Below are 72,089 nucleotides of genomic sequence, written 5' to 3'. Positions count from 1 at the left end.
TCAAGCAAAGGATTATGTAGGGGCTGTTTTGGAGTAGGGTAGACAATCTCTACATCATTATTTTTCCCATTTTGAGCCACAATTGCTTCATTTTGATGTGGGGCAACAATTTGATCTTCCACCACCATTTTATCATTTTCACATGTAATAACCACTTGATCATTCTCATGATGAAAGTTACTAGGAGTAATCTCATCATTCATAGAATTTTCTTTTGGATTGGCCATAAATTCAAATGAAAATGTTTCCTCCTCTTCATGATTTTTAGCATTAATCCTTTGTTGAATTTGAGATATTTGGTCATCTATCATTGCACTAACTTGGGACTGGTGATATGGTACCACTTGATTGATAGACTCTACTGTGGATTGCATGCTAGCAAGGGAAGCCAATAGTTGATTGTTGGAGTCCATCATTTGCGTGTGCATAGACTCCATCATTTGTTTGTTAGCCACAATTAGCTCATCCAATGGAGACGGTGGAAAAGGAGAAGAGGGCGGGAAAGGATGATCATTGGGTTGAAAAGGTTGCATATGAGATTGTGGGGTTGAATTTCCTATGTCATGCCACAAGAAGTTTTGTTGGTCTCCCCAACCCGAGTTATAACCATTGAAGTATGGATCACTACCCGGTTCAAAGAAATTTTCATTTGGTTGCTCTAGATAGAAGTCCGAGAATTGTCTCGTTGGAAGACAATCTCTTGTATGATGTGTATTACTAGAGCAAAAAGCACAAAACTCATGAGGTGTGTAGAATTGAGTTGGAAGATAACTATTCTCCATCTAGGAGTAATTCAACAACACACAAAGCAATCAACACAACACTTCATCACCATAACCTCCACATACAATGTTCCCATTCTCCTCAATTATCAAGACAAAAAATGTAAATGGCTACGACAAGGACCAATGCTTGAATACGAAATTTAAAACAATTGAAATAGCCTCGACAAGGGCTTGCAATTTAATTACTTCTAAGCTTAACACATGCACGATATTCACAATTCGAAACTAGAAGTCACGAGACTTACCTGGGGTCCTCTAGACTTACAATTTGCTAGCATTCCCACGGCGAGCTTCGAGTCCCTAGAATCTTACAACACTTAAAACACAAAGGTGGTCAAAACACACAAGGAATATTCACAATCAAACTAAATTTAACCCTAGAAACTTCGGTTGCTAAACCGTTTGCAGTCCCCGGCAACGGCGCCAAAAATTGATCGGTTGGTCAATTAACATCAACCTTCGCAATAGCACGAATCATTGTAAAATAGGGCTATTGGTCGGGTAAGTCGAACCACTGGGACTGCGCTAGTCTAAGGCAACCTAAGAGTCTAGAATTGTTTTTAGAATGATAAGGGGTAATAAGGGTTTGTTTGATTGGTTTGTCACTAAGCTAGTAATTGAAGTGCATAAAACAATAAATTGCAAGGAAATTAAAGGAGTGAGATACAAGTAGAAAAGACTAGGGAGATGAATCCACACTACACCCTGAGTACATGCTAGATTAAGGCTAAATTGGGGAAGTACAATGTATAAAATGGTCACGGAATATATAGCAACACTAGATTACCATATACCCTTAGAGAAGTTCATTAAATCATTAAACAAGAATAATCCCTCAAAAATTAATACATTTGAGCTACCTAAACTAAAGTGTAGCCTTCAACATACTCACTCAAGCAAGAACTATCAAGTTTGTAATCAAATGATAAAGCACATGAGGTAGGAAACTAGCATAACCCATCAAAGGAAGTTCCTAAGCAATGGACTATCCATTTTCTCTATCAACATGCCTTGAAAATTATTCATAATCCTATCTCCATTGTCACCATGAAGAAGCAAGCATTATGATTACTACAAGAAACCATCTAAGACAAGATAAATCACTTACAACAATCATTTATAAACATTAGAATTCATTACAAGAAGTAATATGCTCTAGATTATGAAAAGACCAAAAATGATACATCTTAATCCCCAAAATAGATCCTAATCTAGAACATAAGCAAAAGGGGAGGCTTCATCACCTCCCTAGATGAGGTTTAGTTACCCATAGGAGCAATGGAAGAAGGAAGAAGCTTGAAGACCTCCTCCATTTTCGTGCTCCCCTCTTCTAGCTCCAAGAACACACCTTTCTTGCTCTCTTCTCTCTCCTCCAATCTTGTAAAATGAAGCTCTCTCATATTGTGTGGCTTCCCTCTCTTATCTTCTAGAGATAAGGCTCTAGAAACCCCCCACCAACCAACATCTCCAACCAACCATTAAAGAGGGAAATTAGAATTGAGGAACCCAAGATGCAAGTGGCTGAAAATGGGCCATTTCCGGATGCAATTCTGCCCTAAGTTCGAGCACTCGAAATAAGGGCTCGAGCACTCGAAATTGGAGCAGAATGCTCCATTCTTGCCTTGCTCCGCCCAGACCTACTTCGGTTAAACAGCCATAACTTTGCGTTCCGAACTCCGAATGATGAACCGTTTGAAGATTTAGAAAGCTAATTCAGAGCTATAAATATTTCATGTTTTAGTGGAGATCCAATTCTCAAGGATAGTTGGTAGAAAATGAAGATTAAGGCAGAATTTCATTGCTGCCAGGCAGTTCTGCGCGCCTCTGGTAACAAGGCCATAACTCTCTGCTCCGAGCTCCGAATGACAAACCGTTTGAAGATTTGGAAAGCTGATTTAGAGTTCTAAATCTTTCATGTTATAAGGGAAGTCCAGTTCTTGAGTTAGGAAGGTCAAAATGGCGAGCAAAGTTCAGGATCCACTGCTGCCAGAAATTCAGCCTTGTGCCTTTTGATGGCCAAAACTCCACAAAGCCTTGATTTTGCTCCTTTTTTGGCAAATGGACCTGAAAATATATACATACACACAAATGAAGATAATCTACTTAATTAAACAAACAACGGACTTAACTAATGCAATTTAGGGCGCTTAAATATACAGTATTCAGTGCTTATCAGTTGTAAATGAAAGTGTGTGTCATTAATTGAAATATCAAGCATGGATGGCCAAGTAAGCCTACATTGTCTAGCCAATCTAGTGAGTAGCACAACATATCAAATTAAATCATTAATCCTTCCATAAGTCCACAATTAATGCACACTCATTAAATTAGAGAAGTATACTACTTGCATTCATAAGCATGGAACATCAAACAACAAGCATAGATTATCCACCTATCTAAGAAAGTAGGGCAATTATACTATAACTAAGCTAGTGACATGAAAATTAAACTAATTAAACTAAGGAGGTGGCACAATCCATCAAGAAATAAGTATGAACCATTAAACAAATCACAAGAGTAATCTATTTAAGCACCATGCCTTAACCATCACTAGATTCATAATATCAACACACATAAACATGCATCAATGTCACAAAATCTAGAGATAAATACATGAATATTAATTCTAGCATACATAGACATATGGATAGAATTAAATGATCAATTGGAAGTATTAAATTATACAAATCATTATAGAAACAAGATTTATATATATAAGATGTCAAGACAAGAATTACAACACAAATTCCCATTAATTACAAAACATCAAAGTCTAGGAGGCATGCTTAGGGCTATCTTTAGCCCCAAGAGAATGGTTTAGCCATTCATTGATGTTGTCATCCAACCCTTAAGGGCTATCTCCATGGTAAAATTCATCATCATCCTCTTGTGTTCTTGGTAGAAACCCTAGATGAGTGAAATAACTTTTCCAAATTGTGTGTTTCTCTTTCTAAACTCTTGCCAAATCTCTAGCCTCTCAAGAATTCTTTTCTAAAAATAACCCAAAATCTTTATATAGGTAGCTCAAATGTCGCACCCAATGGTCAGACCTGTGCACTAGGACCTCCAAATGATTGCACAACGAGCACACCTTTAATTTAGCTGGAACTCTATTTTTCACGCAACTTGAGGCAGTTCGATCGATCAAAAGGTTGCTCGGATCGATCGAACTATGGCGGCACCTTTTTGGATAAGGACATGGCTGTGATATTTTTGGGAAAAGGACAAAAGTGGTAGGTGAGGATAAGATCAAAAGGTTTCGATTGATCGAAGTAAAGGTTGGATTTATCGAATAGGAAATTTTCTTGAAGATAAGAACAAAAGGCTCGATCTATCATAATAGGATTGGAACGATCACAGTGTGATCAATCGTAGCTTGGTTCGATCGATCGGAAAAAGGCTTCTTCACCACTTTGCTCCTTTCTTCCACTAGGCTTGAGATTGCTTCTTTTAATGCTCTAATTTAGCTGAATTGACTTATTTTGCGGATAAGTGTCTGAAAAGGGAAATAACATGAAATTAAACTAAAATGGAAAAATAAGATAGAATAAGGTCCTATAACATTCAAGATTAAGAGGTTTAAATGCGTACTTTTTAGCACTTATCATCTACCAAGGTTATAACTGATCGTCGTATTGGTACGATCTATCGTGTCGGCGATTAGGATCGATTGCAGCTCACCTGCGATCGACCCTAGATACATCATACTTAAATCTTAATAATTGCGGGATTTATATGTTTTACTCTTTTCTTACCATATATGGGCCAAACTTCATCAAAGCCTATGGTTTACATTGAGGGCTCATTCTAGAGCTTATTTAGGGTATGATTAGCACAATTTAAGTAGGCGTTTGGAGTGTATGTAAAGACAAGTTCTAGAGAGATTGGCGGCTAAGAACTTCTCTCTACTATGAAAGATTGAATAAGGTGGTTTCAACCAGAAATAACAGTCCATGGAGCTGGTGTTCATCACATCACTGAAGATTTCTTCCTTCTTCATGAGTAGCTAAATTCTCATTTAGGGCATTGATGTAACCATAACCAAGTAATACGTGTTAATTGTTTTTATTGTTTGGGATCTTTTTTGGATTATGCATATTTATTGTATGGTTAAAAACAATTGACTTAGTAGTACTAAGTAATTGGGATTTAATGATTATAATCGGTTTTAATGAAATATTTATCTTTTCTTGGAATTGATTTTGCCTTAATCAAATTCAAACTTCTCTTATTTTTTGTGATTATAGGAGTAATGATAATGCAATGGTGATTAACGAATATGTGAACGAATGGTTGATAATTCATACCTAGGGAAGACGGGTTGTATTGCATAATAGATTAGAGTAGTTAGGTAGATAAATCGTGCTAACTGAAGATGAGTTATGCTTAGTGTTTGCTCATAAATACCTTTTGTAATACCCCTAGTTTTCAAAATGATATAATTGGAATTTAATTTTTATTTTCTTATGTATTTTAATGGTTTATATGGCTATGTGGTTATGTGGCTTGATGGTATGTGTTTAATGATGTGTTTAATTGAATTAATTGTTTAATTGATTATTTGACTAGTTATAATTGTTTAAGTGTTTAATATCAATTGTTTAATTGTTATTTTGTATAATTGTTTAAATTGCATTACTTGTTTAATTGAAAGTAAATATTTATATCTTTTTTATTTTATTTTTAATAGAGTTGGGCTTGAACAGTAGTGATGGATCATCCGTTTGGATCTCATGGACTACTCGGATAGGAGAGTAATGGGTACATATATATGGGTATATATGTATATAGGGTTAATCTAATTAATATAATTTTAGGGTTTTATATAAATATGAAATCACGTTGGATTAGGGTAGCCGACTTATATATTTTTATTTTATATTTATTTTATTTTTTTTTTCTGTTTCCTCTTGGAATTAGAATTAGGTTTTCATTAAGCCTATATAAATATAACATTACGTCTGCTTAGGGCTTAAAAACACAAACCATGTTCACGAACAGTGAGGTTTGAGAGAAAATAGAGAGAAAGAGTTAGGGTTTGGCCAAGAACAAGGGCTGAATCGAGGAAGGGTATTGGACACTTGCTCGTGGGTTAAACCTAGGAAAACAAAGGAGTTGAAGACCATCAGAGGTCGCCTGAAAGTCTATACAGAGGACGGTTAAAGGTTTCAATTCGAAACCTAGAGACAAGTTCTATTTCTTACTCTTTCCCTTTGACCTGTATTCTGTGCATACCTAGGTAATTTACAGGATGAAATCGGACTTTAATAAACTGAACTTAGATGCATGCTTAGATTGATCTAAAACAAATTTTTATATGTCAATACATGTTCTTGCTTGATCTTGTTAATTGTTGTATGCGACTTTGTTTTGATTATTTTTAAAATGCATGTTTTCTGTATAAAATAAGTTTTGGGATCCTTTGGAACTTAGAACAGAGGGTTAGGACCTGTAACGAAGGTGATCGGAATGATCAGTGGAGGTCGGAGACAAAGAAGAAGGAGAATAGCGCGGCTCTCAGGGAGAGAGCCGGCTTCCTAAGTGAGAGAGCCGGCTCCATGAATGGGGGAGCTGGCTCCCATGATGAGGGAGCCGGCTCCGTTGCTGTAACACCCCTACGGGGTGTATTTTTGGGTTTTTCGGATTTCAGGGGCTTAATTGTGATTCTAAAAATTAATGGGGGATTTTAAATGTTTGAAACAATTATGTTAAAGTCCCAGAAGGGTTAATCTGTGCTGTTATACTAAGGGATTTGGACATCATGAAGTTTTAATACAAATCTGCATGTTGTCAAGGACTAAGGGAAAGTTAATTGCTCTCTTGCTTGAGTGTGCACTGGAAGTGGGTTTTTGAGCACTGTTTGGATGTTTGGGGTTCCTGAATTTTGTTTTTGGGTTAGTATTAATGATTTTAAACATTATTTCATGTTATATTAAAACCACATATTGCATAATTTATATCTATATGCTAATGGATTGAACAGTATGAAAGTTTAAACAATTTTGCATGCTGTTAACGGATATAAGGGATTTAATTGCTTAATTTTATGTTAGCAATTTAATGGACTGTAACATGGTTTGTAAACCTTGTTTTGGATGCATAATAGGGTTATATATTTATCAGACTTTATTAATGTTTACTTTGGATTTGTTTTAATTGATGAACTATTAAATTTTGTTCCTTCAATTACATGGATGTTGTTCTGGATTATAATTGATGAACCATTAAATTATGTTCTGTCAATTATATGAATTTTGTAGATTATATGCACCGGTATGGGAAGGTGGCATATTAGGTACGGATTAGATCAAAACGCTAACTCCTACCTATTCTAAAATAAGGGAATGGATTATAAAATTAAATCATACTTATATTTAAATCAGATTAGCTGAACAAGTTGAATGACTAACTGGATTATTTGCTATTTATATTTAAGTCAGATCAATTGAACAAGTTGAATGACTAATTGGATTACCTGCTACTTATATTTAAGTCAGATTAACTGAACAATTAAGTTGAATGACTAACTGGATTACTTATGGATGGATAGGATAGAATTTACATATATATGATTATGGTACCACGATATGAGCTTGAGTCTCAGGATCGATGGTTAGGGAGCGTATATGCATTGGGATGCATAACTGGCTATGATAAGTAATGGTGTATCCTGTTAGGTCTAGGTACTCATGCCCACCTCAGGTGCGTTTTGCATGTTGCCTTCTATTCAGGTTGAGACCCCCTTTGTAGTCCAGTGTGAGTCTCTTAGTGTAGATATATATATATATATATATATATATATATATATATATATATATATATATATATATGTGTATGGACTATTTAGCTATTGTTGAGTTATCTAGGATGTATTTGCATATCGGGTCTCTATTTGGATTGTAGTTAGAGTAGAACTTGCTTATGGGCCTGACCCATAATCATTTTTTTAGGTATTCGTCAGGAGTAGGGATTGTTAGTGCTAAGCAGGGATCGTCTACTTCACTCTTCCGGATTGTGTTACTTAGGAGTTTCTTTATGTTTCAGTTTTTCTGATGTAGGCAATTTTGCTGTCATTTTGGTTAGTTTGATTTTCCAAGAATCCACATAGTATGGATTCCCGAGTTGTATAAATTGAATGATTATTTGTATCAACAAAATTTATTAATGAAAATTGGTTCTGAGGATTTCGTTAATGGATTTATTTTATTTTAGTTTTTTTCAGCAATTTTATTTATTCCTATTTATCATATTTGTATTCCGTGTTCGATTATTGCCATTTGTTTTGATATTCTCGGGTATTTGGGCGCGGCCCTGGCTAACCTGCATCTAGAAATCTGGGGGTATCACAGTTGGTGTCAGAGCACTCCAGGTTTAAATGTCCTTAGGAATGTCTTTCATTATGTGACTTCCGCGTTACGTCTCTTAAAACTTAGAACCCATATTAGGATTCGTTGTACTCTATTTACGGTTCGTTAGGAGGAACTGATGTCAATTATATTCCATAGTTATGGAATGGTTGACACTAGGAGGAGGATGGAGTTCAAGGTGAAAGCGATAAATACCCAAAGGAGTAAAGGAGTACGTTATCGAGTTCTTTGCCAGAAGCAGAATTTGGGATCGAAGGTTTAGTTCCGGGGTTAGCATTACTTGTAAAGTATAAGCCAAGGAAATATTAAGGTGTATGTGTTTGGTCCCCTTATATCGGGGGGGCCAACATGACTTCAGTTGTTCTAAATAAGGAGACAAGTTAGGAGTAGGAGTCCGTAGAGGATCCTAAGGGAAGAGATTACAACGTATTCAAAAAAGAGGATACTAAATCTTGAAGATGAATGATTGCACGAGGGTAATCTTATTCGCTAGTAGTATAATGAATGATACAAGTAGAGTTGGTGTGGATTAATCTATATATAGTTAAATTTTCGTATCATTTATAAGAGAGATATGTAAGATGTACTCTTCTGGAGTTTAGGGATCGGATGAAGTTCTTACCAGAACAAAGTAATGATTCTATATCACATTCCAGAGAGTATAGGAATTAGGTTGTGATGTTCTAAGTTGCTTTATAAAGCCACGTTAGACGTTTGCATCCCGCATATAAGGAGGATGAGGGTTAAGCCCTTGGTATTTGCTTAAGCAAATGAATGTTGTTTTTTTTTAAGCAATGTTTAAAGGATATGTTTCGGGGTTGGATGATTACTTACGAAACTATAAAAGGAACTTTTGTGAAATAATTTTGCAAGTTATTTTCAAAGGAGACTTTCTTTTCTAGAAAGAATGATGTCATGAGTAGGATTGTATTTTGTTTTATTGTATATCATACGTGTTTATTTTTGTTAATTATTTGGGATTTGGTATGTGGTTTAGTTGGGGACATAAGTATGTGATTAGCTAACTACTGTTTTTAATAACATAAAGTAATAGTGTTATTTACGCTAGGATTGTGAGCATTAGGTCGTAGGATTTGGAAGATACACATAAATCTGGCCAATCTAATGGACCTGGACCGACGTAATAATGGTATGTTATTTGGAATGGGATAGTTAAACCATTAGTACGGGTTAAATAATCTGGAACGATTAGTTTGATATACTCTAACCTAGGTATGGATTCATATAATGTTACGACGCTGATAATGGTAGTTGCTAATATTTCAGTATTCGTGAGGATGTGGTAAATAAAGATCACTGTAATGCCACGATGATTTATCAGAGGTGCTGGAATTGCTGAACATCTTCTTGGACATTCCAGAAGTTGTTCCCAAGTCGGAGAAGGATTTAGTAATGGATTAGGTACTTATTGAAATGACGCCAAGCAATTAAGGATAGCAGATTAAATAAATTTTCATTAGTCTATTCTTAACCAAGACACTATTCACGAGTATGTCATTTGGAGGAGTTACCAGTGGTGCACTTGGAAGAGGAACTAAAGTTTCTACACTGTATAAAATATGGGAAAAAAATTTTAGGGTCATAATTTGCAACAATTAGCTGTTTCTAGGAAATTGATGACTATTTAGAGGATGAAAATATTCCATATTCTTTTGAAGTTAGACAGGAAGTCTAATAGACACTTACTTGTGTTAGAGAAGTAGGATGTGTCAAAGACATGAAGGTGAGACCGAACACCTAAACAAAGAAGAGGTGCATGGTGTATGTGAAAAAGATGTAGTTAATGGCCTTTTGATAAATAGAATTACCGATTGACTTTCCATATCGGTAAGTTTATCACGGATCAGAATGAATGGATTTATGTGATACCCTCGGATTTCCGGATTCGGGTTGGCTAGGCCTACGCCCGATTACCCGAGGATATCAAACCAATTAGCAATAATCGAACACAGAATACAATTAAAACAAATGAGATAAATAAAATTTGTTGAAATGAAAACTAAAATGATAATCCAATAATTGAAACCTCAGAATAATTAATTCCATTGATAAATAAACTATTCTATTACAACTGATCCTCCACGAATACAAATCGTTCTCCAAGTTATACAACTCGGGAATCCATCTAGTGGACCCCTAAATACCCCACTGAACTCAGATGACTGGAAATAAAACCAAAGCCTAAAACAGGAAACAAAGTCCTACAACATCGGTGGAGTGAATGACTGTATCTGCTCAGCACGATCCAGCTCTACCACTGGAACTAACGAACACCTGTAAAAATAAAAGTGGGTCAGGCCCACATGCAAATTCTTCTCTAACTGCAATCCACACAGTGACCCGATACGCAGATACACTATAGATATCTCAACAATAGCTATCTAGTCCATACATATATATATATATATCCACACTAAGGGGTATTCACTGAACTACAGCAGGGGTCTCAACCTGAATAGAAGGCAACATACGAAACGCACCCAAAGGTGGGCATGAGTACCTAGACCTAACAGGGTACACCTCAACTACTATAGCCAGCTACGCATCCACTGCATATACTCACCCTAACCAACGAGTCTGAGACTCAAGCTCATCTCGTGGTACCATAAACATATATATAAAGTCCGTCCAGAACCAGGGTATGTAGTTCAAATATTTATTGAACTGACATACAATAAACCAGCTAGTTAGTCTCTCAACTTATTCAGTTGATATGACTTAACTATCATCCATTAATCCAGGAAGCCACTCAACTTAGTTGCAGTTGATTTGACTTAACACAATTAGGATTCAATATTTTTAAATCCATTCCTTTAATCCGTTAGGTTAGGTTTAGGCGTTTTGAGCTAAACCGTCCCTAGTATGTCACCGTCCCATACCGGTGCATATAATCCTCCATATTCATGTAATTGACAGAATATATTTATTCAGCAATTTAAATCCAAAACCATGTAATTTACAACATATAAATAACAGTATAGCAGATTAATATCCAAAACCAAAAGTCAGGTAATTGCAGAATAGTTTATACAATACTGCAGCAATTACAGTTCAAAACCATAATCCAATTTCTTGTAGAATAATATATAAGATTCCACTATTAACATCCAAACCATGTAAATTACAACATATAAATAACGGTATAGCAACTTACAATCCAAAACCATCTCAAAGAATTGCAGAAGACTTTTTTTTATTTATAGTTTCAGCAATTTAAATCCAAGAGTTAAACCATATATTTGCAGGAAATAGTTTAAAGGCTCAACAACTAGCATCCAAAGCATGTGTAGATTACATCTAATGTATCAATGACTCTATCATGCATTAAAATAAGTTCTTTTCAATCATATTATAGTCCAATAAAATTGCTAAATTAATTCAAGCAATTTAATTCTCTCCATCCGGTAACAGCGTGCTAAGTTGTATACTAGCATACGGTTTAATCTTTTAGCACAAAGGCACAATATGCTACAAGTCTAATTTTGTTAATTAAAAGTTTCCATCATACATCTAAATTTTAATTTAGAATCATATTGTAGCGCCTTAAATTGTCAAATTGAAATTAGGCAATTTGACTTCCTTCCGGTAGTTAACCGCGCTCAAGTTGTTAATTAGCGCACTGTTAATTCCATTAACACAAAGAGGGTATTTTATGCAATCTAAGACTTTGATTACATGTTAAATTAATTATTGAAAAGCCCATTAGAATTTTAAAACTGTTCAGGAACCCCGAGTACTCAAAACAGTAACTAAAAAGGTCATGTACGCACAAAACAAGGAAAGAGCCTGCTCTAGAAAAATGGAGCAGGCTCAATGCAGCATAGAGCTGGCTCTAAACAACCTTGGAGCCAGCTCTAAACAGGTGGGAGCCAGCTCTTGGCATTCCAGAGCCGGCTCTCTCTTTCCCCCTGTGAGCTTTCTCCGTTTTAGCTTCGTTCTGACCTCTGTTCCAACTCCGGCCAGTTGCTGCCTTTCAGTTTGGTTTTAAAACTAATTTAAGAGTCTTTTTTAAGCCTAGAATCATCCCCATGATTTGTTTACAACAATTTGAAATCAATTACAGGGATTAAACAAAGCCATTAAACCAGTATGTTTGATGAACAACATTGAAACTAATTTAAGAAATTTCAGTTCTCTTCCAAACCCTCTATTCCTCTTCATCACTGAACCTAAGGATCTTATATAAATCCCTATGACATCCCCATGGTTCGTTTGCAGTAGTTGAAATTAATTATAAAGTCTAAAGTTACAACAGAGCAACATGCTTAAAGAACTGAAAACTGAAACGAGACATGTAGAAATTGTAACAGTTTTGATTTCAACACAACCAGATCATTAATATAACATATATTAAACATGTAAATTCCAGTTACTGATTGATTAAACCCTAGAGATTATCTAGGTGCACAGAACACGAGCCAAATAGAAGGAGAAAGAGAAGAACTTGCCTATAGTTTTGGTCTCAAAATTGTGTTGTCGTCTTCCTAATTTCCGGTAACCACTGACCATCTTCAAGCCTCCTATGGTTTTGGTTTAAGCCACCACAACTCTCCCTTGGCCCTCTCTATTCTCCTCCTAAGTTTTGTTCTATTTTCTCTCGCTCAGTTCTCTCAAAACTCTCTGTATTTTCACTGTGCCGTGAATAGGGTTATCAAACCCTAGGGACGTATAAGTTATATATTTATAACTAATTCCAACTCCAAAGTCCATAAAAACCCTAAACTTAAAACCCAATTAATTATGTCGGCAAGCCCATAAAAATACTAAAACCCTAAAAGATAATTCATACACTTAATCTAATTAAACAGTTACGTCCATGCAAGAAAATAATTAATAATCCAATTAAAGTAATTACAGCAACCAAAAATATAATTAATTTAACTAAAATATATTTAACCAAATAAGGCAATTCAAATATAAGACTAATAATTTAAAACAAATAAAACAATTAAACATTTAAACAACTAGTCACATAAAAATGCAATAAAGATAATTGAAATTCCAATTTTATCCTTTTTAAAATTAGGGGTATTACAATTTAGTTGCAGAGTTAGCTTTTGACGATACTCCAAATTAAACAATGGGTGCAGATAAAAGCTGGTGGTACCAGACTAATGGTACTTTTTGTAGACAAATTGGATGGAGGATGCAAAGATTGAGATTCACAACTCTTAGTTCGCTATTTCATCTAGGTGGAAATACAATGCACTGGGATATGAAGCCGATATTTGGAGGACAGGCAGGAGGAGGGACATAATGATTTTTCTCCAAGTCTAATATTTGTTAGATAGTGGAGATGGACCATCAAAGATCACCAGATCCTTGCAGCCATTTCTTATACTGAAGTGGAAATGAGAGAGCATTTTATAGATTTAGTTGAGGGATTGTTGATTTTACACAAGGGTTAGGATTCTGGATGGGATATTGGTTGACTGATTAAATTAGGTCAGCTTAATTCTTATCTATTTCAAACTTGTAAGACTTCAGTTCATACGAATAGAACAGATCATGAGATGGTTTAGATGGATAGAGGTGGTGATTCACACTTTAGATCAAGTTTCGTTCGGTGGAAGCAATCATGGAAGTGAATGCTCTCAACAACCGATAGGATATTTAAATCTTTCGGTTCGTTGATGAGTTATCAGTTGAATTTATAGCAGGTGTAATAATAACACTTATTATTACTAAGGTAGTTAAGAAGGTCAACTTTAAATATCGGAGCTGACCTTAACGGAGGTGTTACCTTACAAAGATAGAGTTTAAGGTATTGGAGGAGGTTTAGTAGATTCTGTAACTGATGTTACGGAGGTCGGAGTGCCGAAAGCGTAAATATATAATTTTACGGTGCACTCAGATGGTTATGCGTTACATCGGGATATAATGCTAGTTTTGGTGTGCCTGTACGAATCGAGACATGTACAAAACTGTCTATAAGTTTAACACCTGGTAGAAAGGTGAAAAATTGATAATTGAATATTATTGGAGATTTTTGTCACTTCCTTTTTCAAATTGGGAGTAGGACTAATCAGGACTGGAAAGTCAGAAGAAATTATCAACACTGATTGGAATTTTAATTCCATTATTGTGGATAGAAGTGTTTTTTTTTCGAAGGAATTTTCTGACGATGTTGGAGCAGTAACTTTGCTTCACATCTCTGAATTGTTGATTTGATCGAGACATTATATTTGATAATGGAGGATATGCTTGGGACATATATCCTAGGTTTTCATGGGTACCTAGAAGTGTTTACTTCACTTTTCGGAGTATTTGTCTATCATATAGTTGGCACAAGGGGGTTGGTGTGACAATGATTGAGGTTTTGTATATTATAGTGCAGATCTCTCATTTGTTGGTTTTAAATGACGTAAGGGTTGTACAATCAGACATTGACTTCATTTAAGGATACGAAATGTATTTATAATTTTGGGTAGTAGCCTATAATTTAGCGTTATCAAAATGTTAGCGTTGGGTGCATAGAAGTTTTGCGAATCTATGCTATCGAATTTAGAGGAATATGGATTTGTACCCTGGTATAAATTTTGGGTACGGATGCGTTGTTGTTACTTACAACCTACATGTCGTATATTATTATTATTATTATTATTATTATTTTTTGTGTTTCTTAAATATAGGAACTATTAAGTTTCTAGGAGGAGTTGGGATTCAGTGGAGCCCATACACAGAGGTAGTGTCCACAATGGAACGGAAATGAAAAGAATTCAAAGTTTTGTGAATTTCGAGGACGGAATTCATTTTGTTAGGGGGAAAGGATGTAATACCCCTAGTTTTCAAAATGATATAATTGGAATTTAATTTTTATTTTCTTGTGTATTTTAATGGTTTATGTGGCTATGTGGTTATGTGGCTTGATGGTATGTGTTTAATGATGTGTTTAATTGAATTAATTGTTTAATTGATTATTTGGCTAGTTGTAATTGTTTAAGTGTTTAATATTAATTGTTTAATTGTTATTTTGTACAATTGTTTAAATTACATTACTTGTTTAATTGAAAGTAAATATTTATATCATTTTTTATTTTTAATGGAGTTGGGCTTGAACAGTAGTGATTGACCAACCATTTGGATCTCACGGACTACTCGGATACGAGGGTAATGAGTACAGTTAATACTCATGGATGGTTATACACGTATATATGGGTATATATGCATATATGGTTAATCTAATTAATATAATTTTAGGGTTTTATATTAATATGAAATCACGTTGGATTAGGATAGCCGACTAATATATTTTTATTTTATATTTTATTTTATTTTATTTTTCTTTTCTATTTCCTCTTGGAATTAGAATTAGGTTTTCATTAAGCCTATATAAATATAACATTACGTCTGCTTAGGGCTTAAAAACACAAACCCTATTCGCAAACAATGAGGTTTAAGAGAAAATAGAGACAAAGAGTTATGGTTTGGCCAAGAATAAGGCTGAACTGAGGAGGAGTATTGGACGCTTGCTCGTGGGTTAAACCTAGGGCAACAAAGGAGTTGACGACAATCAGAGGTTGCCGGAAAGTCTATACAGAGAACGGTTAAAGGTTTCAATTCGAAACCTAGAGGCAAGTTCTTGCTCTTTCCCTTTGACCTGTGTTCTATGCATGCCTAGGTAATCTACACGATGAAATTAGACTTTAATAAAATGAACTTGGATGCATGCTTAAATTGATCTAAAACAGATTTTTATATGTCAGTACATGTTCTTGCTTGATCTTGTTAATTGTTGTATGCGACTTTATTTTGATTCATTTTTAAGATGCATATTATCTGTATAAAATAAGTTTTGGGATCCTTTGGAACTTAGAACAGAGGGTTAGGACCTGTAACGAAGGTGATCGAAATGATCAGAGGAGGTCGGAGACGGAGAAGGAGAATAGCGCAGCTCTCAGGGAGAAAGCCGGCTCCCTAAGTGAGAGAGCCGGCTCTCCATGAGGGAGAGCGGGCTCCATGAATGGGAGAGCTGGCTCCCATGATGAGGGAGCCGGCTCCCTTGTTGTAACACCTCTACAGGGTTTATTTTTGGGTTTTTCGGATTTCAGGGGCTTAATTGTGATTCTAAAAATTAATGGGGGGTTTTAAATGTTTTAAACAATTATGTTAAAGTCCCAGAAGCGTTAATCTATGCTATTATACTAAGGGATTTGGACATCATGAAGTTTTAATACAAATCTATATGTTGTCAAGGACTGAGGAAAAGTTAATTGCTCTCTTGCTTGAGTGTGCCTGGAAGTGGGTTTTTGAGCACTGTTTGGATGTTTGGGGTTCCCGAATTTTATTTTTGGGTTAGTATTAAGGATTTTAAACATTATTTCATATTATATTAAAACCCCATATTGCATAATTTATATCTATATGCTAATGGATTAAACAGTATGAAAGTTTAAACAATTTTACATGCTGTTAACGGATATAAGGGATTTAATTGCTTAATTTTATGTTAGCAATTTAACGAACTGTAACATAGTTTTTAAACCTTGTTTTGCATGATAGGGTCATATACTTATCAGACTTTATTTATGTTTACTTTGGATTTGTTTTAATTGATGAACTATTAAATTATATTCTGTCAATTACATGAATGTTGTTCGAGATTATAATTGATGAACCATTAAATTATGTTATGTCAATTATATGGATTTTGTGGATTATATGCACCGGTATGAGACGGTGGCATATTCGGTACAGATTAGATCAAAACGCCAAGAGACGGTGGCATATTAGGTACGGATTAGATCAAAACGCTAACTCCTACCTATTCTGGAATAAGAGAATGGATTATAAAATTAAATCCTTCTTATATTTAAGTCAGATTAGCTGAACAAGTTGAATGACTAACTGGATTATTTGCAATTTATATTTAAGTCAGATCAACTGAACAAGTTGAATGGCTAATTAGATTACCTGCTACTTATATTTAAGTCAGATCAACTGAACAAGTTGAATGACTAACTAGATTACTTATGGATGGATATGATAGAATTTACATATATATGATTATGGTACCACGATATAAGCTTGAGTCTCGGGATCGATGGTTTGGGAGCATATATGCATTGGGATGCATAACTGGCTATGATAGGTAACGGTATACCCTGTTAGGTTTAGGTACTCATATCCACCTTAGGTGCGTTTTACATGTTGCCTTCTATTCAGGTTGAGACCCCTTTTGTAGTCCAATGAGAGTCCCTTAGTGTGGATATATATATATATATATGTATGGACTATTTAGCTATTGTTGAGTTATCTATGATTAGGGCTGCAGCTCAGGCTAGGCCAACCCGAATTTACCCGAGCTCAGCCTGAAATTTTCAGGGCTTGGGCAGTGTTTTTCTGTTCTAGGTCTGGGCTTGGGCTAGATATTCTAAGCCCGAATTAAATTCTGGCTGGGCTTGGGTTGATATTATATAAAGCCTGAAGCCCAGCCCTTGCTCGGAAAAAGTATATGTATTTTAAAACTATATTATTTCACAAGTGTATAATAACTTAGTTGGTAGTGTGTTTGGGATTTTTCTTGGAGGAATGTTGTTTGAGTCCTTGTAGTTGCACAAATTTCTTATTTTTACATTCTGAATACAGAGGCGTAGGCTCATGGGTGGGCTTGGGCAGGAGAAGTTTATTATGGGTTGGGCTTGGGTGGCTGGGATTGGGTTTTAGGCGGGCTCGGGCTGGGCTTGGACAAAAGATTTTGTACATGGGCTGAGCTCGAATTAAGTCTCCAGCCCGCCCAACCCGCCCGGTTGCAGCCCTATCTTTGATGTATCTGCGTATCGGGTCTCTACTTGGATTGTAGTTAGAGTAGAACTTGTTTGTGGGCCTGACCCACCGTCATTTTTTTAGGTATTCGTCAGGAGTAGGGATTGTTCGTGCTGAGCAGGGATCGTCTACTTCACTCTTCCGGATTGTGTTACTTAGGAGTTTCTTTATGTTTCAGTTTTTATGATGTAGGCAGTTTTGTTGTCATTTTGGTTATTCTGGTTTTCTAGGGGTCCACATAGTATGGATTCCCGAGTTGTATAAATTGGAGGATTATTTGTATCTGCAGAATTTATTAATGAAAATTGGTTCTGAGGATTTCATTAATAGATTTATCGTTTTAGTTTTTTTCAGCAATTTTATTTATTCCTATTTATCATATTTGTATTCTGTGTTTGATTATTGCCATTTGTTTTGGTATCCTCGGGCATTCGGGCATGAGCCTGGCCAGCCCGCATCCGAAAATCTGGGGGCATCACACCTTTCTAATTGAATCGGAAGTGAGCGTGAGGCCACTCGATTCCCAATCTATATACCTTATAAAAGTGTATTCAATTTATAATTTTTATATACATTTCAAAACACTTAATTTAATTAAAAATATATTATTACGTGATTTGAGAGGTTTCAATTTACGTTTTTACTAAGATTATTGTAAAATCTTTTTATTCCTAACCGTTACACCTTTTAAGATTTCAAGGTGACTTTTCGTATTTTATTAAAACAGATGTCTTAATTAGTTCATGTAACTTTTTGTTACTTATCAGAGTTATATTATCAAAGAGTTGCATCACTCCAAAACAATCTTAAAAGAGTTTCAAATCTAAAAATTGTTAGAAATTTGGTGTGAATGGAAGTTGTTTATTAAGGAGTCTGTAACTAGAGTGGTGCCATCATATCTTTTGCGATATTAATAACCTATGAATATAGTGATTGATGCAAAATGTTTCTGTAATACAGAATTTCCAAATTACAACGAATCATTGACACGTGATTCAACGTGGTTAAGGATGGGTTGGAAAGTAAGGGTAGCATGATTGAGAAGTCACATTGAATCATAATCATATTTGTGAGTTTTGGGTTACAGACGTTGAAAGAATGTAACGTTGTTGACAGTTAAGAATCGGTTGAAGGTGACCAAACTATGAAAGGATATGTTCTTTCCAAACAGATACACCCATACTCCAAGAGGTACCCCAAACAGACATACCCATACACCAAAAGGCATCTCTAAATCTATAAATACCCCACTGGCTACCATAATTTATCGTTCAATTAAATTTATTCTCTCCCTCTTTCAAGCTGAACCCAACCCAAGTGGATGTGGGTTCAAACCATGGTCAAGTGGTCTGAGCCACTTAGGCCCAAAACCAATTTCATTGAGCTATATTAAATTTGGTCCGAGCCATTTGGTTCGGATTGCACCCAATTCATTATTTAAATAGTATAGATGCATTTTTGAGTCAGAAAGAGTGTTACAGGGAGAAGGTTCGTCGTATCCACGAGTTTGTAGTGTTGCTACTGGTGGATGTAGACCGTTGTATCCTGGGAGATAGACGCCACTGAGTCCGTTAGGACCATAGCAGGGCGAATCTGTCTTAAGGACATAGTATCCAATACTAGCCTCGGTCCAAGTACTTTATTTATTATTTATTACTTTATTTTGCATATTTAATTAAATATATAGTTGCATATTTAATTAATCATTTTTTTAGCATATTGTTAATTATCTCATATCATATTAGTATAAAGGTTATTATATCTTAAAAGTCACATAAAGTATATATTTTACCAACAAAAAAGTCTCTCGATTTCCACAATTCCTCTAGCATGCCCATAATCCCAACCGTTTAACGCTAATTCTTTTTCAAATTGTATGAGAAATAAAAGTATCGTTTCAACTATATATAAAACGGGTAGAACGCAATACATTCAAATTGCCAACCTCAGTTTTATCTTAATTTCTTTCACTTCTATTGCACTTTTTATCTCTCTATAGCAAAAAAAAATCTACCCATAAGAACAACTTCGAACCATTTTAGAGGGAACACATCTTTGGTTTGTGTGTATCAAATCAACTCTCAAAATCCTAAATCCTATTTTTTGGTAATGTATGTTTAAATGCTTGTGAATGCAGTGCCACACTTTGGTAATGTTCTTTGAATTAATCTAAAAAATTATATATGTTCTTGACCACCAAATTTGATCGATCCTAAATCCTATTTTTTGAAATGTATGTTTCAGTGTTTGTGAATTCAGTGCTACACTTTGGTAATGCTTTTTGAATTAATCTAAAAAAAATTATATGTTCTTGACCACCAAATTTGATCCTACTAACTGATGAATTATATTCCTTTACAACTGTACTTTCACTAAACTTCTCAAAATTTCGTAGATTAAATTATTACATTTACGGTATTTGATACACAACATCATTATTAAATGATCCTTGTATTCATGATTTATAAAATCTCTAATGCTCCAAGTTCCTTTCTTAGTTTTGTAAATCAATTCCAAAAAAATTAGACTCATCTAAAATTCTATTTGTTAATTTCCAAAAGAGATGACTCATCACGAAAGTAATCGAATTTTTAAAAGTCACTTTTCTCTATCTACATAGTTCATTTAGTGTTTGAGTACTTTATCAGTGTTTAGATTGTAATTTTAGTTATTTTACATATGTAGATTTATGAGTTAGAGACCTTTTCAATTTAAACACTTGTTTTAACAATTGTGTTTATGTAGTTTGATAGTAGATGCATTGAAATTCAATATTATAAAATGTTAAAATGTTATAATTTTCATAAACTTCTTACCCTAAAAATTTTAAATGATGGTTGTGACTTAAGTTAATGATTAATTTTACATTTTTTTGTAACTATTCACTCATGTGAAACAATGTAAAATGGAACAGTTACATTTTAAATTCAAGCACTCTTGTACAATATTTCATACTAAAAAAACAACAACAAAATAGACAGATAGAAACACTAAAATTAGATCATAATTATAAATTGTTATTTATAAATAATAAATTCTTAGATTAACTCTATTTATTCCCCTTCATCAAGGATTTTTACTCTCTTATTACTATTTATTCTTAGAAAAATCTACTACTCTCTTCCATTTTCACCTATTTAAGACAAATTTCAATTGTTTTGAAACCAAATAATAATGGGTGGTCCCTAAAATTTAATTTATTGGTCTGTATTTTAAACAATATGTGTGTAAAGAGAATTTTGCTAGATGTTATGATCAATTAAAATGATTAGAAATTAATTACTTTATACTTTTATAATTGTAAAAAGTATATACATTTATCGAAATACACGTGTACAAAGTATTTTGGTTTATTCATTGCAATAAACCAAATTCATTGTTATTTTATTAAACTGCATATGGATATCTTTTTAATTTTTTATTTCTGGTGGGGAAAAATAATTTGTTTCCAAGTTGAAGTCATAGGGTGATATGTGATATTTGCAGAACTCTTCTTTTCTAGAATACTCTCTAGCATACAATTTTTTCATATCAATGCCTAAAATAGAATAGAATAAGGTAACATCTTAAATTAAAGATAAGGTCCGCCCAACCATTTTCAACTTAGGCCAATCTCAAGGTTGGTGGCCACTTCGTTGGATCTATTGTAAGCCTTGACTTCTCGTGGTGCCGAGATTGTTGATAAGGCCTTTTACGAAGGCATAATCTCAAAAGGACGATTGGAAATATAAAAAAGTTTCTCGTATTTAATAATATTTTTAAAGTTAAAGTATAGACTTTATATAAAATTAATTCAAAATATAAAATAAAAAAGAAAATTACAGATATTTTACACTACGTGCAACGCACGTTGATTAATCTAGTTTATATAAATATGAATTTCCTCAGAAGTTACTACTATTAACCATATTATGAGGCTAGTGGTGAAGTCAATCCCTAAGTTCCCCTTCTCTTGATGCATATTCTATTATAACTTAGTTGTAATTTTAGTTTTTACATTCTTTACAACGTAGAAATAGAAAACACATCAAAATTTTCTCTCGAATTAAATTTAGAAATAATTTTATACTTAACAATTCCACTACAATCCTTGAGGTTCAACACCCTCTATATGGCCCTATCCTATGAAGATTCGTTCTATTGCGAATGTTTTATTATTGATAGAAATATCACACACATCAATTTTTGGCATCATTACCGGGGATTATGTAACGGTTTAATTGTTATGTTCAAAATTAGTTCTAATCTGATTCTTAATTTAGGACTCTTTTTTTTCTCGTTTTAATTTTTTTTCTTTTCAAGTAAAGGTGTTTAGGTGCGAGGAGCGCACGAAGAAGGTGATGAATATGCAATTCGGGACCCTTTGTCAGTTTTTGTGCTTTAAAATTTTGTGCCTGAAATTTTTCTTACGTTTTCTTTTTATTGGTAGAATTGTCAGCATATGCCAGGTCGTCGTTCATTATCATTGTCATTCAATTTTTGATACTGTTACCAGGGAATGTGTAATAGTTTAATTGCCTGAGTTTGTGTCCAAGCTTGGCATATTGGAACTCGCATGCTTGGTATTGATGAACTCTACGTGGCTTGGCGTGATGATGTGGATAAAATTTACCCAGTATGACATGCTGAGACCCACCAGGCTTGATGCGGATAAGACCAGACTTAGTGCCTAGTGGATAAGAGCTTCTTTAAACGTAATACCACCTTGGACGTAGTGACCTCCCTCGTTGTAGAGACTTTCTTGGATATAGAGTCTTTCCTAGTGTGTTGAGACTTATTAGACTAAGGTTTGGGGATGATTGGACCTTAGCCTTAAATGATTAAGTCTTGGTTTCTGGTTTCGGAAGTCTAGGCCTTAATAGCACATGGGCCAGGTATTTGCTAGCCAAAGAGATTAAACTTTGATTGGCGAGAGAAAGCTACTTGGTCTTGGTGGAAGACCTTGCCTGGCCTTGGTGGGAGACATGCTGACTTTGGTAGGAGACCCCTTTGTGGAAGATTTGCTTTGCCTTGGTGGGAAACCCTCTTATCTTGGTAGAGTTCTACCTACCTTGGTAGGTTACATTGTCTAGCCTTGATGGGAGACCTATGACCTTTAGTGGGAGACCTCATTATGGAAGACATACCTTACCTTGGTGGGAAACCCTTTTATCTTGGTGGAGTTCTACCTACCTTAGTAGGTTAAATTGTCTGGATTTGGTAGTAGACGTCTTTGCCTTGGTGGGAAACCCTTTTATCTTGGTGGAGTTCAACCTACCTTAGTAGGTTACATTGTTTGGCGTTGATAGTAGACTTGTCTTTCCTTGGTGGAATATCCTGGCAAAAGACCGTCTCACCTTGGTAAGAGACCTTACTAGATGAGAAACCCTCTACGGTGGTGGGAAACCCTACCTTGCTTTAGTGAGAAACCCTGTTTTACCTTAGTGAGAGACTTTATTTGGTAGGAGAGCCCTATCCTTGGTGGGACCTACCTTGGTGGATACCCTGCCATAGTGGATACCTGTCTTACCTTAGTGGAGACGCTACTTTAGCTTGCATGCCCTTAGGTGTAAATCCTTATTTGGCTTTGGTGGGAAAGCCTGCCTAGCATTAGTGGGAATCCTGCCTAGCTTGACCTTGGCGTGAGACTTACCTGTCTTGGCCTTGGTAAGATACCTGGTTAGCCTTGCCTTGCCTTTGCTATTGTCAAAGAAAATGATGATGATTTTTTTATCAAAAGAATTATAGTTTTTACTGGTAAATAAATAAAATATAATAAATACACACTAGCACATATCACCTTTAAATAAACAACACTAACCCAACATAAATTTTAAAATTTATTATGGGAACATCCAAATAAAAGTAGCAAGAGCTACGAATATGAAATCGGGTATGAAAGTAATCACTTCATTTAAATAATGTCAGACGTTGCATCTATATCCAAAAACCCCCTCTCTCAACTAATTTTATTCCAAGGAACATCTGATAAAAGGCTTGCAAGCCTCAATCTTCCGAAGAAGAAGGAAAAAAAATGAAAAGAGAAGAGGATTCGTTGTACACCATACTAACAAATACTAAAATGATTAATTCTTCTTCTAAGAGATCTGCTTCTCATAAGTAGTCATCATATATACAATATTCAAAGAATATAAAATCAAGAGTTTTATTTGCATTAAGGTGGGGGCCAAGTTTTACATTTATAAAAGCCACTACTACCTTCACTAAAAATATAGTTATGGTGAGTAGGGATCGTCCCAAGGGATTGAAGTCATACTTGGTTGTGGAATCGCAGTTAGGGTTAGTAAGTCGAGTGATCAAATAAATGGTTGATTGGTTGATTAAACTAAAGAGCAAATTAAACTAAATAATTGAATGCAATAAATAGTAAGTAAGAGAGAGAGAGAGAGAGATCTTAGGGTTTAGAGGTCACCACCGAGCAATGCTTTTCTACACCTCTAACTAGTGACTAATGAGGGTAATGTGTGTTGCAATATTGGTGTGTGTGTGTGTGTGTTTGGTTGATTCAATTAGCAACGGTAACTAATTAAACATATATTGTTTAATCAACATGTGAAAAGCGCAATATATCTAGCAATTAAGTATATATTATCTAAATAGCATGTGAAAAGTACAACATATCTAGCAAGTCATTAATCCTTTCATTAAGCTCACAAGCTAAATACACCACAAGGTTAGAGACATATGCTACTTACATTCAAAAGTATGGAACATGGAACATGAAACAACTAGCGTGGATTATCCTCTCATCTAACAATTATGCTACCACTACACTATAATTAAGCTAATGACATGAAATTAAACTAATTAAGCTAAGGAAGAGGCATAATCCATCAAGAAATAAGCATGGACTATCTAGAAAATCACAAGAGCATTCTTTTAAGCACAATGTTTTGACAATCTCTAAATCTATAGCATTAATACACATAGACATGCATCAATAACACAAGAAATACAGGCAAACACATGAACATCTATTCTAACATCCATAGACATATGGATAGAATGAAATGATCAATTGGAAGCATTAAGCCACATAAATCATTGAATAAACAAGATCTATATATATAAAAGTGTCAAAACATTAATTACAATACTAATCCCCCAATAATACACAAGATTAAGATATAAAAAGCATACTTGGGGCTAACTCTAGCCCCAAGAGGATGTCTAGCCGCTTATGGTGATGTTGCTCCAACCCTCAAGGGCTAACTCCATGGAAGAGATTTGCTCCTTGGTTGATGAAGAGTCTCCAATGGTGTTTCTAGTTTCCTCCTCTTCCAAGCTTGCTCTCCAAGAGAATAAACTCTATAATTGTCTATCTCTCAAAAAGTGCATCATATTCCTTTTTATAGGTAGGTCAAGTGACACACAAAATGAGCTGGGGACGTGCAAAGAATATTCTCTAATGATTGGATAGAGGACGGATTGAGCAAGCTGGCTTTTTAACTTTTTCGCACTGGAGGAAGTTTGATCGATCAAACCTTGGACTTGGATCGATCGAACTTGCTAAGATCCATCGAACTGAGGCTAGATCGATCCAACTGGTTGAGCTTTTTGGGAAAAGACAAATCTGAGATATTTTGAAGATATTTTTAGGAAAATGACAAAAGTGGTTAGTAGGGTGGTACAGCTGTGGATAAGATCAATCATTTGAATAATGACAAAAGTGTTCGATCGATCGAAGGGTGGTGTTGGATCGATCGAACTTTGGACTTTCTGCTATGGGTCAAGGTTTGGATCTATCTTGAAGTACTGAGATCGATCAATGTTGGATCGATCGAACTTTGCTGCTTCCCACCTTTGGCTTCATTTGCTTATTTCTATCTCCACTTTGCTCATTTCTTTGTTTAATCTCAGAATTGCTTCAATTAAGCTCTTATTTGGCTGAGTTAGCTTATTTTTGGGATAAATGCCTGAAAATGAAAATAATTCGAAATTAATCTAAAACGGTAGAGTAAGATAGATAAAGGTACTAGAATGCCTAAGCTTAAGGGGTTTAAATACACACTTTTCAGCGCTCATCACTCAGCCATGTTCGATCGATTACAGCACAGGTTCGATCGATCGAACCCTCTTAAATCCGAAAAAAAATAGATTTCCAGCTCATTAAAAGTTGTCTCATTCTGCAATCATTGGAGGAGCCCTTGTGTACGAGCCTAGACATTGGGTGTGACATTTGAGCTACCTATATAAGGAATATGAGCCACTTTTACACATATGCTTAGATAAATAGTTTTTGATAGTCTTAGATACAATTCTTAGAGAGGAAGAAAAGAGAAGAGGAGGTTAGAGACATTCTTGAGAGGTTTTCCATCTTCCCCAAGAAGAAGAGCATTTCTACCATGGAGATAGCCCTTGAGGGTTGGAGGACACCATTCATAAGTGGCTAGACATCCTCTTGGGGTTAGAGTTAGCCCTAAACATGCTTTCTTTACCTTGATTTATGTATTTTTGAGGGTATTTGTGTTATAATACATGTTTTGACATATTTATATATATAGATCTTGTTTATTAAATGATTTTTGTGGTTTAATTCTTCCAATTGATCATTTCATTCTATCTATATGTCTATGTATGCTAGAATAGATGTTCATGTGTTTATCTCTATCTCTTGTGTTGTTGATGCATGTCTATGTGTGTTGATACTATAAATCTAGAGATTGTCAAGACATAGTACTTAATAGAATGCTCTTGTAGTTTATTTGATAGTTTATACTCATTTCTTGATGGATTGTGCCTCTCCTTTAGTCTAATTAGTTTAATTTCCATGTCATTAGCTTAGATGTAGTGTAGCTATCTTAGTTGTTAAATGGGAGGACAATCCATGCTTGTTGTTTGATGTTCCATTCTTATGAATGCAAGTAGTATATTTCTCTAATTTTGTGATGTGTTTGGATTGTGAACTTAAAGGAAGGATTAATGACTTAGTTTGATATGTTGTGCTATTCATTGTATTGTTTAGACAATATACACTTAATTGGTCATCCATACTTGTTGAAACAATCACACACATTCACCATTGTTGCAACATATGCCTTCCCCTAATTAATTATGAATTGAGTCTATAGAAAGGTGATGCTTAGGGGTGATCTCTAAGTCCCAAAACCTCTCTCTCTTATTTTCTCTATCCTTTAATTACTTGTTTTATATTGATCTTGTTTAATCTTAATTGTAGCTTAATCAACCAAACAACCTACCTCTGATCACTCGACCTACTAACCCTAAGCATTGTTCCATTACTAGTAGCCCTTCAATCCCGTGGGACTATCCCTACTCACCCTTGCTATATTTTTAGTTAATGGTAGTAGTGGCAATTATAAATGTAAAACTTGGCTACATTGCACATTCACTATCTTTTGCACATCTTTAGACGTTGGTGCTGCGGCAACACCAATAATAAACCTTGAAAGTGAAAATGCATAGAATACAAATTTGATGTCATTGGCCTATGACCTTATCTCATACATGTCAAATACATTGTAAAGAGTGTACTTATATACATATTACATGTTTATAATCAAATATACACATCTCAACATATAAGGCTACAAGTGGTTTTTCAAGCCAACTTTCACAAGAATTGAAACTTTCGAGTTTACAAATCATCCAAGGAATGATAAGCATTATGAACCAAGCCTTCGTATCTGAAACAAATCCCCAGTAACTTTGGGGGCGAGTAATATAAAGCTACATGTAGGAAATGAGCATGCATCAACCTAGTATTTTACAAAATTATGACCTTAAGGTGAAACAAGTTAAAGGGGCTCATGCCACCTAACGTCTACGTCTAGATGAGACTCAGGGAGCATCCTAAGTTACCTTAGATCATTTTTAGCATAAATCACATCATTCATGCAATTTAAACAATATAGAAGCATGTTATACAAATTAACAAGATATAGATTCTCAAAGTCCTCAACTTGAAGTCTAAAACACGAAAACAACTAAAGTGGATCATGCCACTATATTCTAAATGAATCTATAGGATCGTTTCTAAGCTACATTTGAACATCAAAACACAAATCACAATATCGATGCAATTTAACCAACATTGGAACTTCCAATACAACGCATAAAACATGATTTCTCTAAGTTAACATCTTGAAACTCAAAATGGGAAATCAATTAAAGAACAACAAGTTACGATATCATCTAGTTATCAACTTGAAATGAAATGAGAAATCAAACAAAGTGGATACTTGGACATCACGCCGGATCAGACCGACACCATAGTTACTTTAGGGTTACTAGCCCATAGGTAACCTCCCTATGTGTGCACTAGACTGTAGATGGACAATCCCCCGTACTAGAACCATGTCCTGGTCATAATCAAACAAGGACATCCCTAAGTTGTCAAAATCAACAAGTTGTGCAACAACGTATATATCAACAGAAATATACAAGATAATCAACTATCTATCAAGCACAACTAAATTTGGAAACACATACAATACATGAACTAAGTCCACAACTACTATGGCATGACAAATGTCGAATCTTCAGTGTGCGATTCGTTACACGCTATAACAATATATTTCAACATTGAAAACATAAACTTATGAATCTAATACAAGTCCAAAATCATGATTTTAACATATAACCAATGTCAAACACATGATTGAATCATTAACGCTATAGAAACGAAAATTAATTAAATAAACTAATTAATTTCTCTGAGTTTCAAATCTTAATCAAATGACCCCTAATTAGCACATGTTAAACAACATTGCATGGTCATTACATACATCAATTCAAAATCTTAATTAGGCCAATGGAACAACAAAGTAGAATTTAATTAAATCATGATAATTAAATCTCTAACTTCTAAAGCACCTTCAAATGGTCCCAAATTAATATATGCTAGTATACATGTACTAGTCATCACCAATATCAAGTTAAAAACTTAATTAAACCAATGGAACCTTTAAATAGATTTATGAGGACTTGCATTTTTATCATTTTTCTGAACATTTTAGCATTCATGTATTTTATTTTTATTGTCAAAAATATGATGATTTTGCAAATGTGTGTTAAATCAATTAAACATCATTATGTGTTAAAAAGTATTATAGACTTTATTATGCAAATGACATATTTGTCAATTAGTATTTCATAAAGGGCATTATGGACTTTTTGTTTTACAAATGGCATATATGGTATTTGATTATTTTATAAAGGGCAAAGTAGACTTTTAATTATACTAATGGCATAATTGGCATTTAGAATTAATGGAAGGAGATTTTAGTCATTTTGTTTGGTCTTGCCTTAGACTCATTATAGGTTTGACATGTGTGGGTGTATGTGGCTGCATTGTGTGTGTGTATTGATGACTAATGTATTTCATATTAGAGAATATGCACACAAATCATTTTCAGCAGAATGTTAGAATAAAAACTTTCCTCCTCCATTGTCATTCTATTTGAGCTTCAATTTGAGTCCCTTGTGGTAGGATTTTTAAGTTGTCTTGTGAAGGAAAAATGTTCTTGAAATCATAAGTTCCCCTTTTTGTGTACAAGTTGTGGCCATTTTATCAATTCTGGATTGTCCAAATCTGATTTGAAAAGGGAAGGGTCGGTTGAATTTCAAGAAGTGTTCTTCATCTTCAAAACTTGGTAACTTTGATTTATTCTTTGGGTTGCTTTAAATTGTTGGTAGCTGAGTTTCAAGCTTCAATTGAGGTAGGATTGTCTAACCCTCAATTCCTTTGCCTTTAGTGAGTTAATCTCTTTCAATTTTTGAGTTGCAAAGTGTATGCAAACAAAACTGAAATTCTATGCTACTGAAACTGTTAGGCTGAATTACATGCAACTGTTTTGCTCAAATTGATATAAATTCATAATTTATCATGCAGAGATGATTTGATATTATGATAATATAGTGAATTAGATTTCATTGAGAATTGGTTTCACATAAATTGGTTGAGAAATGAATTTACCATGAATTTTTGAAGTTAGAGGGTTCTTGCTGGAAATTCTGGGTTGCGACAGATTCTATCCGAGTGTTTTTCATCAAACCTGCTTTAGATGGTATGGTATTTTGATGAAATAAAATTTTATCGTAGAAATATAGTCTTTGAAATTTCAGTGGCCTTTGGATTCACTCAATTTGGATGAAAATTGAATTTACTATGAATTTATGAAGATGGAAGCTATAGGCTGGAAATCAGTGTCTGACAGATTTTTATTTCGAAATTGTGGATTAAAACTGTTCCAATAGGGGAGGGATTTTGTTAAACTAAATTTACACTCTCAAAGTACATTGTTTAAGATTTCATTAGGCTTTGGAATCACTCAATTTGACTTATAATTGAATTTGTTATGATTTTTCAAAGATGGAAGTTACAGGCTGGAAATTAGTTTCTGGGCAGGATTTATTTCGAACTTTTAGGTCAAAACTGTTCCAATTGGGAAGGGATTTTGTTAAAATAAGTTGACACTCTCAAAGTACATTGTTTAAGCTTTCATTAGGCTTTAGAATCACTCAATTTGACTTAGAATTGAATTTGTTATGAATTTTCAAAGATGGAAGTAACATGCTGCATGTGAACTGTTTACTGTTTAGAAACTTCGGAACATGACACAATTGTGCATTCATCTTGCATCATCATGGGGTTAAGATTAGAATGGAAAAAGGAAGTGAAAGTTCAGTAAATGATTTTGAAAACCAGATAACAGGGAGGTGCCTTGTATCTGTGAGTTTAGAAAGTGGGATTGATTCAATGATTTCAAAACTGGACAAGGAGTTGCCTTGTCTGTGCAGTTAATGGGAATCTAGAGAAGACATAGGAGTTGCCTACGCGTAATTGTGTCACTAGGCCCCAAATGCTTACAAGGAGTTGTCTTGGATCAGGGATAGATGATCAATTCTCTTCTCGTGGTACACGGAGCAGCTCTGGCCAGATTACATTAACTTTTTGTGATTGAAATTGGATTTTGGGAAGTGAGAAGTGTCAGTGGCATTAGCATTAGCATCCGCATTGCATGGCACTTCATTTTATTATCCCACATGACATTATTTCTTTCCTGAGTTTATATGATCCCATTATCCTTTATTTATTCTTTGTTTGGATTCACGGAGGTATTAAGGAGTGCGCTTTAGACAATTCCTGCTGAGCTGTGGTTGCTCATTCCTATTTTATTCACATCTTTTCAGGTCATAGCATGGATGGTGTGGAGGGTGTTCCTCCTTAGCTATAGACAGAGTCGGGGCTGGTGTTGTTGTGTTATATTCCGCATAATAGTTTATGTTTTGTCTTATATCTCTTTAGAATATTTCTGGCATGTAATAAATGTTATTTTGCACTTTAAAACTTTAATGTTGTAATATTGGCATCTTATCTATTAATTTTCAGTCTTGTTTTTGTAAAGGGAATTAAATAGGCTGATGTGTGGTTGAGACAGGTTACAGGGATATTTTTCTTATTTTGAGATTGTGATTGTTTGTGTGTTGTATTCACAATCCGGACTACGGTTTAAGAGCGTGACAAGATTTTAATTAATCCTTTTAATAAAAATCTCTAGATTTTCATACTCATCCAAATGCTCCAAAATTAAAGTATGTTAAAGAGCATGCTAAGACTTAATTTAATAACATATTACAAGTTAATTCCATACAAGGTATGACCATAATAATTAAACTTTCACAAAAGAAAATTATTAAATAAAAGTTACAATCTTTATTCAAATAATCCCAATTTAATATATGTTAACAAACATACCAAAACCTAATTTACTAGCATGCTACAATTTAATTCTAAGTTGAATATCATCGTGAGAATTAAATCTTAAACATAGAAAATAATTAAATTAAATTCTAGATTATGAACAAAAGCATGCATACAAGTTGTATAAGTATCAATAGTATGCAAGACAACAAAAATAATAACCCATAGCATCCCCTATCTCAATTTGAGATGAAAATCTCAAAAGCCACCAAAATGAAACCGCTCTGAATCCACTGAAACTTCGGGGTTTTGTCGGGGACAACACGGTGAACGATAAACTCCAAAGAGGACATACCAAAATTCTAAGTTGACCTCAAACTCGAACTCAAAAAATGGCCAAAAATGGATTTTAATAAGGGGGAAAGATGTGCGTAATCAAGACAAGTATTAAATACAAATGCACTACGACTTTTTACACGAGGGAAGAAGGTTTATGTGATACCCCCGAATTTTCGAATGTGGGTTGGCCAGGCCCACGCCCGAATACCCGAGGATATCAAAACAAATTGATAATAAACGAACACAGAGTACAAAAGAATAAAGAAGAATAAATAAAATGCTGACAAGAAACTAAAATGATAATCTAATAATAAACCTCATAATATATTTCCATTAATTAATAAACTCTTCTGATAAAACTGATCCTCCAAAATACAACTCGGGAATCCATACTGTGTGGACCCCTAGAAAATCCAAACTAAACAAATGACAGTATTCTAAAACAGGAAACTGAATCATAAAGGAACTCCTATGTAGCATCGGAAGAATGAAGTAGATTGATCCCCGCTCAGCACGAACAACCTCTACTCGTGACGAACACCTGAAAAACAATGGTGGGTCAGGCCCATAAACAAGTTCTACTCTACTACAGTCCAAGCAGAGATCCGATACACGTATACATCCTAGTCAATCCAACAGTAACTAGTAGTCCGTATATATATATATACACACTAAAGGAACCTCACTAGACTATAGGGTTGTCTCAACCTGAATAGTAGGCAACATGCAAAACGCACATATAGTGGGCATGAGTACCTAGACCTACCAGGGTACACAACTACACTATATCTAGCTACACATCCCTGGCGATATACGCACCCTAACCACTGATCCTGAGGCTCAAGCTCATATCATGGCACCATACTTATATATATAAAATCTAGTGACCATCCTATCCAGTATAAATTAATCCTCCATAAGTCATTCAACTTGTTCAGCTGACCTGACTTGAATATAAGTAGGACTTAATATTTTAGTTAATCCATTCCCTTATATAATAAATTAATCCTCTATAAGTCATTCAACTTGTTCAGCTGACCTGACTTGAATATAAGTAGGACTTAACATTTTAGTTAATCCATTCCCTTATATAAAATAGGTAGGACTTAACTGATAAGTTAATCCGTCCCTAGAATGCCACCGTCCCATACCGGTGCATTAAACCACACAATCCAACAATTGATGTAATAATTAAAGAAATACATCAAACATTCCAGAAATAACTATGATAATATGATATCAAGTTATCACAGAATATGAATGACTTATTATTTATTTAAGCTCATATATCATATGTCTTACACAAACTGAATCTTATACATGATGATATTTTATTATATCGTCAAATAAGCATTCTCCATATCCAATTCATCCTACACATTTATTCTCAATTGCTAAAGCATTTTAAAAGATTAAATCCATTCGTTTGTGTAAACATTTAAATAGCAAGCATCGTTATGATTGAGTGTATTTAAATTTATTTAAACCCAAACCTAGTCCCTATTTAATGTTCAGGAATCCTAGGCATGTTTCTACGTTCCATCATTCCACATATATGAAAAATACATAATTCAAACATATAAAAATTCACACCAGAAATCAAATCAAAATCATGCATTTTTTAATTTATAACACAAGAACAGATATGACCCAATTTCACAAAAACCTATACTTTAATCCAATTAAACATGCATAATTATTTAATTTTATGTGTTTAGTAAATCCTGGAATTTCCTAGGCATGTACAGAAACACGAATCAAAGGGAAAGAGATAGAAGAAGAACTTGCCTTAAACTTTCGGATTGAAAGTTAAACTTCTTCTTCCTTGATCTTCTCTCTAAAGGGTTTTCTCCTCCTTCCTCCCTCTTTCTCCTTCTCTCTCTAACTCTCTCTCTAGAATATATTACGTGATATATTTTCACTCCTTTTTCAACCTATAGTTGTGTATTTATAGGCTAAATAATAACCCTATTCCTTTTCCCAATCCAAGTCAACTTAATAAAAAAAATAAAAATGAAAATATTAAAAAGGTAACTTAAAATATGTTACGTATATAATCTATGTATATCCTTATTAATTAAATAAAATATATACATTAGATTATTTAGTAATACTAAAGTTACCATAATATTAAAAGGTAACTTAAAACATGTTAAGTATATAATCTATCTGTATTCTCATTAAATAAATAAAATATATACATCAGATTATTTATTTATACTAAAGTTACCATAATATTAAAAAGGTAACTTAAAACATGTTACGTATAAAATATATGTATATCCTTATTATATAAATATATAAAATATATACATCAGATTATTTATTAATACTAAAGTTACTATAATATTAATAAATTACTTTCCTTTTTATATATATGTATATACATATATATCTATATATATACATATACAACTATCCATGGATAATTATCCATACCCATCCAACCTCCTATCCAAGCAGTCCATGGGATCCAATTGGTTGGCCAATTACCACTAACCATAACCATAAAAGAAAAATAAAATAAAATAATAAAAGAAATGAAAACATTTAATTAAAAATTAATTAACATTAATCAAATACATCATTTAAGCACACAATCTAATTAAACAAATAATACAAATAACACCTAGACAAAATACAAATAACACATAGATAAGTAACCAATTAATCAAGTAACACTTAATTCAATTAAACACATAAACAATTAGTCAAATAATCAATTAAACAATTAAAAAAAATATAATAAAAATAAATAAATAAATACCGAGACTATCCTTTTAAAATTAGGGGTATTACAGTTTAATTGAGAGAAGAAGGGTGGAAGCCCCCTTTGGGCTGCCATGGATGCTGCTGGACATCCATGAAGAGAGGGGAAGATGACTTTTTAATTTTATAACCCCTTTTTTATAATAAAACCCTACAAGTGCCCCGCCGGGTCCAAAAAAGTGGAATTCGCGTAGACGCACTCAAACGACAAAACTACGTGAATGAAAAAGAACCAAAATAAGAAAATATGAGCAACGGAAAAAATGATATCAAAAATTGAGTCCCGAGCAGAGAGATATGCCCCGAACAAGTTCGACAGCAACCGGGGCCAGAAATCCTGAAACTGGGGGAAAACGACCAGAAGGCAATTCTAAGAGTACAAGACTAGACGAAAAGTGAAAATGAATCCCGTATGAGGATCCAGGCTCAAAATGAGGCATTTTTGCAATAACTTTCATTAATTACACAATGGCCCCTCCAAAAAGTGAAAACTGCACTAATAACTCAGAATGAAAATATCTTCCAAAAATATTTTCTTAAAAACCCATAAAATAAAATATCTTCAAAAGATATTTATGAAAAACACTCCAAGAAAAGAAAAAGATTCTGAAAAATTATGCATCCATACCCCTATGGACAACGGGTTTAACCAGAGTACTTTACTCCAAAAGCAAAGATACGTATTTCGTGAAAACCACTTAGAATAAAGATACGTGAAATCAAAAACCAACTCCAAACACAGAAAGTGAGGTTATGCCAACAAAGTGACAAACGGGGAAAAGACAAAATAGGGAAAAAGACAAAAAGTGAATAGTGTCGAAAAACGAAAAATGCAAAAATGACTCGATCTTTAAAGGAAGTTGTCAATCCAAAGGAAAAAGTCTCAGAAACCATTTTCGAGCACTCGAGACGACACTAAGTGACGAGAAACCAAACATAGAATAGAAAAGACAACGAAAAAAATTTATCCGTAAAATTTGAGGAAAAAAGAAATGAAAGAAAATGACTGGCAAACCAAACACAGAATAGAAAAGACAACGAAAAAAAATTATTCGTAAAATTTGAGGAAAAAGGAAATGAAAGAAATGACCGGGTCATTACATATGTTTAATTATTTTCTTTGTATGAAACTTAATTCACATGATTGCAACTCGTATTTCATGGGGCTTTTAGCTTTTTATCATGTATCTAGACTTCTTGTAACTTGTATTTAATGAACTAGCACAATTGTCTTGGAATGATTTAATTATCCATGTATTGCTTAGCAAATAATTAAATCATTAATCTTATACTTGTGGTATATTTACATCAATGGATTCCTTGTGTTTTAAATCATAGTTTGTAGTCTATGTAGATGCATACCATGATCTCTTGACATTTCACATGCCATAATAGTTGAGAATTTAGGGCATAACTTGTGTGTTTCCAAAATCTTGGTTGTGCATGAAATATGGTTAATGCATTACTTATATCTTGATACTATCTTGATTTACACAACTTGTTGATTTTGGAACTTGGGATATCAATCAAGAATTGATATGGCTAGGACTTGGTTCTAGTACGAGAGATAGAGAGCTCCCTATACTATAGTGCACACTAGGGGAAGGTACCCATGGGTTAGTAGCCCTAAAGTGATCCCAAGAGTACGGTTTTAATCTGGGCAATATCCGAGTATCTACATTAGTTGATTTCACTCTTTAAATTTCAAGTCGTTATTCCTTGAAGATTTAAAACTTGTCCTGTTATATGAAATGCTCCAATCTTGTTAATTGTATAGATATTATGTCTTATCCTTGATTTCATGTATTATTCTTGTCGTGTTAATTGGAATGTTCCAATCATGTTAATTGTATTGATAATGTGATCTTTGTATTCAAGTACCCTTCTTGTCGTATTGTATGGATTATTCCAAACCTTGTTCAATTTCATTGAAAATGCGATTCATGCTAAATTATAAACTTTTCGTGTTCTTTGGATTATCCCAACCTTGTTCAATTTCATAGACATCGTGATTCATGTTCTTTCATGTTGATATGACTTAGGAATGATCCTATATAAGCATCTTGACTTAAGTTCTAGGTGGCATGAACTGTTTCAGTAGTTATCGCATTCTAGGTTAAAAGTTGATAACTTTGGATAAATATGTCTTGTTGCGTTACACAAAGTGCTCCTATGTTGTTTAAATTGCATGAATGATGTGGTTTATGCTATAAATACTCTAAGGTAGCTTATGATGCTCCCTGAGTCTTACTTTGACATAGACGTTAGGTGGCATGAGCCACTTTGACTTGTTTCACCTTAAGGTGATGACGACGGCCGTTCCTATACGCCAAAATAATGTAGTGAATGTGCAGTTCAAGAAAAGCCTTTTTGGTCAAGTTTAAATTTATAAAAACCACTACCACCACTACTACTAACGTAGCAAGAGTGAGTAGGGATCGTCCCAAGGGATTTAGTTGTCGTACTAGCTTGAGGAATCAAAATTAGGGTTAGTAAGTCGAGTGATCAAAATAGTGGTTGGTTGGTTGAATTAAACTAGATGCAAATTAAACTAAAGTAAACAATAATGCAATAGAGAGAATAAAAGATAGAAAGATATCTTGGGGTTTAGAGATTACCACTAAGTATAGCTTTTCTACACCTTTAATGAATGATTAATGAGGGGAAAAATGTGTATTGCAATGAAGTGTGTGTGTGTGGTTGTTTCATCAAGCATGGATGACAAATTAAGTATATATTGTCTAAACAACATGGTGGATAGCACAACATATCAAATTAAGCCATTAATCATTTCTTTAAGCTCACAATCCAAACACATCACAAGGTTAGAGATATATGTTACTTGCTTTTCATAAGTATGGAACATCAACAACAAGCATGGATTGTCCTCCCATTTAACAATTACACTACAATTACGCTAATGGCATGAAATTAAACTAATTAAACTAAGGGAGAGGCACAATCCATCAAGAAATGAGTATGAACCATCAAATAAACCACAAGAACATGACATTTAAGTACTAAGTCTTGACAATCTCTAGATCTATAGCATCAACACACATAGATATGCATCAATAACACAAGAAATAGAGGCAAACACATGAACATCTATTCTAGCATACATAGACATATGGATAGAATGAAATGATCAATTGAAAGCATTAAACCATATAAATCATTGAAGAAACAAGATCTATGTATATAAAGATATCAAAACATGTATTACAACACAAATCCCCTAAAAAATACATAAATCAAGGTACAGAAAGCATGCTTAGGGCTAACTTTAGCCCCAAGAGGATGTCTAGCCACTCATGGATGATGTCTTCCAACCCTCAAGGGCAAGCTCCATGGAAGAAATCTGCTCATCGGTTGATGAAGAGTCTCCAATGGTGTCTCTAGCCTCTTCATCTTCTTTGCTTCCTCCCTAAGAGTTCTCTAAGTATGATATGATGAGATAATACAATATGATCATCTATGTTCTTCTATGATACAAAAAGTAATCCTTATCCTTATATAGGTAGGTCAAATGACACCCAAAATGAGCTGGGGTTGTACAGCAAATATTCCCTAATGATTGGATAAGGACAACTTTCAATGAGCTTGAAATTTGACTTTTTCGCACTGGAGGAAGTTCGATCGATCGAACCTTAGACTTGGATCGATCGAACATGGCTGAGATTTATCGAACTAAAGTTGGATCGATCCTCAATGGCGGCGTATTTTTAGATAAAAATAAGTCTGAGATATTTTGAAGATATTTTTGGGAAAAGGACAAAAGTGGTTGGTAGGGTGGTACAACTGGATAAGATCAATCATTTGGATAAGGACAAGAATGTTCGATCGATCGAAGAAGGAAGTTGGATCGATCGAACTTTTGAGATATTTGAACATAGACAAATATGGCTTAGATCTATCTTGAAGTGCTGAGATCGATAAAAGTTGGATGGATCGAACTTTTCTTGAGATCGATCGAAGTTGCTGAAATTCCACCATTTGCTTCATTTTGCTCTACTTTGCTCCTTTCTTTGATTAATCCCAGAATTTCTTCAATTATGCTCTTATTTGGCTGAGTTAGTTTATTTTGGGGGATAAGTACCTGAAAATGAAAATAACACGAAATCAAAACAAAACGGTAAAATAAAGTAGATAAAGGTTCTAGAATACCTAAGCTTAAGGGGTTTAAATACGCACTTTTCAGCGCTCATCACACCCCCAAACTTAAATATTGCTAGCCCCTAGAAATGAACTACAAAGTAAAGGAATGAAATGAACAATTATACAACTATGAACTAGAAAGCAATAAATGGATAACGCCACTTTCGTAGGGAACGCGATTGTACTTAGCATATGCAACAAGCCTTTTAAAACCCCTAGGTTACCCCTAGTGGACGAGTGAAGTCTCGTGAGGGTTTCCAGATATGATACCCACAAACATTAAGTTCATTTTTTTTTTCTTCTAAAGAGGCACCAATATTGCAAATAAGCATTGAGAGAAAACTACCTCAAGTATGTAATTTTTCAAACATTTCCAAGCAATCTTCTAAAATTTCAACATTAAATAAGCAAGTATGGTCCTCCACACACCAAGAAAATGATCATGCAAATCAAAACAACTCTAGAATCCTTTTGAGTGAACTGGCATCAAATATGTTGCTATCTAAGCCAACTAAAGAATTAATCACATCCTTACCCTCAAACTAGCACACAAATCTAGTACCGATCATCAAGACAAAAAGTGGACATTTTATTAAAGCTTTATTGTTTTAGGTGCGCTTATTCTTTCCACTCGAATTTTTTATTATTATTATTATTTTTTTTAGGATCAAAGATGGAAGCATGGTGCAATGTGTTGATCTATTAAGCTTTCTAGCGATTCATGAGGTCGAGCGTTAGGACAATGACTCCCAAACCAGACGGCTTTAGGGCACTAGGTGTTCAAACACCCTTACCGACTTACAAGCTCAAATCAACTAGGGTACAAATCAAAATAACTTCCATCTAATCATTTCTCATTTCTCACCTTTTGGGAGAAGTCCTCACTTTTTATTGCTTTTGCTTTTTTTTTTTCTTTTTTTTTTTTCTTTTTTTTTTTTTTTCTTTTGTATTCAATTATTAACCTAGAGTTTGGGCCCTCCACCTTTCGGCTCGAGAAGTTCAGTGCTTGATAAGGCTAGAATCCTGGCTACTTAGTGAAAAGGGGTTGTTATTCACCTTTATCAAGAATGAAAGCTTTCAATGCACTACTAGCTCGATTGGATAACCAATTCAATAATCAACAAAGTATGTACCCCACAAATGAATGCTAGTGTGTGCCTGTACTAGTGTAGAATACTAGAATGAATCTCAAAACAATCACAAGATCAAGATGATGTGGACCACAAGTGCAAGCAAGATATCAATCTTTCGAAAAATTTACTCATAAATGGCATCCGCAAGGCATACAAGGAGTATTGAACTCTCAAGTCAAGGAATTTTTAAATTTTAAGCAATATAGTCCTCAAAAGATCAAAATCATAGCTGGATATGGACCAATTATGAAAAATCTCTCAAATACACAAGTCATGCTCAAAATTTTGAATTTAAAAGCAAACACTGTAACATACACCATTACCCCCAAACTTAAACGGCACAGTGTCCTCAATGTGCAAAGAGAAGAGTATACCAGTGCAAGTAGCAAGAATGATCGGGACAGAAGTATCCAAAGTGGGTGGCATGGCCCCCCCCAAACTTGGGATTAACTGTGGTCCTGAAATTTGACACTTGGATAAACTCATCAGATAACAAAAGGGATAATACAATGCACAGTGGTCATGCAAGTGTAAATGGGATAACAAATAAAGTAGTGAGAGAGTTATAAGGGTGGTCCTGAAAATTGGACAGCACTCTATCTCACTGAAGTCACTGTGATACACCTGATGGAGTCAAACAGACAGATATGAGAATATAAAAAAAAATGACATCCATAAAGAAAGCATATATAAAGAAAATAGAGTACAGGGACATAAAAATGTCAAAGCCGACAGACCCGGCTGTAAAAATAATATACTGTGACAAAAATGAAGTATGAATGACAGAGATGTAGTATGAAAAGATAGAAGAAACTAGGAATCTCAGGTGGACGAGGCAGGACGGGTAGGGCATGCTCCGCGGACATCCCTAGATAAATCTCAGAACATAGTCGTGATATCCGTGCTGAGTGCAGCAAAATCAGCTATGTGGGCAGCAATATCAGCTCGCATAGCTACCACTGCATCCTCAAGAGCTTGAAGGCGCTTTCCAAAGCCGGGGGTTTGACTGGGAGCCTTAGGTACATAAGAATTTGAAGAATGAGAATCCTGAGTCTGCTCCTCCTCGTGTACTGGCGACCCAGTTGGAGAGTGCTGCTCTGCGTCATCTGCAGATCGCTCTAATTCAATGTCCATGCGCTCGGCAAGTGGATTAACTGGTGCGTCATCTGCTGTTGGGTCTGCTGCTGCTGTTGCTGGCTCCTTAGCCTCTAAATCCTTTGCTGTCTGTACGACATCCTCCTGTAATCAGGCAATAATAGCATTATATCTCTTGTCCCAATCCTTCTTTAGGAAGTGACAGGATCCTCTCTCAGGGTGCTCCCGAGGATGAAAAGGATATCGCTGGTCTAGTAGGATCTGGGTGATGAGGTGGCCAAATGGGAGAGACTTAGCCCTTTTAAGCCTCTCCTTGCTGATATACTCATCGTAGAGCTTCCTCATCACGCTCTAAATGAGCGCGGGGATAGACACCCAGTGCCCTGTATAGAATGTGTATAGGGCTGTCAGATAATCTCCTCGCCTCTGAATCTTGTGCTCGGCCATGTATATATTGCAGAACAAGACAGAGTTAATGAACCACAGGTCATCTGGAAGATATGTGCGGGTGGCGAAGGTCTCGCCATCGGCATAATGACCTGTCAGAAATACTGCCAAGTCAGCATAAGAAGGCTTGTGTAGCCTGGGATATGTCTCTTGCAGCTCCGGAGGGCATCGATGTGGACAATGGCATGATCGGGATAGTGTGTCCACAGCAATAGAGATTTGGTGGCCATCAATGGTGGTAATAATCTCTGCCGTGGTACGCGGGGATGGTCGAAGGTTCTGGAAGAACACCCGTACGAGCCTCGGATACACAGGGCTGGTAACTGGCGCAAGAATAGCTGCAAGGCCCCTCCGGATAATGTCATCATAAGCGAATCGGGTCAGTACCGATCTGGAGAAGAAATCTGTGTCGAAAACTGACTCATGGGCCACTGACATCTGTACATATCTGGATGCGGGCCTGTCAAGCTCCTGGGCTGGCTGAGCTGGTGAAGGAGATGGAGATGGTGTAAACTCAGCCTGAGCCTGAGAATGAGATGGAGAATGCTCAGCCTCAGCCGCATGAGAAGGTGACTGAGGTGGAGTAGGCTCTAATGGCTCCTCCTGTGCAGGGTCCTGTGCGTGAAAAGGACCGGCTTCGTCATCGAAAGTGTGCCTGCCCCGGCGGTGATAGTGTCTGCAGGCTACAATCTTGCGCTTAGTCATGGCCTGAAAATAATTGAAAACTTGTAAGGGAAGTCAGTGCCAGAATAAAGAATTGAAAGCACAAAATAGAAACATACATGTCAAACAAGATAGACAAAACATATATGACATGAATCTATACAAGTGATATGATGTGAACATGCTAAGCAGTATAAGTGTAAAATGCATCCAATGTGGAAAAACATAGGCATTGGGCATGAATGAGATAGCATGGACACAAGATAAGATGCATGGAATGTGTGTATGAAATCTGTGATGTTCGATCGATCACAAAAATTGTGAGATTGATCTCACTCGATCGATCTGAGAAATTGAGAAACTATGTTCGATCGATCTTACTAGATCGATCTAAGAAATATGTTCGATCGATCGAACTCTGCGAAGAACGTGGACAGTCACAGATCTGTGACGTGGATGACACGGGGCCTTCACGAACTCGGTCGTGGGCCCATCAACACAACAAACAATCAATCCTACTCACTTGATTCAGCCCATACTCCCATAAATCGAATTAAAACACAAATATATACATAACATATATACATATATATAAGCATATAAATACAGTGCTTCAAGCTTCATCAATGGCGGATTTCATCATTAAAACAACATGAATTAAGGATTTAAAAACATATATGCATCATAGTGAAGCTTAGATTCACAAGAGGGGTGCGGATCTTACCCAAAATGAGAAAAAGAAGTGAGATGCGAAGAGGTGAAATCCGAGAAGAGATAGAGAGATCAACGTTCACTGGATCTCGCCGGAGGTTCGCCGGAGATGGAGAAGATGGATGGATGCATAGTGGCGATAAAGAATGAGGGACGAGGGTTAGATCGATCTTTGAAATAGATCTTGAAACCCTCGGTTCATTTTTTTAAAAAAAACTTTCCCAAACCAGTTCGATCGATCAAACTGAATTTTTTTTTTTTTTGAATTTTCTTGGAAATAAGATAAAAGGAAATAAAATAAAATAAAATAAAAGAAAAATATTTTTGGGATTTTTTGAAAATAAAAATAAAATAAAATAAAATAAAAATATTTTTGGATTTTTGAAAATGAAAAAGTCAAATAAAGTCAAAGATGGTGAGATGAAGAACAAAGATCAATCTGAATAAAATTTTAGATCGATCTGACAGAGAGCAAAAATATACAGGTTTTTGAGTTCAGAAATTTGTCTAAGTGTTGGAACTCAAGATCGATCGAACTTGAAGTTTGGATCGATCTAAGGACTTATGATCGATCTGAGAATAAGTTCGAACGATGGGACAAAGAGGTGATTTGGATGCAGGTGGATGCAGGTTAAATTTTTTTCTAAGTGTTGGATGCAGGTAGAAGTTCGATCGATCAAACTCTCCTTTGAGATCGATCGAACTTATGCAAAATGCTCAATTTCAATATAAAAGTGCATGCAATCCTGATCACAGTTCCTAGCAATGCATATGAACCAAAAACAAGTATCTAAACTTCGCAAGAAATCAAATTAAAGATAAAAATGAGGGAGGAATAGGGTTTTGACACCCTACGAAATGTCGTGCTAGTCTTTAACGTCTCTAGCAAGACGTTGGGCTCTTTTAACCCGGATCAAACATCTTGTAGTGCATCCCCTCCTCAATGGGGTGATAAGTGCTTTGAACTCCACCCAACAAAAGAAGTTTTCAGTCAAAAGATGTTTTCGGTCCTTGATCAATGCAATCTTTGGGCTTCCACGCCCTTTCAAAACAGGATTTTGAAACAACTTTCTTTGATTTCAAGGTGTAAGATAGACTTTTTGAAACCTTGGTCTCACACAAAAACTCAATTCCTTCACTTTTAAGGTCATGACATTTATCTACAACATTAATCTCTTCATGCTTGTCAAATGAATAGGGGGTTGGATTAAAAATATTCAACTTTACCTTCATATGGTCAAATGAGATTTTCATTATCCCCGTCCTACAATTGATGTTGGCATTCGTGGTTACCAAAAAAGGACGGCGAAGGATAACGGGAATTTGGCTCTTAGGATTTGGGACCGGTTCCGTGTCAATGACAACGAAATCGACGGGAAAGAAGAATTTATCAATTTTAATCAATTCATCCTCGATTATACCCCTAGGCTTTTTGATTGATCGATTGGCAAGTTTTAAAACTACCGACGTTGGTTTTAAGTCTCCTAAGCCTAATTTGACATATACCTAGTATGGAAGAAGATTAACACTTGCTCCTAGGTCAAGAAGAGCCCGATTAATGACATGATCACCAATAATGCATGAAGTAGTAGGTGAACTGGGGTCCTTAAACTTAGGGAGAGTGTTATGCTGCAAAATTGAGCTCACTTGCTCGGTTAAGACCACTTTTCTAGGTGCTTGGCTTTTGTTCTTCCGCTTTTGGGTGCACAAGTCTTTCAAGAATTTGACATAAGCCGGAATTTGCTTGATTGCATCAAAAAGTGGAAGATTGACTTTCACTTGCCTAAACACGTCCATGATTTCATTGACTTTGGTCTTTTGCTTGTCATTTAAAATGGATCCTTTTAAGGCATCCAGAAATGGAGCTTTTGGTTCAAAAACCTTTTCAGAATTTTTCTTTGAAGTCTCTTCAACACAAGAAGTTTTCAAATCATTTTGCACATCTTTCTTTTCAAAATCGCTTTTCAAATCACTTTTCAACACATTCTCATTTATATGGTTATGCATATGCAGTGAAGGAGGAATATGATATGAAACGAGACGGGTGTCAACTCGTGGTTGCACCGTTCATTCTCTTCATTAGACATACCCACTTGGTTGTCCACAATCTTTCCACTTCTCAAGGTAGTCACCGCATTGACCTACTCTATTGTGTGACCTTCCTATGAAGAATGAGTCTCCACAACACATTGTTGCTTTTGTGGGCCATTCAAAGGCATTTTTCCCTTCTCTCTTGCATTTAAAGTGCTAGCTATTTGTCCTACTTGGGTTTCTAGCTTAGCAATGGATTGAGAGTGAGAATGAAGCAATTGTGTGTTTGCCTCCAGAGTGCCCAAAGCGGTCAAAACTTTCTCTTCAAAAGTGGGACTTCTAACATTTCCTTGGGAATATGATGGTTGAGGAAAATGAGAGTTTGAAATTGGTTTCCTTGTGATTGATATGATGATCTAAAACCTTAGGAACCTTGGCCTTGTAGTGGAGGTGGAATGTATTTTCCTTGAAAACCGCCTTGGGAAGGGTTTGAGCCCTTCCCTTAATTTTTCTAAGAGAAATTCAGGTGATTCCTCCAACTAGGATTGTAATGATTTCCATAAGGGTTGTTCCCTTTATTAGCAAAAACAGCATTTGCTTGTTCATGATGCTCACTTTACACATGTCCATGGGGACAATTGGAAGTAGAATGTAAAATACTTGAACAAGTCATACATGTTTCATTAGATGCATGATGAGAATGGTTAGGGAAGGAAGATACTTGATTCGCCGAATTTTGGTTGATAAAAAATTGATAAAACTGTTGAGATAATGATTTCATTTCGGCGGCAATTTCATTGGAGTGATCGACTTGATGTAAGCCAACACTCTTCCTACCACTAGAATTTCTACCATTCTTCGAAGATAAAGTATGATGCAAAGAATTTTCACTCATGCTCTCATAAAGATGCCACACGTCATCCTCATGCCTATCAATGTAAGAGCCACCCATGGAAGCATCAATTATGCCTTTGTAATTGTCCGATAAGCTCTCAAAGAAATATTGAACTAATTGCCATTTGGGCATGTCATGATGTGGACACTTCCTAAGCAATTCATTAAAGCGTTCCCATGCCTCATGAAATGTTTCTCCATCCCCATGTGAAAATTCTCGAATTGAGGTTCTCATGGCATTGGTCTTAGAAATCGGATAGTACTTCTTCAAGAACTCTTGTTGCATTTCTGCCCAAGAAGTTATTGAAAAAGGCCTAAAATTGTTAAACTAATATTTTGCCTTGTCTTTAAGGGTAAATGGAAAAAGTTTAAGCCTTAAGACCTCTTCCAGTATGTCCGTATATTTTACGGTGGAACAAACTTCAAGGAACTCATCCAAATGCTTGTAAGGTTCTTCACTTGGAAGTCCATGATAGTTAGGAAGCATTTGAATGGTTTGTGGCTTAATTTCATAGTGGTGTGCTCTAAATGGTGGCAATTGAATGCATGTGGGTGTATTATATTCATTAGGCACATAGTGATCTCTTAAAGCAAGGGGAGGATTAACAATTGGAGGTGCAACATGGGCACCTTGGTTGCCTTGAATGATGGGAGGTGGTGGAGCATAGATTGGCCTTGGCATTCCCAATAGAACTTGACTTTATTGTTGTGGTGGATGAACATATGGCCTTGGCATGCCTAATGGAACTTGCATGTTATCATGATGCATATTGGGGTGGAGGATACCTTGTTGGTCTATATGACCAAGGTCCTCCACATGGTCCTCACTATGTCCTTCCATTGATGCAATGGATTGACTAGAACTACCTCTCCCCTAGGGTTTCGAACAATGGATTCAAGAAGAAAATTTAAAAGGACAAGAGTGGGTCTCAATGATCTATGACCATGCATGCACAATGCAACACAACAAGCAATAACAACAAATACTTCACCTTCACAACAAATCAATAATTAACAAATTTCCTCCACATACAATGTTCATACTCCCATGCTTAAACAAAAATGCAAGAAAAGTAAATTGCCTCCACGTGGGCTCATGATTTATCGAAGAATTGAATTACAATCCTCCATGCAGGCCGACAATTTAAGTAAAGGCTTGAGTAAAGAAAAGCTCAAAAAGGTCCTTCAGCACTTTAACTCCAAATTTATAACTTAGCTTAGCAATTTTTAAATTTTTAATATTTTTTCTTTGCTTGCTTAGCTCCTTTACTTGAATGCTCCTTTGCTTGCTTCCTAGCTCAATACTCCTTGTCAATCAAGAACAAACACAATAAGTAACAAAAATTGAAAACAAAGTAAAGACATGATCAAAAGAGTACTAATTCCTAATTGATTCCATAAATATGATGTTGCCAATCAATCAATCCCCGGCAATGGCGCCAAAATTTGACGACGGCCGTTCCTATACGCCAAAATAATGTAGTGAATGTGCGGTTCAAGAAAAGCCTTTTTGGTCAAGTTTAAATTTATAAAAACCACTACCACCACTACTACTAACGTAGCAAGAGTGAGTAGAGATCGTCCCAAGGGATTTAGTTGTCGTACTAGCTTGAGGAATCAAAATTAGGGTTAGTAGGTCGAGTGATCAAAATAGTGGTTGGTTGGTTGAATTAAACTAGATGCAAATTAAACTAAAGTAAGCAATAATGCAATAGAGAGAATAAAAGATAGAGAGAGATCTTGGGGTTTAGAGATCGCCACTAAGCATAACTTTTCTACACCTTTAATGAATGATTAATGAGGGGAAAAACATGTATTGCAATGAAGTGTGTGTGTGTGATTGTTTCATCAAGCATGGATGACAAATTAAACATATATTATCTAAATAACATGGTGGATAGCACAACATATCAAATTAAGCCATTAATCCTTTCTTTAAGCTCACAATCCAAACACATCACAAGGTTAGAGATATATGTTTCTTGCTTTTCATAAGTATGGAACATCAACAACAAGCATGGATTGTCCTCCCATTTAACAATTACACTACAACTAAGCTAATGACATGAAATTAAACTAATTAAACTAAGGGAGAGGCACAATCCATCAAGAAATGAGTATGAACCATCAAATAAACCATAAGAACATGACATTTAAGCATTAAGTCTTTACAATCTCTAAATCTATAGCATCAACACACAGACATGCATCAATAACACAAGAAATAGAGACAAACACATGAACATCTATTCTAGCAAACATAGACATATGGATAGAATGAAATGATCAATTGTGTGACACCCCCACATTTTCCACGCATAAGTTGATCAGGCTTATACACGAAAAACGAGGGATATCAAAAACAATTGGCAATATACAAGCATGGAATACAAAATGATGGAAATAAAAGAATTTAGACAGGAAAGAAACATTAAATAATATAACATCCATCCATCCTTTATTTAAATACAATACTCCATTACAACTTGGAAATCCTATGTCAAGGATCCCTAAATATAAACCTGAGAGTTCAACGTCAAAAGTAAATAAAAACTGAAACTGAAGTAATACGTAAAACTTCTACCCTGAACTGGATCGTAAGAGTAGATGAGTTCGGATGGTGGTCCCACACTGCTAACCTCAACCTTGGAACGGGTACTGACCGTATCCTGAAATAACAACAATGGTGGGTCAACCCCACGAGCAAGTCCTCTCTACTATGACCCAAATCAGAGAATCAAATAAATTAATCATTTACATCTGGATGAGTACTATATCTGTATACATCCTAAGGGAACTATCCAATGTATAACATGACCTCAACCAGAATAGACGGTGATCACTTAGCCTCACACTAGGTGGTTAAGTGTCGCCTTTCCCTACCCGGGAAATCAGCTATTATACATGGTGCACGGTACTGACAACACAGACTATAACGAACTACATAGTGATAATACCTCGCAAAGTACTGATGAATATACTGAGCATATAAATTAGGCAACACATGCCAGCAATATTAATAAATATACCGAGTATGTTAATTAGGCAACACATGCTAATAATATTAAACCACATACCCCGACAGCCACACATCTGTCTATAGCAACGAATGCATAAGGTATAAATGAGTCTAAACTTATTAGCCAGCTCATATGGTTCTATATGGCAACACATCCATATAATATAAATGCGACATAATTAAACAGTCCATTTATTTCCTGAAATGCACACAGCATAATAATCATGGTTTATATATCCTTTAACAGTATAAACATCCCATAATATCTAATGGCTAATATATATGACGATAACCGTGACACTATTAACAGTACTACTGAATACCATTTAATAAAACAATAACAGCATCTATAATAATGTTGATAAATGAATCACCTTCATATCCGTACAGTAAATGTGTCATTTAAGGTTTAGAAATATTAATCGGCCATAAGAATAAGTAACGGGTATTAAAATAATAATTTCGTGGCCCGTTAAACCCGTAAATACCAACACAGTACCTAAAAATCCACGTTTAAGGTTCTGGAATTTACAAAACAGGCCCTAGGGGTATTCTGGTAATTTCCAGCAGCTGTAGAGACCCCACACGCGCCCTCATGCGCCTCCCAGAGCCTCCCCACGCGCAGCCCAACCTTCCCCACTCTCCCACCCGCCTCCACGCGCGTCTGGCATCAGCCACGCGCGCGCACGCGCTCCCACGCGCGTCTGGAGAGTTCCACGCGCGCGCACGCGCTCCCACGCTCGCGTTGATGGCTTCCTGCTGACGTGTCACTTCCTGGTTGGTTGGCTGCATCCGGACTCCGTACTCGCGTCACACCGGATCATCTCACCCTATCTTCCCTCCATCCAACGCCCACAGATCCGGGTGTACCACGGTAACATGGACCGCGATGCACTGGATCAATCAGACTCTACCAATGGCCAGGATGCACGCGCGCACTAACCTACCATGCGCCGCATCACACCGGATCACTCCGGTCATCTTCTTCACTGCCGGTGGCCGGAAACCTCGCCGGAGGCTCGCTTGAAATTGCAGAAACTTACCGAAAAATTCTAGAAAATTCAAAAAAAATCCCAAAGGCCATAATAATTATTTTTAGCTATTTTTTTTTTATTACATAGGCCATAATATAATTATCGACCACCTTTAATAATTAAAATTTCCTTTCTTTAATAAATTAAAAAATTAATTTAATAATTTCCTAGCATGATCTCTAAGCTCTATAATTATTTAAATAATCTAAACAATTAACTTATGGATTCAAAGGGGAAAAGTAGATAATAACTTGCCTTTTTGGATTTAAAATAAATCCGCCGGTTGCGCGTAGTCGGGTAAATTCCCTACACTGGTCCAAGCTCCTTTCTTTCTCTCTCTTCCTTTCCACACTCTTACAATGGCTCACTAGAATTTATAATTTGTTTCTAACTCCCTTTCTTTCCTTCTAAGGTAGGCTAGCTAATTTATATACAAATTATATAATATAAATATTACAAATATCTATTTTTGCATTTAATTAACCACATTCCCAACCATAAGGCTTTAAGGCTAGCAAGCCAAGTCAAGCAAGATGTCCTAAGGTAAATCCTATCCTAAGATTTAATTTTTCATCATTACATTGATTTAATACTAATATTATTATTACTAATATTATTATTAATAAAACTTTTATAATTATTATTAATAAAACTTTTATAATTATTATTATTATATTATTATTATTACTATTATTATTATTATTATTACATAAGAATACATTATATCATTATAATACTTTATAACACAAATATAATACTTTAATTAACTAATAATGATTAATATAAGCATAACCAACAAATAAAAATATTAATAATAATACATGCATAATTAAATGAATAAATTTACTATTTTAACATATACAATTAATTTACATGCACTATTAAATGAACTTAATATAATAATGTAGCATGCACAATAATAAGTAAAGAAATCCTCACATAAATGAATTTTAAATAAACTAAACTCTTTAATAAAATACGGGGTATTACAAATTGGAAGCATTAAACCATATAAATCATTGAAGAAACAAGATCTATATATATATAAGTGTCAAGACATGAATCACAATACAAATCGCCTCAAAAATACATAAATCAAGAAATAGAAAGCATGTTTAGGGCTAACTCTAGCCCCAAGAGGATGTCTAGCCACTCATGGATGATGTCCTCCAACCCTCAATGGCAAGCTACGTGGAAGAAATCTGCTCCTTGGTTGATGAAGAGTCTCCAATGGTGTCTCTAGCCTTTTCATTTTCTTTGCTTCCTCCCTAAGTCTCTAAGTATGATATGATGAGATAATACAATATGATCCTCTATGTTCTTCTATGATACAAAAAGTAATCCTTATCCTTATATACGTAGGTCAAATGACACCCAAAATGAGCTGGGGTCGTACAGCAAATATTCCCCAATGATTGGATAAGGACAGCTTTTAATGAGCTGGAAATTTAACTTTTTTGCACTGGAGGAAGTTCGATCGATCGAACCTTGGACTTGGATCGATCGAACATGGTTGAGATCTATCGAACTAAAGTTGGATCTATCCTCAATGGCGGCGCATTTTTAGATAAAAATAAGTCTGAGATATTTAAAGATATTTTTGGGAAAAGGATAAAAGTGGTTGGTAGGGTGGTACAATTGGATAAGATCAATCATTCGATCGAAGAAGAAAGCTGGATCGATCAAACTTTTGAGATCTTTGAACAGAGACAAACATGGCCCAGATCTATCTTGAAGTGCTGAGATCGATGAAAGTTGGATGGATCGAACTTTTCTTGAGATCGATCGAAGTTGCTGAAATTCCACCATTTGCTTCCTTTTGCTCTACTTTGCTCCTTTCTTTGATTAATTCCAAAATTGCTTCAATGTGCTCTTATTTGACTGAGTTAGCTTATTTTGGGGGATAAGTACCTGAAAATGAAAATAACATGAAATCAATACAAAACGGTAAAATAAAGTAGATAAAGGTTCTAGAATACCTAAGCTTAAGGGGTTTAAATACGCACTTTTCAGCGCTCATCAGGTGATAATTTTGTAAAATGTTAGGTTTATGCATGCTCATCTCCTATAAGTAGGTTTATGTTACTCACCCCAAATCTACCGGTGCATTTTTCAGGTACGAAGATTTGGTTCGTGATGCTCATCATTCCTTGGATGACTTGTAGTTTTTAAGTTTACATTTCATATAAATGCTAGCATGGAAAGTCATTTTGTAGCCTTATATGTCAAAACTTGTATCTTTGATTCTATTTATGTAATGTGTACATAAGTATACCTTTTATGATGTAGTTGACTTGTATGAGATGAGGCCGGAGGCTAATGACATCTATATTGTATCTTATGTAACTCTTGATTTCGTGAAATGTTAATCTCGGGTGTGGGAATTCTTTTTTTATTCTTTCATAGAGTCTCATTAATCTTGTATGAAGTATGACCAAGGGTCAAACGGTAATTTGATTCCATTTCATATTTTTGGATTTCAAAATTTCGATTCTAAGTTCATTTTTATTATTTTTGGCCGTCGGGGGGTCGGATTTTGAGTCGAGACTTCTCGGGAGCCGCGGACCATTCCCATGCGCTTAGAATCACTTATTACACTTGCGTGCACATTCGTTTCAACCTAGAAATGCATTTATGGTCAATTGCATACTTGGTGCAAAGTTGCATTTTCTAAGTTTTTAACCCTTTTTTGATCTCGGGGCATTTTGGTCATTTCACAGTGTATTTTTTTCATTTTCTCTCGCGTAGCCGTGTAGAAAATTCGATTTCGGGAGGGTTTCTTTTTCGTGTTTTTCCAGAAATATCCATCTACTAGCTCATTTTTGCTCTCAGTTGTTGACAGATTCAGAAATTCCATAAGGCATCAGTTGTTGTTGTTGTGTATTTTTTTTTATTTTTTTTATTTTTTTGATCTAGGGGTATTTTGGCCATTTCATAGTGTATTTTTTTCAGTTTCTCTCATGTTACTGGGTAGAAAATTTGATTTCGGAAGGTGTTTCTTCTTTGTATTTTTCCAGAAAAATTTGTTTGATATCCCCTTTTTGCTCTCAGATGTGGACAGTTACTGTAGTAGCTTTTTGCTCTCTTGACCTCTTCTGATCTAGGGGCATTTTGGGGATTTCGCAGTGAGTTTTTTTTCGTTTTCTTCCCCGTAGTTGGGTAGAAAACTTGATTTTATGGGGGGTTTTCTTCATGTTTTTCTAGAAAATTTGTTTCAGTTCTGACTGAATTTTTTTTCCCCCTAGCATGTCATAGTGATTGTCAGGATGCTCGTGGGGTGCTCGTGGTGCCCCGTCTCGACGTCGTGACGTCGATTTTTGTTTTCGCTCGTTCTCCTTCGTCTGGACTTCAAGTCGAGTGAACTTTTTTTTTTAACTTGACTAATTTTTTGCTGTCTTTCCAACTTTGAACTCGGTTGCACCCAGATCTTCCTGGATAATTACCAGTTTACCCTTTTTAGCCTTAAGTGCACGTTTTTCTTCGTCTTACCATTTCTCTTTTGTTCAGACTCCGAATCATGCGATTCTTGAGTCCATCTTGATTAGTTTTTCGTTATCTTTCCAACGGTGTACTCGGTGGCACCCGAATCCATATTTTAAGAAATGACTATTTTGCCCTTAGGGCTATTTTTGTCCGATTTTTCTTGCTTTCAGCTTCCACTACTTTCTTTAGAATTCCATGACTTCATGGGAAGTCATGGAGGTGTCTTGGGAATGATATATATTCTAGGGACGTCATTTCCATGTAAAATGACTATTTTTGCCCCTAGGGGCTTAATTGTTATTCTTTCGATCTTTTACTTTCGTGTCAATTCTCATTGAATTCTATGACCTCATGGAAGGTCATCAAAGTGTCTTAGAGGTGTGTTGTGCCTTGGGAGACCGTTGTCTTGTTTCTTGCTTTCGCATCTGGATCCGCTATCGGTCAATCTTCGATTCATCACAGGACGCACTGGCTTGAAAAACCAAAGCCGTCACACATTTCCTTTTATTAAAAAACTCATAATAAATAGATAAATAGGCTATTTGTGTTAGAGTTTTATACAAACTTTTTATCTATATCTTTGTATAATGTGATAGAGTTTTATTAAAAATAAAATAGGTAATTTGTGATAGAGTTTTATATAAATTATTTTATTTTCTTTACATATATCCTTATCTAATTAGATTTCATTTTATTAAGAAACTCATAACAAAAGCTAATTTGTGATAGAGTTTTAGAAAAATTATTTTATTTTATATATCAATTAATAAATATTTTTTATATTAATAATTCTTCTCTACTTAAATTTTTTTATTAAAAAATTCTTAATAATAAATAGATAAATATGTTAATTAAATTTTATTAGGTGGATTTTAGAGTTTTATAGAGTTTTTTTTATAAAAACTTTTTTCATACCAATTAATAAATATATTTTTTATATAAATAAATAAATACTGAAACTCTTTGCACATAGTATAAATAAAAACTCTTTTTATATCAATTAATTATTATTATTTTTAATATAAGTAAATAAATACTAAACTCTTTGGTAGAGCTTCTCTGAATTTCTCTCTGGAATTCTGAATTTCTAGAAAACTCAATTTTTGTACTTTTCCTCCTTCCTTCACGCCTTTATTTATAGGCTTCTTGGATTAATAGGATGATGACATGTGTCCTCTCCTGATAATGACATAATCATAATTGAGCCGGGCCAGTTATATTGTGATAATTATCTATAAAAAATAACCATTTTTTTATATCAATTAATAAATATTTTATTGTGATTGATTTTATTAGGTAATTTTTAGAGTTTTATAGAAACTATTTTTATAAAATCCTAGTTAATTTGTGGTAGAATTTAGGTAATTTGTGGTAGAGATTTATAGAAATTTTTTAAATATATACTTGTTTAATGTGATAGAGTTTTATTGAAAATAAAATAGGTAATTTGTGGTAAAATTTTATATAAATTTTTATTTTCTTTAAATATATATATATATATATATATATCCTTATCTAATTAGATTTTCTTTTATTAAAAAAACTCATAATAAAAGGTAATTTGTGGTAGAATTTTAGAAAAATTATTTTATTTTTTATATCAATTATTAAATATTTTTTATATTAATAATTCTTGTCTAGTTATATTTTCTTTTATTAAAAAACTCATAATAAATAGATAAATAGGTAATTTGAGTTAGAGTTTTATATAAACTTTTTTAAAAAATTATTTTATTTTTTAAAAAAATATATCCTTGTCAAATTTGATTTCCTTTTATTAAAAAACTCATAATAAATAGATAAACACATGTTATATGTGATAGAGTTTTATAGAAATTATTTTATTTTCCATTTGTAGCTCAAGATATTCAAGTTTTAGTAAAATAGTGTCAGGATTTAGTTCGAACTGGGATGGAGTTTCCCTTCCTCCAACTTCAGGACTTGATATCTTTGTCGATTCCAAATCAAGCGATTCTTGAGTTCATTTTTGTTAATTTTTCGTTGTCTATTCAATGGTTTGCACGGTGGTACCCATTTCAGTTTGAAAATGACCATTTTGCCCTTGGTCCATTCCTTAGAGGGTTTTGAAATCCTAACTCCGGTCTTGCTTCCGCTGAGTCACGGGACTCCTCGGAAGGTCGTTCTTCTGTCTTAGGAATGATGTACATCTTTATAGACTTGTTCATGTTTTACTTCCGCATTTTGGATCCGTTTCGGCTCATCACAAGACACACTAGGTTTGTAAAACCCAGAGTAGTCACAAAATAAATAAATAGGTAATTTGTGTTAAAGTTTAATAGAACTCTTTTAAAAAATCTTTTTATATCAATTAATAAATACTTTTTATATTAATAATTTTTGTGTAATTAGATTTTCTTTTATTAAAAAACTCATAATAAATAGATAAATAGGTAGTTTGTTAGAGTTTTATATAAATTTTTTTAAAATCTCTTTTTATATCAATTAATAAATATATATTTTTTATATGAATAGTCCTTGTTTAATTAAATTTTCTTTTATTAAAAAACTCATAATAAATAGAGCAAGAGGTAATTTGTGTTAGAGTTTTATAGAAACTCTTTAAATATATTTTCGTCTAGTGTGATAAAGTTTTATTGAAAATAAAATAGGTAATTTGTGATATTATTTTATAAAAATTATTTTATTTTCTTTAAATAAATTCTTATCTCATTAGATCTCATTTTATTAAGAAACTCATAATAAAAGCTAATTTTATCGGGTGGTGGTCCATTCAAAATTTTTTTCTTTCAAACAAATGCTGAGTGCATTCAATTTTGATGGAGATTATGGTAAGGCCCGATTTCATTGGAATTTTATGAATTTCAATGTGTTATTTTTGTCTTTTTAGTCAGGGCAGCGTTTATATATCATAGTATGACAATTTTCCGACTCTAATTGATGACTTTAATTATAATTAGGTCCATTTTCAAACACCAAGTGTAATTATAACAAACTTCAGGGGTTTTTAAGTGTAATTTAACCTTATATATATATATATATATATATATATATAATTCCGGTCATTTTCGAAGACCCGCTGTGTAGTAAACACGCAACCATGTCAACCATATTGTGATCTTTCATGGTGGGATAAAATCCTTTTCCGAGGTTTCATATTCCATGACAAAGCTTTATCTCTATTTCACTCTCTAAAGCCAAGCCTTATTTTTTAAAAGAAAAAGCAAGAAGCAGAAACATGAAAGAAGACAAGCAAGAACCAGTACTCCACCACCACCACCAAAGAAAGGCCACCGCTTTTTCCCTCAAGAAGTTCACCAAGCCCACTGCGTACTTTATCCTTCTCCTCCTATCCTACACCTTGGGTTACTTATCCGCTCCATCCTCTGGCTCATCACCTCACTCTCCGACTCCAATAAATTCCCAAAACACGTTCAGTACTAACACCGCCGGCGACCTCGACCACTACCGTTTCACGACTATTTGCGCCGACCCAGTTCCTTCCAACCTCGTGCGCCAAACGATTCTTGACCGACTGTTCAATGGCACGTCCCCGTACGACAATTTCCCCCCGGCGCACGTTATCCCCCTCCTCCGTCAGAAGAGAATCAAAGGGTGGGGATCGTACGGCACCGTCTTCAAGAACCTAATCCGCAAAGTCCAACCCAAGACCATAATTGAGGTGGGCACGTTCTTGGGGGCGTCAGCGATACACATGGCCGAGTTGGCGAGTGGACTCGGCCTCAAAACTCAGATTATATGCGTGGACGATTTTCGGGGGTGGCCCGGGTTTCGTGACCGATTCAAGGATATAAAGATGGTTAACGGCGACGTAATGCTTCTGTACCAGTTCATGCAAAACGTGGTGCACTCAAACGCAACCGAGTCAGTGTTGTTTGTGCCGCATTCGTCCGGGTCAACTCTGCAGATGCTGTGCAATTGGGGCGTGTTTGGAGATTTAATTGAAGTGGACGCGGGTCACGACTTTCACTCGGCCTGGATGGACATAAACCGAGCTTATAAGATATTAAGACCCGGTGGAGTTATTTTTGGGCACGACTATTTCACTGCAGCTGATAATAAAGGTGTTAGAAGAGCTGTAAATTTGTTTGCCCGAGTCAATAGTCTCCGAGTCCAAGTCGACGGAGAACACTGGGTCATCAACTCGGCCTTACTCGGGTCGCTATAGTTTTTCTTTGTGTATTTTTTTACTTCTTCAAATGTTGAAATAAACACACGCAACTGACTATATATTTTTCCAAGTGCCTTTCATGTAAATTGGATTAAGTTGAATATACAGAGAGCATAAGACCAGTGACTGGAGCTAGAATTTTACGTGAGGGGGCACACTGCAAAAAAAAAAAAAAAAAAAAAACAATACAAAGTACGTATACATATACATATATATATAATAACTATAAAATTAAAAAAGACAAAAAAGAAGAAAATTATTAAAATATAAAAGGAAAGAAAAATGAAAGAATTTTAATAGAAAATAGTTAAAAAGTTTCAATTGAAGAAGAAAAATTTGACTTTTTCAACTAAGAAAATTTAAGGAATGTGAATAGTAAAAGAAAAAATAAAGAAAAAAGAAGAATATAATTTTAGGAACTACAAATTTGAGGGGGGTACCATATAAATTTTTTCATATATATGAAATTTTTTTAAAAAATTACCACTTATATTATAGGTTGCTGACCAACTCGGGGGCACGTGCCCCCCTAGACCTTCATTGGCTCTGTCCCTGCATAAGACAATGAGATGCACAAAAGTCATTTGGCTGTGGCCTTTAATTGGGTGTCCCTACCCAACAATAATATGATACAAATTGATTTTATTTTTTTTTTATTTTTATTACTATAGTTTGTGTGATATATATATATATATATGTGTGTGTGTGTGTTTTTGGCATTTATTAGCAAGACTTGTTTTGTTTCATATAATTGTTGATGCACCATTTTGTGCATATATTAACAAAAAATAATGAACGGCAAACACATTCACACAAACACTATTTACACGTATTACAATTGGACTTATTGGTGATGAAGCAAAAATCCTTATTTCAATCTCTAAGAGATTTTGTAGAATTTATTACCCTGTCTTCAATCTCATTATATATATATATATATATACCCTGTCTTCAATCTCATTATATATATATATATATATATAATATGTGATGAGAATAATAATCTTATATCTAATTGACTGCAACAAAAATAAGCATGTTCATAACAACGAAACATTTAGCCTGCCTCAATTTTAGTCAATAGAAACATTTAGCCATAGCAATTAGCATAAAATTTTCTGATGATTATAATTTAATTACCCGTGGATAAGGGAAGATCGTTAAAGTAACGCGCTATCTCATAAGATTGAGATAGGCTCTACAGACTAAGATAAGGACTACGACTAAGATAAGGGTTACAGATTACGATAAGAATTGCAGAATACGATAAGGATTAGGCCAACAGATTATGATAAGGATTAAGGACGACGTGGACGCTACGTAACATCCTGACCCAAGTCTTATAAATAGGGAGGGCTAATCGACGTTTGGAGGTACGCAAAAAACCCTAACTCAATATCTCGATTTCTCCAGAGAGATTATCATTCACACTGACTTGTTCGTCGGAGCCTACTCCACCGGTAATACACCGGTGTTTGTAGGATCACTTTTTCTTCTCTTTATTCAGGAAGTCAGATCAGATCCGGGTTGCGCAGAATCCATCTTCAACAGTTGGCGCCATCTGTGGTAAAAATTTTTATTCTCTAAACAAAGCATGGTTCTATTGCGATCTGGTTTGGCTGCTGGCGAGGGCGAAGGGTTGTAGGCTTCTGATGCAGGGACTTCAATGGGGCAACCCCCCGTCGTCCCAAATGATCAGGAACGCGTCGCAGCGTTGGAACAACTGGTGAACCAGTTAGTCTAGCAAAATGCGATGATTCTGCAACGCTTAGCCGCCCCCAACGAGGAGAGAAACAGTGAAGTACCCAACGATGACTCCCGTAGGGTTAACAATGATGTTGAGCTTAGTCAAATAGGGGGTCAACAGAGGAGCCATCACCTTCGGTCCCCTGAACGGAATACCACCAGGCTCCGTGGAGATACTTCTAGTTATGTTGGAGACAAGACTGAGGACGCCACTCAGTTCGATCTAGAGTTGCAGGATCTGAAAGCCAAGGTTGACAATGTCATGCAAGCGATAAAAGGGCAGGGCCAGGCTGCAGTGAACGATATGGTACAAAAGACTAACCTAGCTTTTAGCCCAGCTGTTATGAGTTGTCCTCTACCTAGCAAATTCAAGATACCAACTCTTGAGAGCTTCGATGGGACGCGGGACCCTCTCGACCATTTGGAGACCTACAAAGCTCTTATGTATTTGCAAGCCGTACCGGACGAGATTATGTGCAGGGCTTTCCCTACCACACTCAAGGGTTGAGCTCGTCTCTAGTTCAATAAATTAAAGCCAGGCTCCATTAAAAACTTTGAAGAGTTGAGCAAACAATTCATAGGACACTTCATCGCTGGGCAGAAGCACAGGAGATCAGCAACACATTTACTTAATGTGAAGCAGCAGAAGAGAGAGTCCCTTCGTGATTACATAAGTCGTTTTAACACTGAAATGCTGCAAGTTGAAGACGTGGACGACAAGGTTGCCCTCACAGCCTTTATGGGAGGACTACAGACTTCTAAGTTCCTATTTTCCTTATCAAAGGAAGCCCCTACATGCATGACAGAGTTAATGATTAGAGCGCGGAAGCACATGAACGCTGACGATGCTATGAATGCACGAAAAAACAAAGATGGTGAAGATAAGAGGTCAGATAAGAAGAGGCCAGCACCTAGCACTAGGGAGGAAAGGGAATTGAAGTACAAGAAATTCTCAAACAACCAGGCTGACAGATCGTTTCGCCGCCCAGCGAGCCCAGGCAGGTATAATAACTATACCCCCCTAAATACATCTGTAGAGCAAGTCTTTCTGCAGATTCAAGATGACGCATCATTGAAATAGTCACCAAATCTAAAAGCTGATCCAATAAAGAGGTCTCGAGATAAATACTGTAGGTTTCACCGGGACCATGGACATAACACAGAGGATTGTTTCGACCTCAAAAACCAGATTGAGAACCTTGTTCGTAAAGGTCATTTACGCAAATTCACAACTAGAAATGGAAAAGGAGGCTCCAACCCAGCCCGGGAGGGCCGAGATGATCGCCCTCCTCAACACCAACCAATGGGTGAGATCAAAGTTATATCGAGTGGCTTCGCTGGTGGTGGTGAGACGAGTTCAGCTCGGAAGGCTCATGCTAGGAGAATTCGGAGTTTTTTAGAGGTGAATGAAGTTGGAATGACAAGTCCTCCAACCAAATTACCTCGAGTTGAGGAGCCGGTCATAACCTTTTCTGAAGAAGATGACAAGGGAATTCACCAGCCCCATGCTGACCCTCTGGTAGTTTCCATGGTCGTTGCTAATTTCACTGTTCAACGAATACTAATAGACAATGGTAGCTCGGCTGACATACTATTTCTTAGGGCGTACGAGAAATTGAAAATTGGCCGAGAGAAGCTCCGACCCATGAAGTCACCACTGGTGGGATTTTCAGGCGACAAAGTATATCCGCTGGGGGCAGTTACCCTTCCAGTTACTGCAGGAGCCAATCCAAAGCAGGTCACTGTAATGGTGGACTTTGTAGTGGTGGACTGCCCATCATCATATAATATTATCCTGGGGAGAAAAACATTGAATGCTATGAAAGCAATCACGTCCACTTACCATCTCCTGATGTGTTTCCCAACTGAATATGGTATGGGAGAGATAAGAGGGGACCAAACAATGGCTCGTGAATGTTATGTCGCCTTTCTCAGGAAAATGAAATCGCAAGAGGCATTTACGATTGAAGGGCTGGAAGGGAAAGATAGACCAGACTTTCATAGAGCGGAACCTACAGAGGAGCTAAAAGAGGTCATCCTTGGTGAGCCCAAGAAAAAAGTGAGTATAGGGTCTTTACTCCCCCCAGGTATCAAAGACGAACTTACTCAATTCCTCAGGAAGAATCAAGACGTATTTGCATGGGTATATGAAGACATGCCAGGTATAGACCCCACTATCATGGAGCACCGCCTAAATGTAAATCCTGACTTCAAACCTGTCAGACAAAAGAGGAGGACTTTTGCTCCAGAAAGGAATCAGGCTATATCAGAAGAGGTGGAAAAGCTCTTAAAAGCCGACTTTATTCAAGAGGTGTACTACCCTGACTGGCTGGCAAATGTGGTCCTAGTGAAGAAGGCAAATGGAAAATGGAGGCTATGTGTGGATTTCACCGACCTTAACAAAGCTTGCCCGAAGGACAGATTTCCTCTCCCAAGAATCGATATGCTCATTAAAGGAACGGCTGGACACGAACTATTAAGTTTCATGGATGCATATTCTGGATACAACCAGATATCGATGTACACCTCAGATAGAGAAAAAAAGGCCTTCATCACTGATAGAGGTTTGTACTGTTACAAAGTAATGCCGTTTGGACTCAAGAACGCTGGTGCAACATACCAGAGGCTAGTGAATGCAATGTTTAAGCATCAAATTGGTAGAAACATGGAGGTATATGTTGATGACATGTTGGTGAAAAGCTTAAAAGCTGAGGACCATTTGACTGACCTGCAGGAGACCTTCGAGGTACTTAGGAGTCATAAGATGAAACTCAACCCCAGCAAGTGTGCCTTTGGGGTTTCCTCAGGAAAGTTCTTGGGATATATGGTAAGTAGAAGAGGAATTGAGGCCAATCCAGAGAAGATCCGAGCAGTCATTGACATGAGATTGCCAAGATCAACCAAGGATCTACAACGACTAACAGGGAAGATTGCTGCCTTGAGTAGGCTAATCTCTCGGTCAACTGACAGGTGTCTACCTTTCTTTCGTGTGCTAAGGAAGACTTTTGAATGGACCCCAGAATGTGAGCAAGCATTCAAAGAACTAAAGCAATACCTTAGTTCTCCCCCACTACAGTCTCGAACCATACCGGGAGAGGAACTATACATATACCTTGCAGTCTCCACGACAGCTGTCAGTTCAGCTCTGATACGAGAAGAAGAAGGGGTCCAAAGGCCAGTATACTTCGTGAGCAAAGCACTTAGGGGTGCGGAGGAAAGATATCCAAGGATGGAATAGTTGGCCTTTGCTTTAATTGTGTCCGCCAGGAAACTGAGACCATACTTTCAAGCGCATACGATAGTGGTCCTAACAGATCAACCCCTTCGACAGGTCCTACATAAGCCAGAAAGCTCTGGTCGACTGATGAAGTGGTCAGTAGAGTTAGGGGAGTTCGATATTCAATATAAGCCAAGAACAGCAGTAAAGGCTCAGGTGTTGGCTGATTTCTTAGCTGAGTTTACCCCTCCAGAAGAGGAGAAACAACCCCAATTTTTGACAGAACCAAGTTCAAGTGAGCAGATGGGCCCAGAAGTAGTCTGGGACTTGTTCGTGGATGGGTCATCTACTGCTCAGGCTAGCGGAGCCGGGCTTGTTCTTGTCTCCCCAGAGGGAGAAAATATACAGTACGCACTTCGGTTTGGTTTCAAAGCAACCAACAATGAAGCAGAGTACGAAGCCTTGATAGCATGATTAAAAGTGGCAAATGCCCTAGGGGTTGAGCAATTAAAGGTGTACACCGACTCCCAGCTGGTCGCTGGACAAGTTCAAGCGGAATATGAGGCACGAGACGAGAAGATGAAGAGTTATCTACAAAAGGTGAAGGAATTAAAGAATCACTTCCAAAGATTCTCAATTCATCAAATACCACGAGAAGAGAATGGGAAAGCAGACGCTTTAGCCCGGCTAGCTACTGCATTAGAACCTGAGATCAATAAGAATATACCACTGAAATATTTGGATGAACCATCTATATCTCAGGAGAGACAAATTGAAGTGCAACAAGCGATATTGAGTGTGGAATGGGCAGATCCTATCATCAGATATATCAAGGATGGGGTGCTACCAACAGACTGAGCAGAAGCTCGAAAGGTCAAGATACGGGCAGCTAGGTATACGCTTATCAAAGGGGTGCTCTACAAGAGAAGCTTCTCCATACCGTATTTACGATGCGTTTCTAGCGAGGCAGCTGACTACATTTTGAGGGAGATCCACCTAGGAGTTTGTGGAAACCATGCTGGGGGTATGTCACTTGCAAACAAGGCCATCCGACAAGGATACTATTGGCCCACCATACAGAAAGATGCACTTGACTTCGTTAAAAAGTGCGACAAGTGTCAACGATTTGCCAACATCCCGAGACAACCGTCAGAGGAGATGACTCCCATGTCAGGACCATGGCCATTTGCTCAATGGGGAATGGACTTGATTGGCCCTCTCGTCAAAGGCAAAGGGCAGACTAAGTATGCCATTGTTATGGTTGATTACTTCACTAAATGGGTAGAAGCTAAGCCTCTGGCCAAGATCACAGAGAACAATATAAGGAAGTTCGTATGGAAATCAATAGTTTGCAGATTTGGGATTCCTAGAGTGATTGTCACAGACAATGCAAAATAGTTCGATAACTTTGACTTCAAAAATTTTTGTTCTGAGCTCGGGATTCAAATTCATTTCTCATCACCAGGACATCCCCAGGCGAATGGACAGGCTGAAGTCACTAACAGAACAATCCTTCAGATGATCAAGACTCGACTTGATGCTGCAAAGGGACTGTGGACTGAGCAACTGCCGAGTGTACTGTGGGCTTACCGTACTACTGCAAGGACTCCCACAGGGGAAACCCCTTTTCTTTTAGCGTTTGGAAGTGAGGTAGTAGCACCTGTAGAGATTAGCCTAACAAGCTTTAGGACGGAGCACTACGAGCCCAAGCAGAACGAAAGGGAGTTGGAAGTAAGCTTGGACCTAATCGAAGAAAGGAGATACCTAGCCCAGATTAGGATGGCTACCTATCAACAGAAGGTTTCCAAGTATTACAATGCTCGGGTCAAGCCTAGGAGGTTCTCAGTAGGAGATTTAGTACTCCGCAAAGTTACTCAGGCAACTAAGGATTCAACCATAGGGAAACTAGGTCCCAAATGGGAAGGGCCTTACAAAGTTACGCGATGTCAGCGACCAGGAACATACTGGTTGGAGGACTTAAAGGGAAAGCCACTGCCTCACCCATGGAATGTTGAGCATCTAAAGAAATATTATCAGTAAACAATTTCAGTTTAGTCTCAATTTATTATTTATTTTTGCTAATACTTCTAGTTGCAATAATTACTTCATTCTTTACGAATGAATGTCTTCAATAGCCTTGTTATCAACTTTGGCTTTAATCAAGTATTCCCTACTTGGATCAGTTGTTTCAAATAATTCATTATCATTTTGATATGTTAAGATATTCATGTTAAATGGGTGAGCTGGGTGAAGCTCATAATAATCTACTTCCCTTGTTAAAGGGTGAGCTGGGTGAAGCTCATAGCAATCTACTTCCCTTGTTAAAGGGTGAGCTGGGTGAAGCTCATAGCAATCTACTTCCCTTGTTAAATGGTGAGCTAGGTGAACCTCATAGCAATCTACTTCCCTTGTTAAAGGGTGAGCTGAGTGAAGCTCATAGTAATCTACTTCCCTTGTTAAAGGGGGAGCTGAGTGAAGCTCGTATACATCTACTTACCTCATTACATAGACGAGCTGAGTAAAACTCGTCTTAATCTACTTTCCTTATCAAAGGGATAAGCCGACCAAAGATGTCAATAAAATAACATAATGCGGCAGTCGCAATGGCAAAACATAACTGTCCTTCCTACTTATCAACCCTACAAATATAAATGGAAACTGATTGTAAAGAAAGAGAAGTTTCAAGCACAAAGAGAAACATGGGAGCAAATAAATGAATGGCTACACATCTATCCTATTCGGAATCACTCGCTTCATCTAGTTGAATGACAGAGAAGTCTTGGTCTGCAAATTCAAAAGCAGCACGATTCTGAAAATCTTCGAAGCTGTCAAAGTAGGCCTTCGACATAATCTCCTTGAAGGTGGGTAAGGCTTTAAACTCACCCACTGCATTGGCTCTTTCCACCATTAGTTTCTGGGACATCTCCTTATTGAGTTTTTGCACATAAGATGCATGACAAGCTCGTTCTGTTTCTAACTCAGCACGCATTGCTTGTAGAGCGACCTCATGTTTATTACGTTCCACTTGTAAATCGGCTTGGTGTTGGGAGCGAGTAGAAGCCAACATATTGGTGTAATGCTCTCCTCCTTTTACAGCTAGACATGACAAGTAATACGCGTATGTATTCACCTGTACGCACATGGGAATAAAAAGTTACAATGAAGAGGAAAAGAAAAGCTAAATAAAAACAGAGGATGGTGCGAGAGTTAACCCGTGTGAGATCATGCATGAGTCGGTCTAAAATCTCAGTTGGAGGGCGTGAATTCAGATACATCATATCCTCCTTCGACAAAGACTCGCTTATCTTCTTAAAAGCAAGTTGAGCACTGCCTAGAACAGATGCTGCTGAAGAGTAGGGATCTGAAGGGAGTACCGTTGCTTCAGTAAGGAGTGGCATAGTCCCATCCACAAGTTGATGAGGGAATTACGAGTCGGATTCGTGTGGAGAAACAACTGAAACAGGTAAGACCCTTTGTGCTATAATAGTAGGCTTTTTTTTTTTTCCTCTTGGCGGGGAAAGTAGGTGGGAAGTCACTTGAGCCTTCTTTGAACTAAGCTAGAAGCCTCTTATTAAGTTTTCGGGATATAGTTACAGAGGACTTGCCAACTGGCTGAGGACCAATCCCATGGGTAAACAAAGTCTGAGGTGTCACGAGTGAAGACCAGTCCCTCACTGGGTAGTTAAAGGTTTCCTTTATTCACTGGAGATCATCAGACGAAACGGCAATCTCTTTAACACCTGAAAGAACAACAACTCTGTTAATAACTCAAACAAAATTTACTTTGAGTTTTAAAACATAAGAGGGTATCATTATGGACAACTCACCGGTGGAATTCTGATTATACCACGCACGAGGAATGGAAGTCCCTATTCGTAGGAAAGCACTTTCTTCAGGAAAGAACTCCCAGCCATCACCAGAAACGAAAAAGAAACTGCTTTTCCATGGTTTGTGCTTAAGGGGAATTCTAGAGATAAGAATTATGTCCCGTGGGGAGAAGTACAGCCAGTCACCCCTTTTGGGAATGTAACAATGAAGAAACTCTTGGATAGTGAGCGAGGTATTACAACAAGCTCGCCACAGAACTAAACAACCCATCATTGTTTTCCAGGCATTCGGGGAGAGTTGAGTCGGAGCAAGATTAAGGTGACGCAACAGTTCCCTAATAAAAAGAGGGATTGGAAAATGCAATCCGGCAATGAAAGCAGACTCATAGAAACAAATCTCAGTTGGGTAAAAGGAGGACGCTCTATCATCAAGTAAAGGAAGTCTGAGAGCAACACTGTCTGGAATTGAATAAGTTTGCCTGATCCGATCCAGATCCTGTGAGGTAAGGGAGCCTGCTATATCCTGTACCAGATGTGTCTCTGACGGAGCCGAATCAGACTGGTGGTGTTCCTCGTCTGACATAGTGTTAGATTCTGGGTAAAACATGCTGGCAGTAACACACGCTACTGTATGCAAGAGCCTAGCTTCACAGTGACCTATAAAATTTTCTAACTTTGGTCTTAGTATACTAAGTTGGAGGAAAAAGCAACAACGAATTAAATAGAAGCAGGAAGAAAACGAGGGCATGGAACTTACCACATCACTACGACTCGCACTACCTGGCTTTCTGGATGATGGAAGTAATTTGAATGAATTTTACTCGAACCATCTCGGTTTATAGCAGAAGAACGTAAACAGATAAGGAAAGTATTTCTGGTGGAATTCTAATAGAAATCTGTTTCGTGAGGGACAAGCAGCTCTCAGCGGGCTATTTTGCGGGCTATTTTACTTTTATAAGGTAGAATAGGATTCGGAGTTCGAATAGGACAACCACACTGGCAGCCCTGCATGAGTTACCTATGTGCCAAAAGGTAGGCTGCCAGCATGGCAGCCTACCATATATACAAACTGTCAATGTGACACTACAGTCCTGCCAATGTGGCACTACGACAAATATTTCAAAGGCAACTACGGTCCTACAAAAAAAAAAAAAAAGGAAAACAAAAAAAAATTTCATAATAAAAAATTTCATAAGTCAAGTTTAACCCCCGACTGTATCCGCGAAGTGGCAATCTAAGTCAAGTTAATGGATAAGGCTCTACTATTTCATAATAAAACCAACTTATTGTAGAAATACAGGGTGAACGGTTCTATAATTCCAGCTGTTTGTTATTATGTCATATTTGGGAATTAACGTTCCGGTGGTTTGACAAGCAATCCTCCGAAATGGGGGGCAACTGATGATTATAATTTAATTACCCGTGAATAGGGGAAGATCGTTAAAGTAACGCGCTATCTCATAAGATTGAGATAGACTCTACAGACTAAGATAAGGACTACGACTAAGATAAGGGTTACAGATTACGATAAGAATTGCAGAATACGATAAGAATTAGGCCAACAGATTATGATAAGGATTAAGGACGACGTGGACGCTACGTAACATCCTGACCCAAGTCCTATAAATAGGGAGGGCTAATCGACGTTTGGAGGTACGCAAAAAACCCTAACTCAATATCTCGATTTCTCCAGAGAGATTATCATTCACACTGACTTGTTCGTCGGAGCCTACTCCACCGGTAACACACCGGTGTTTGTAGGATCACTTTTTCTTCTCTTTATTCAGGAAGTCAGATCAGATCCTGGTTGCGCAGAATCCATCTTCAACATTTTCTAAACCTAAATCAAAATTCCATCATAAATATATATATATATATATATATATATATATATATTTCTTGTAACAAAAATGATTCTCACAATATATATTGTTGAAAAATTTTAAATGATTTAGGTTACATTTCAAAGTATAGACGTAGTACTAGGCTCCATACACCTTTACCTTTGGTGACGTGATCTCCTGACAAGGAGAACCAACCCCGCCCCATTCATTCTTTCCCTTGCATGCATGCATGCTTCTTTTTTTCCTTTCCATCTTAAGAAAAGGTTTGTGTCCATCTCTACTTTCCTTCAACTATTCACAATTAATACTATTATTGAACTTGTTCAAACTCATTAATTGCTAACGGGACCATATGGACTGCTATCTTTCCACCATCTGTGAAGACTTTCATGTAGTTTTTATTCTCAATTTCTCTATAAATATTTTTTTATATAAATAAATAAATACTGAAATTCTTTGTGCATTTAATAATAGTATAGCTTCTTATTTTCTGTACCCCTTCCTCATTCCTTCCTCAATGCATCTGGATTAATAGGATGATGACATGTATCATCTCCTAATAATGAAATAAACATAACTGGGTCGGGCCGGTTATATTGTGATAATTATCCATAAAAAATAAGTATTCTTTTTATATCAATTAATAAATATTTTATTGTGATTGATTTTATTATATAATTTTTAGAGTTTTATAGAAACTATTTTTATATCAATTAATAGATGTTTTTTTATATAAATAAATAAATACTGAAACATATTTTTATATAAATATAAAAAAAACAAATACTGAAACTCTTTGGTAGAGCTTTTGTATTTTACTCTGGAATTTTGGATTTTTAGAATTCTCAATTTCTTGTACCCCTTCCTCCTTTCTCAATGACTCTATTTATATATTTCTTAGATTAATAAGATGATGACATGTGTCCTTTCCTGATAATGAAATAATCATAACTGGGCAACTTATTTAAATGTTTCTGCTATTCTATACTTCCTTGAAAAAGGCGCTCAAGGAACTGTTCATGATATTTTTTTAAAGAAGGCGGAGGTTTTTAAGGAACTTCATTCTAATTAAAAAAAAATTCAATTCATTAAGGAATCAAAAAAAAAATAAGGGAGGGAGTGGTGACTTGTATACAGTTTTGTATAATTTTCTCCACTATTTTTTATTTCCCCTTTCTCTTGTTCTATTTCTCTTGTTCTATTCATACCTAAAAGCTCTATTTGCCTCGCCATTCTATGAGTTTCTTCCTTTTTGCATATGGCATCGCAACTCCCTTTGGCAGCATCCATTAATTCAGAACTTAATTTGAAAGCCATATTTCGACCCTAGACGTTTTCGGGATGCCGCTAGTAACCAACTAATAGCAAGTGTTTTTCCTTGTGTTGATCCTATTTCAATGGGAACTTGATGAGTCGACCCACCTACACGTCTTGCTTTTACTGCTATATCGGGAGTTACTCCACGTATTACTTGACGTAGAACAGATAGTGGATTTGTTTGTCTTTTGTTGAATCTTTTTCACGGTCTTTATTCATATTTCAAAATAAAAATAGCGAAACTAAAACCCAAAATATTCGAAGGACTCTTCTGACCCAAAAATATGTAATTGTCAGCAAAGTTGTTTCTTTTTTTTTCTTCAAATCCAACTAATTCTTCTTACTTTATACATAATACCATAGGTCGTCAATTCAGCATTGAATTATATTGTGATAATTATCCTTAAAAAATAACTATTCTTTTTATATCAATTAATAAATATTTTATTGTGATTGATTTTATTAGGTAATTTTTAGAGTTTTAGAAACTATTTTTATAAAAGGGATTTTTACATATAAATGAAGTTAGGGAGGTATATTTACTCATGGATGAAGTCAAAGTCTTATATTTTCACAAAAATGAGTTTGACCTAAATGATGACATGGCACATGAAGTTTTACTGTTTAAAATTTTTGTTGCATAAAATGCCCTTCTTCCTATTCCAATGCATTTACCTTATTACCCTTATTTAGAAAACATGGTACCTGGAGGCCAAAAAGTAGTACCTTCAGTTCAAAAATGTGGTACCTTTAGAACAAAAGTGGTACCTTCGTAAAAAAGGACTTATTTTTGCAATTGAAAATGGCATTAAACCCCACACCGCTAATTAAGTTGCACATTACATCCATAAAAAGCTCCATTAGCACCATGAATAATACAAAATATTCTCCAAACTAGCTAAGCGAGTATTTAGAAAACATGGTACCTGGAGGCCAAAAAGTGGTACCTTCAGTTCAAAAACGTGGTACTTTTAGAACAAAAGTGGTATCTTCGTAAAATGAACTTATTTTTGCAATTGAAAATGGTATTAAACCCCACACCGCTAATTAAGTTGCACATTAGATCCATAAACAGCTTCATTAGCGCCATAAATAACACAAATATTTCTTAATTATCATATACTACATCTAAATAGTTGGTATGGTAGATTTTTTTTTTTCGCACCATTTTAATCGGCAAGGCTATTTGGGACTTTTGAATAACTATTTCAATAATGCAATTGTTAAAAAAATTATGGTATCCAAAGATCATGTTTGATATGGATCTGGGTCATAATTAAATCTTTAGAATTTTTCAATGATAATAGGGAGACAATTTGGTCTCTAGATCTCTTATACATGAAGACCATTTAGAATTTTGATATAGATTTGGGTCCTAATTAATTGTAGGATGCTACTTATATATATATATTAATTGTATGATAAGAATAGAATGATTATCATGAATTGAAACATACATCTTATACATTATAACTTAAAGAGATTAATGTGTTATTGAGATTCTAGAATGCCCCAGTCTAGAATTATATTTTTCTTTACATATAATTATAATTATACTGATGTGTTATTGAAATTTTGGAATGCCCCAGTCTAGAAATTCTGGAATGCCTCATCTTATGCATTTAATTATATTTTTTCATTTTGTTTAAGAGTTTGAAAATTTGTCCCCGTTTTCAGTTCCTCTCCTTCACTTTTTCCGTTTCGCTTACTTCTTTAAGGTTGGTTAATTTTTTTGTTAATGTGATACAATTAAATGTAGTAACCTTTTTTTTTTTTTTTTTTTTTTTTTTTGACAGTGTGATTGGAGGATCGATTCTTGCCATCAAGACTTTGTATGAATGAGTGAGGGCTAATATTGCAATCAAGACTTTGTATGGACGAGTAGGGGCTAATAAATGTTCAAACTTAATAATTGTATTCTTATTTTGCAAAAGATGATTGCTTTCTTTAAATTTAGTGATTTAGTTTTTTATTTTTTGTTGACTTTATTAGATTGGATGGATCATAACTTTTTTGACATTCGTGGTGACTTAAAGTATTTTGTAGACATGGTACTTCACTTGATGGTTTTGATTTAATGAAAAGTAATGGATTTTGGTTGTTCTATTTAATAAATACATGCATGTTAGGCTCTTATATTTAATAAGAAGGTTTATAAATTTTTCAACAGCAATTTATGGATCTAATGTGCAACTTAATTAACGGTGTGGGGTTTAATACCATTTTCAATTACAAAAATAAGTTCCTTTTACGAAGGTACCACTTTTGTTCTAAAAGTACCACGTTTTTGAATTGAAAGTACCACTTTTTGGCCTTCAGGTACCATATTTTCTAAACACTCGCTTAGCTAGCTTGAAGAATAATTTGTGTTATTCATGGCGCTAATGGAGCTGTTTATGGATGTAATGTGCAACTTAATTAGCGGTGTGGGGTTCAATGTCATTTTCAATTGCAAAAACAATTCCCTTTTACGAAGGTACCACTTTTGTTCTAAAGGTACCACTTTTTGGCCTCCAGGTACAATGTTTTTTGAACAAAGGTGATAAAGTAAATGCATTGGAATAGGGAGAAGGGCATTTTAGGTAAC

The 72,089-nt window shown here is 35.7% G+C and overlaps 1 protein-coding gene, 1 long non-coding RNA gene and 1 pseudogene across 2 annotated transcripts; all 3 read left to right on the top strand.

Moving 5' to 3' along the window:
- The first annotated feature begins 29,322 nt into the window (after positions 1–29,322).
- LOC132268677 (uncharacterized) lies at positions 29,323–31,307 on the top strand. Its single transcript, XR_009469338.1, has 2 exons — positions 29,323–29,619; positions 31,094–31,307. It is a non-coding gene; the product is annotated as an uncharacterized LOC132268677 (long non-coding RNA).
- A 14,668-nt stretch (positions 31,308–45,975) lies between these two features.
- LOC132272106 (small nucleolar RNA R71) lies at positions 45,976–46,074 on the top strand (annotated as a pseudogene).
- A 10,413-nt stretch (positions 46,075–56,487) lies between these two features.
- LOC132271945 (uncharacterized) lies at positions 56,488–57,621 on the top strand. The gene has a single exon (XM_059773449.1). It carries the CDS (start codon positions 56,598–56,600, stop codon positions 57,546–57,548), a length of 951 nt encoding a protein of 316 aa, XP_059629432.1. The 5' UTR covers positions 56,488–56,597; the 3' UTR covers positions 57,549–57,621.
- The last annotated feature ends 14,468 nt before the right edge of the window (positions 57,622–72,089 follow it).

This window comes from Cornus florida, unplaced genomic scaffold, assembly GCF_030987335.1.
Source record: "Cornus florida cultivar Cherokee Brave unplaced genomic scaffold, ASM3098733v1 CherokeeBrave_3.0.0_Hap2_Chr08, whole genome shotgun sequence".
Taxonomy (NCBI): Eukaryota; Viridiplantae; Streptophyta; class Magnoliopsida; order Cornales; family Cornaceae; genus Cornus; species Cornus florida.
Note: the sequence above shows the minus strand (reverse complement) of the source record. Positions and strands in the feature narration are given on the sequence as shown.

What these genes read in the sequence shown, in the direction of transcription:
- LOC132271945 (XM_059773449.1), top strand. Translation starts at nt 56,598, where the DNA reads ATGAAAGAAGACAAGCAAGAACCAGTACTCCACCACCACCACCAAAGA.